This window comes from Phyllobates terribilis, unplaced genomic scaffold (genome assembly GCF_046119375.1).
Source record: "Phyllobates terribilis strain yellow unplaced genomic scaffold, ASM4611937v1 Scaffold_12__6_contigs__length_324123572, whole genome shotgun sequence".
Taxonomy (NCBI): domain Eukaryota; kingdom Metazoa; phylum Chordata; class Amphibia; order Anura; family Dendrobatidae; genus Phyllobates; species Phyllobates terribilis.
The window spans coordinates 250,794,702-250,866,790 of NW_027362772.1; the positions used below are offsets into that span (position 1 = coordinate 250,794,702).

The following is a 72,089-nucleotide window of genomic DNA, read 5'->3' on the forward strand; positions in this document are numbered from 1 at the left end:
CAAGACAACCTGAAAATCTTGGAGAAATTCAGCTCCACATGGGCATTACCCATCACCCCAAACAAACACAACATCATGGTGTTTCAGAAGAGAAACAGAAGAGAAACAGAAGACCGGACCAGCACCCTTCATTCGTGCTAAACAACTGTGCTCTTACAGGAACGGACAAGTACACCTACCTGGGCCTGGAAATTCACCAGTCAGGGAGCTTCAAACAAGCCATAGAGACCCTGAAGGACAAGGCCTGCAAAACCTTCTATGCCATCCGAAGGAAACTACCATCCGAAACCGCCAGTGAGGATCTAGCTAAAAATCTTCAATGCCATCATTGCCCCAATCCTCCTGTACGGCAGCGAAGTGTGGGGTCCTCACATATACCTTGACTGGTCAAGGTGGGATTCCAGCCCAACAGAAATATTCCACCTGGAATTCTGTAAGCCCCTTCTCCAGGTCCATCGGAGCACCACCAACAGTGCCTGTCGGGCTGATCTGGGCAGATTCCCTCTACACCTAGCAGTCCTGAAGAGGGCGCTGTCATTCCATGCTCACCTACATAGTAGCAGTCTGAGCTCCTATCACAATAAAGCCCTGCTACACGCAAGGGGGTCAAACAAACCAGGACCCCCGGAACAACTCACTCAAACCCAACCGGACCAAAACACCAATCACAACAGGCTAACAAAAGCCAGAATCAGGAAGATGGTAGACGAGGGCCAGGAGAGATACGTCAGTGACTGGAGGAAGGATATCATAGCCTCACAGAAACTGATCATGTACCGGAGTCTACAGAGAGACTACAGATTGGCTCCATATCTGGAGAAACTCCCAGACCCCAGAGACTGCCAGATCCTGAGCCGCTATAGACTCAGTGCCCACAATCTGGCCATAGAGTCCGGCCGGCACAGACAGAGCTACAAGCCAAGGAAGGACAGACCGTGACCACACTGGGACCTGGAGGCTAAGACCCACATCCTGCTACACTGCACCAAATACTCAGCAGTGAGGGACACTCACTTCAGGAGACTCTCTGATCTCTCCCCGAAATTCAGATCCATGAAGGAGGAAGAGAAAACATATCTCCTGCTAGGGGAAGAAGAGAGCGCGGTGGAGATAGCAGCGCAGTATATGAACGCATGCCACAGGCTGCGAGAAAGACAACTGTGATATGCTCTGGACTTCCATAGCTCCCACCCTGGATGTGTCCCACCCATCGTCCCCATCCCCTACACTTGCTTTGGCAAAACTAATGTTTATTTGGTCCTGCCAATAAAGCTTCTTTGAACTAAATAAATTATATATATGAGAGCTAACACCAGGCGTTACCTTCGGAGAGAGAATGGAGAAATATCTCTGCCCGCTTTCCCTCTTATAGAGGTAATAGATATTCCCGGGTTTCTTCACCACGTTACAAGCGGCGTGGTGCAAATCAGCATCTCTTTTGGCTTCTTCTAATACCTGCAGAAAAGGAAGGGCCGTATCATGTTCACCTAAAAATCAGGTAAAATTATAAAAAAAAAAAAAAAAAAAACGCTTTTAAATGAAGCAAATGTCATCAGAATCACTTTGATAGATCTGATTTAGCCTTAATTTTTTCACAAAATAAACTGCATGTATTATTATAGAACTCTTGGACTTGATGAAGCTGTTGTACTTACTTTGAAAATCCACGTCTCAATGGCTGTTGAAATTAAAATGAGCTCCTCATAAAAAGCCCATTTTAACATCAGGATTATTCAGCCATTCTGACGTGGATTTTCAAAGTAAGTACACCAGTCTTATCAGACCATATCTATTTTATATTATGCTGTATCTAGCACTGTAGCCATGTAATTCTGAAAATAACAGCATATCCTAGCAATACGCCATCCCTCTCTATGGTGGTAAACTCACCTTCCTCGCTTGCTCCTGCAGGATCCGGATCTGCTCCGCTATAACTGTTAATCTGTTACAGGCATTGGCCCGTATGAAGTCATCTGCCTATAGGATGGGAGAGAAAAAGAAAGTGCGTGCCGACAGACCAGGACACATCCAATCACTGCTTATCCACCTTTGGGGACAACTTTATTTAGTTTTATTTTTTTTACCTAAATGCATGTCTTTGGGAATAAAAATCATTTTAGCAATTGGGTTTCATTAAAAAATGTTGCACCATTTGGCTTTCCCAGGATTTCTATTTCCCTGCACAGAGGAGCTCAGAAAAAGACAGGTAAAAAAAAAGTTACGAACGGTTTAAATCAGACCATCAAAACAAGCTCACTGACAGATTCTCAGTTACCTCATTCTGAAGCCAGCAATAGGCAACGCAGCACAGAGGCAAATGGTGCACAAAAAAATGTTTTAATAATTGTAATTTTTATTGAAATATTTAACAAGAAACATACCTGACTTAGTGTATGTTCACACTCCTAAAAGATAGGAAAAAAAAATCTTTCTATTCATTTCTATGAAAAAAACAACGACTTTGCTGTTCTTATGTTCAGGCTATTGAGCGTCTTTTAAATGCTTCAAACGTGCTTGGTTGGAGAAAAAGTGTGTGTCACTTCTTTAGAGCGGCTCCTGGCGGAGAGTGCACTTTCCAGTCAAAATAATGTAAAAAAAAACAATAAAAAACAAACAACTCTGCAAAAACACCTCAAAAACTCTTCAAAACTTCTGCAGAAAATGCAAAACTCCTCAAACAAAATCCCCAAAGGCTATATGCATACGGGAGTCTTTTTTTGGAGCAGAAACTGATGTCAAACTCTCCAAATCTTCATCAGAAACTTGGGAGTTTCTGCTAAATTCTTACTCATTTTCTGCACAAAAAAACTCTGCAAAAAAAAGTATGAGATCTGATTTGGTAGGTGAGAGGCTTTGGCCTAAGGTCTAAGGGGTGGCTTTTCTCCTTATTGAGAGTGACATACCAGCCTCTAACGCAGCCAAATCAGATCATATTCTTTGCACTGATGAGGGGCAATACCCCAAAACACTGTGTCTGCAAATTGAGATTCTGATTTGGCTTTTATCATAAGTCATATTTCAAGGCTTGGTAAAGGGTTGATATTGACTTGTAGGATTGCTGCTTCCAACAGGTGGCGCTATAAAATTCTGGTCCTCTTCCTCTCTGAAGAAGCAATTTGAATATTTAATTTCCCAGAGGAGCATTGCATGGCAAATAAGCCTCTATACAATGGCATGCCAGAGCCGGCATGTCACTCTCCGTAAGGAGAAACGCACCTCCTTAGAAAATAATCGTATACTTCAGTGCTCAATGTGTCCAGCAGCGTTAGAAAAACTATGGGGGGGGGGTGGTGTACTCAAATTTGGATTTTATTGCTATCTAAAATACTGACCTTTTGCACCTGCTGAGCAAGTTCCACAAGGTTGGAGGGGTCCCCTATACGATTGGTTTGATAGGTGCTGACAAGTTGGACCCCGGATGGATTTGAACTACTTTCGACGAGACTCACTAGAAAAAAAAATGTAATATAATATTTTGACCGTTTAATTATTTTAGCACACATCCAATAAAAGAAATAGTACAAAACACAATTCACAGGAGTATATAGGTGACACGTTCAGGGCGGCCACGTGTATGACGTTCTTTATATTTAGAATGGAGGCATAAGCCACAGAAGTGGAAAAGGCTGTGGGTGCTACCATAATAATTGGCACAGAGGTATACATACTATATGTGTGTTACATGCCATAGGACATCGTTGCATGTGGTAGATGGAGGGGTGCAGGACCTGCTGAGAATCCAAGAATGTGCATGTTGCAAAATTGCTGAAAAATTTAAGGCGACCCCATTACCTTTCATTCTGCTGGAATACAACGATGTGACCTGTGTCGTGGCCACAGTCGGGGTGTAGCCCCAATTTTAGTGTGCTGTACTGTTGTGGAAGCAAAACTGCATCAAAATCCATGAGAAATGTTTATGAAACGTGCAGATTTTGATGCAGATTTCATCCTATACGGATGAAAAATCCATAGCATATTATCCACCATGTGCGAGTATTCAGCTAGGATCACCCCTCCTAAGCCGTCTACATGACTATGTAGGTCATAGGAATCTGAATAAAATGATACCTTGATATCTGCGATCCGATGTTTTATTCCAGAGAAATCCACGTGTTTTTTTTTTTTAATATGTAAATGAGCTGTTAAGATCTATGGGCCGGACATAGATCTCCCTGAAACTCCTTCTCCAGAGCTTATTTTAAATGAAAGGAGGCGTTACCAGTGTGAGACATGTAATGACTGACAGTCCTATCTCCTGATATACATGTCTCACACTGGTAACTCCCCCTTTAATTTATAATAATCTCTGGAGGTGGTTTCTCGGGGAGATCTATGTCCGGCCCGTAGATTTTAATGGCTCATTTACATATTAAGAAAAACTTAGATTTCTCTGAAATAAAACATGAGATCACAGATATCAAGGTATCACTTTATTCAGCTTCCTAAGACCTACATGGCCATATAGACAGCTCAGGAGGGTTGATCCTGATCACCACATAGGCATACAGGTTATAAACAGCTGAAACTAATCATTCCTGTATGCCTCACAGATGATAACTTGTTTTAAAAAAAATAATCATCTTTTAGCACTTTATGTAAATGAGTTCTTCCATGTCATGGGGAGATAACGCTGCCTCCTCGCTTCATTATCCTATCTCTCTCCTCCCCTCTCGTCACTGTGATGTCAGGTGCATGGCAGGAAATCCCACGCCTGTGCATTCCTCCTGCCGTCGCTCTTCTTCACCGTTCCGTCTTTCCATGGGCATTGGCTTCACTTTTGTAAAAAGTGCGCCAGAGAGTCACTGTAACTTAGGCTCCCAGTAATTTCCAGCACCCAGGAAAGGTGCACTCCCGATTCCCTTCCTCCTGCCCTGCATAGTGTGCATGTCGTTTTCTGCACTCCAGAGATCACTGTGAGCGGAATTTACAATGACTCTCCGGCGCCTGCGCAGGACAAAAGTGAAGCCAGTGCCCATGGAAGAGCGAAACAGTGAAGAGGAGAGATGGCACAAGTGCGGGACAGAAGCATCCATCAGGCATATAGTGAGGGCTAGATTCAACATTATACAACCCGTATGTCCATATTAATAGGTCAGATCGCCCAAATGTGGTGATAGATTCCTATAAAGGTTGTCTCATTAAAAACAAGTCATCATCTATGCAGAAGGTAGGAGATCACTTACTGATCCGCAGGCACCGCGCTGATCCGCAGAATGGGGAATTTTTTATCCCCAACAGGAAACTTTTATCCTCCTTATAAGATGGAGCGGCCGTCAGATGCCCGACCGACTGCTGCTTCATTCATTCTCTATGGGGCTGTTGGAAAAAGCTGAGCTCAGCACAGGACAGTCCTAAAGAGAATAAATGGAGCGGCGGTACAGCACAAGCCCCGGCGGTACAGCACGAGCCCCCGCGGTACAGCACGAGCCCCCGCGGTACAGCACGAGCCCCCGCGGTACAGCACGAGCCCCCGCGGTACAGCACGAGCCCCCGCGGTACAGCACGAGCCCCCGCGGTACAGCATCAGCAGTACAGAGCGAGCACCGGCAGTCCAATCTAACAGGGATAAAAGCAGCCTGTGCTGCCGATCGGGGCAGGTATCAGCAGTCGGACCCCACTAATACTGTGGACAGGTGATAAAGGGGCTATCCAGTGAAAACAAGAGAAGTTACATAACTTGTAGTTGTGCAGATACCATATATCACCAGTGATAGCTACAGAACGTATATAGTGATAGTCACACATCCCTATGTAGCAGAGTGTGTGGGGCTGTGTATGTACGTACATGTATGTATGTATGTGTGTGTGTGTGTGTGTGTGTGTGTGTGTGTGTGTGTGTGTGTGTGTGTGTGTGTGTGTGTGTGTGTGTGTATATATATGTCTCCATACGCACAGGGAAGCTGTTACCTGTAGTCACCTGCTGACTGCGGCTCTCCATGTTCCCGTCCTGCGCTGCTCTCTGCTCAGAGTGAACACTCCAGCATGTTACAAAACAGCTGGCCCCGCTGCCTGCTGGGAACCCTGAAACCCCGGCAGCCATCTTTGATCAGGGCAACAACAGGACTATCAAGATACTTTAAAATTGACCAGAGTTTATTCTCCCCCCGTGAAAGAATATTTTATATTTCACTAAAGATTTGAAAATCACCGGCTTTATAATATTTTGTCAACAAAATGCAATTTCTTAGGTGAGGTAAGAGGAAGGGAGGGGGGAATGTGTGTGACCACGTGATGTATGAGGAGATGCTGACGTCAGAAGGGCACGTGACAGCCTTAAGCCATGTGACTGACGGGAGTCCTGAGCTCAGCAGGCTGCGTCTAACGCTCCACTTCTGATCTGTTGTGATAAACTATGGCAATGAGGATCCATCTCTTTGCATTCTTGTTTTCTATACATTTTACAGAGTGGCCCAAATATTTGGGGAAACTGATATTGTGTATTAACCCCTTCCCCACCTTGGTTTTTTGCATTTTCGTCTTTTGCTCCCCTTCTTCCCAGAGCCATAACTTTTTTATTTTTTGGTCAATATAGCCGTGTGAGGGCTTGTTTTTTGCGGGACGAGTTGTACTTTTGAACGCCTCCATTGGTTTTACCATAGCGTGTACTGGAAAACAATTCCAAGTGCGGTGAAATTGCAAAAAAAAGTGCAATTCCACAATTGTTTTTTGTTTTTCTACCACGTTCACTGAATGCTAAAACTCACCTGCCATTCTTATTCTCCAGGTCATTACGAGTTTGTAGACACCAAACATGTACAGGTTATTTTTTATTTAAGTGGTGAAAAAAACCTCAAAACTTTGTAAAAAAAAAACGCCATTTTCCGAGACTCTTAGCGTCTCCATTTTTCGGGATCTGGCGCCGGGTGAGGGCTTATTTTTTTGAGCGCCGAGCTGACATTTTTATACCATTTTGGGGTACATCCAATGTTTTGATCACCCGTTATTGCATTTTATTACAATGTTGCGGCAACCAAAAAAGCGTAATTCTGGAGTTTTGATTTTATTTCTCGTTACGCCGTTTACCGATCGGATTAATTATTTTTATATTTTGATAGATCGGGAGATTCTGAATGCGGCATTACCAAATATGTGTATTTTTGATTTTTTTTTTAATTGTTTTATTTTGAATAGGGCAAAAGGAGGGTGATTCAAACTTTTGGTAATCTTTTTAGAAACATTTTTTTACTTGCTTCAATAGTCCCGTTAGGAGACTAGAAGCTGCGATTATCTGATCTCCTATGTTACACACAGCAAAATGCTCATCTGCTATGAACGCCGACCGCTGGGTGGCGCTCACAGCAGTTTGGCAATGACTACCACAGGGGTCTCCTGCAGACTTTGGGTTGTCATGCCAACCCATAGGTGCCCCGTGATCATGTGACCTGGGAGCCAGCTGCGGGTGGGTCACGATTCCACCTGCGGCTGTTATGGGCACATGTCAGCTGCCATGTGCCTGAAAAGATGCGGGCTCAGCACCGGAGCCTGCATCAAAAGGAGGGAAACAGCCTTGGATGTACCTATACTTCAAAGTCGTAAAGGGGTTAAACATATCTGCCTGAAATGATGTAGTCAGCCTCATGCTGCCCTATATCCAGCAGCCTGGATCAGCCGTCAGGTTTCCTTTAACCCATTCACGACCGTGGCGATTTTTCATTTTCATTTTTTCCTCCCCTTCTTCTAAGAGCCATTATTTTTATTTATTTTTTCCATCCACATGGCCGTATAAAGGCCTATTTCTGCGGGGCAAGTTGAACTTTTAAATCATTAATTTTATCATGTGATGCACTGGAAAACGGGAGAAAAAAAAAGTGTGTTGAAATTGCAAAAAAAAAGTGCAATTACACAATTTTTTTTATTTCTGTATGTATATATGTATTTATGTGTATATGTTCAGTATATGGTAAAACTGGCCTGGCAATATGATTCGGGATTCACTGACTGAGGACCAATAACTCAAAATATATTATAACCACCAACATACACAAAAAAATCACTGACTGAGGTGGAATAGCAATAATTACAAAATAATACTTTATTATAAATATTAAAATATTATAAACAAAACCACCGTACTAAATGCAGTCTATCCTGTATGTCCCCTCTTTTATCACACGGGTCATACTCAGGATATTAATATTCCCTAAAACCAATCACCCAATGTGTAATAACTGATGTCTAGACTACTCTCAATATATCTCTATCCTAAATTGCCAACCCTTAGACGAATATAAGTTATTTCCATAGGGGGAACATGGGATTATTATTGCACTCTGCCCTCTGCAGAATATCAGACTATAGACCCCTTCTTATCCTGTATATAGTCGGGGTTATATGAGACAGGAGAAATATTTTATTATTTCCATAGGGGGAGCCTATAATTATTATTGCACTTTGCCCTCTGCAGAAAATATAGACCCCTTCTCATCTTGTGTATTGTCGTAGTTATATGAAAAAGGACGGATTTTTTATTTTTTTTCCCCTTCTCCCCCCTCTAATCTTTTTTTATATAAACTACAATCCACTAATAGAGGATACAGATAACACGATTCTATCTATATTGTGCTCTTGTCTAAAAGCAATTGGTATGCAATATCAGTTTACTGCCTGTAAATTTCTGCTGAATCAGATGACTCAATGGCAGCTCTACATCTACATAGGACACAGCTCTTTTTGTTTCACTTACAGACCTAATGAATCATCTGTCATTACACTGTCCCTTTAAGACTTGCTGCCCCTTTATTTATAACTCAGGGTATCACAGCAGCCTCTTAGCATGTACGTCCCTATATCCACATACATGCCCCAAAACATACAAGTACGCCTCTACGCGTTTCACCCATCTAATATTTTTATGGGCACATCAGGAGGCTCAGGCACTATGTTGCTTGCTAATACATTTGCAGGAGTCTCTGCTCCCGGCTATTATGAGAGCAACATGCGGCAATATGATTCTCCAGGTTGATGCGAGTACGCAGATACCAAACATGTATAGGGGGTTTTTTTTTCGTTTTTTAAAAAAATTCAGAAATTTGTGAGAAAAAAAAATTTAGCATGTCGCCATTTTCCAAGACCTGTAACGTTTTCATTTTTCAGAATATGGACCTGTGTGAGGACTTACTGTTTGCACCCTAAGAGCAAATGATACCATTTCAAGTAGAACAAGGGAAAAATGTTTGACTTTGGGTTTTATGTATAATTTTAATTTTACTATTTATGTAGTATATATAAGCAGTCCACATGTCAAAACGCGGACCATGTAAGAAGCCGGACAGTCGGTGAAATTGACAGAAGAAGAAGGAAAAAACTGACCATAAAAGCCCAAATCGATCAGAACTTGTGATTCAAAATTGTATTTTATTGACAATCAGGTGATAACAAAAAATTAATAACAAACCAATAACCATAAAAACAAGGGGTGCACACCCAGGAAGATAAAAAATAATGTCCACAGGGAGTAGATCAATAATATGCAGTAATTTAAAGGTACACTAATACCAGAATATTGTACCATTGTTGTTCTGTATGATATAGGGAAAATATATATCTTTGTACCGTGTTAGCCAGTAGATAGAAAAATATTTAGATTTGAGAGTCCTCAGTGGTTGATACCTTTTAATGGCTAACTGAAAAGATGGTAACAAATTGCAAGCTTTCGAGACTACTCAGGTCTCTTCATCAGGCATAGAATACCACAAAATCTGAAGAGTCACATATTTATACACAATAAGACACACTTTTGTAGAATAATTTACAGTGGGTACAGAAAGTATTCAGACCCCTTTAAAATTTTCACTCTTTGGCTGCGTGCCCACTATGCGTTTTTCAAGCGTTTTTACTGCGGAATACGTGCCCCATGGTCCCCAATGATAATCCACATGTGCTGTGCACATGCTGCGGATATTTCCGCTGCGGATTATCATTGCGGAAAAATACGCAGCATGTCCATTAATTTTGCGGACACGCAGCGTAATTGACGCCATTGACTTGCATTGAAACGCTTAATATCCGTGTCAGCACATTTGCACACACGGATATTAAGCGTTTCAATGTGCGGATGGTACCCGGGTCTGGAGAAGAGGAGACTCTCCTCCTGACCCAGGTACCATAGTACCTGTGAAAAAAAGAATTCAAAATAGAAAATAAAGATTATATTCACTTTCCGATGTCCCCCGGCCTCCTCAGCGATACGTCCGGTCTCTTGTACGGCTTGCGGTGGTGTGAGGACCTGCCATGACGTCATTTAGCCATGTGACAGGTCACGCGACCGCTGACGCCGGTCGCGTGACCTGTCACATGACTCAATGACGTCATCGCAGGTCCTTCACACCACCACGACCCATACAACAGACCAGACGGAGCGGAGAAAACACCGGGGGCCATCAGAAGGTAAGTATAATCTTTATTTTTTACCATTCTTATTCTTTTTTTTAACTATTACTGTACTTGGTGTAATGCAGCAGCTTGCTAGCATTACTGTAAATGGTCCAGGATGTGTTTTACATGACCATGTACCTTCCCCTTTAACTGACTGGTCACATGACCGTGACATCACGCAGGTCCTTATGCACACAGTTAAGGTCCTGTCAGTATGTGTGTGTGTGTGTGTGCACACGGGATGCATATATAAACCCTGCTTGATGGGAGACAGGTGTGTTCTGTGAGAGGCATGAGGCTTGTTCCCCATGTGTGTGTGGGACACCGTTCGAGTGAGGCCTAGTGAGGCCGAGAGTGAAGCCTGGCAGCCTGAAAGGCCGAGCCCGGATCCTGTGCGTGGATGCCAGTGGCCTTTGAGGAAGAGCCTGCTCGGCATACAAGAGTCCTGAAAGGCGCAGACTGGATGTGAGTGAATACATACCAGTAGCCTTCGAAGGTACGACGGCTGGAGACCCCTACCTGGGAAGCCACAAAGCCACAGTGGTGGCAGATTAAATGGACTGCAGCAACTAAACCCGGCAAAGGTAATACACTTTGTTACATGGACTGTGTTATGGACATTGATAATTTATTACCTTGCCGTAGGCTGTAACCTGGAGCAAGTGGGCCTGTGTGCCACTTGTCTCATGAATATTGTAGATATGTGTGTCGGCGTGCCACGGAGTTGGACCCGGTGAACTGTGGCTTATGATGTAATAAACTGCAACATTGTGAGAAAAGCTTAAAGACATTGCTTATGTGCCTTAATTGACCCGGTGCAGCGAGTAACCCCCAGTATGATGACTAGCGCTGCCTTACATTGGTCACACTATATAAATCCATGCTGGCTGCATGGATTTATATAGTGTGACCAAGTTGTCAAGCACTTTCCCAGTGATGCTTCCAGAAATGCATGCAAAAACGCTTGACAAACACTTCTACCTGGCAGGAGAAACGCATGTAAAATCAGCATGCGTTTTTCATGCCAGGGAGATGCGGAAAAATTATGCAGCATTTCTGCATCGTGGGCACATAGCCTTTGTTTCATTGCAGCCATTTGGTAAATTCTAAAAAGTTTTTTTTTTTTCTCATTAAAGTACACTCTGCACCCCATCTTGACTGAAAAAAAACAGAAATGTAGAAATTTTTGAAAATTTATTAAAAAAGAAAAACTGAAATATCACATGGTCATAAGTATTCAGACCCTTTGCTCAGACACTCATATTTAAGTCACATGCTGTCCATTTACTTGTGATCCTCCTTGAGATGGTTCTACTCCTTCATTGGAGTCCAGCTGTGTTTAATTAAACTGATAGGACTTGATTTGGAAATGCACACACCTGTCTATATAAGACCTCACAGCTCACAGTGCATGTCAGACCAAATGAGAATCATGAGCTCAAAGGAACTGCCCAAGGAGCTCAGAGACAGAATTGTGGCAAGGCACAGATCTGGCCAAGGTTACAAAAGAATTTTTTCATTACTCAAGGTTCCTAAGAGCACAGTGGCCTCCATAATCTTTAAATGGAAGAAGTTTGGGACCACCAGAAGTCTTCCTAGACCTGGCCGTCCAGCCAAACTGAGCAATCGTGGGAGAAGAGCCTTGATGAGAGAGGTAAAGAAGAACCCCAAGATCACTGTGGCTGAGCTCCAGAGATGCCGTAGGGAGATGGGAGAAAGTTCCACAAAGTCAACTATCACTGCAGCCCTCCACCAGTCGGGCCGTTATGGGAAAGTGGCCCGATGGAAGCCTCTCCTCAGTACAAGACATATGAAAGCCCGCATAGAGTTTGCTTAAAAACGCATGAAGGACTCCCAGACTATGAGAAATAAGATTCTCTGGTCTGATGAGATGAAGATAGAACTTTTCGGTGGTATGTGTGGAGAAAACCAGGCACTGCTCATCACCTGCCCAATACAATCCCAACAGTGAAACATGGTGGTGGCAGCATCATGCTATGGGGGTGTTTTTCAGCTGCAGGGACAGGATGACTGGTTGCAATCGAAGGAAACATGAATGCAGCCAAGTACAGAGATATCCTGGATGAAAACCTCTTCCAGAGTGCTCTGGACCTCAGACTTGGTCGAAGGTTCACCTACCAACAAGACAATGACCCTAAGCACACAGCTAAAATAACAAAGGAGTGGCTTCAGAACAACTGTGACCATTCTTGACTGGCCCAGCCAGAGCCCTGACCTAAACCCAATTAAGCATCTCTGGAGAGACCTGAAAATGGCTGTCCACCAATGTTCACCATCCAACCTGACGGAACTGGAGAAGATCTGCAAGGAAGAATGTTAGAGGATCCCCAAATCCAGGTGTGAAAAACTTGTTGCATCATTCCCAAGAAGACTCATGGCTGTACTAGCTCAAAAGGGTGCTTCTACTCAATACTGAGCAAAGGGTCTGAATACCTAAGACCATGTGATATTTCAGTTTTTCTTTTTTAATAAATTTGCAAAAATTTCTATATTTCTGTGTTTTTTTTTTTCAGTCAAGATGGGGTGCAGAGTGTACTTTGAGGAGAAAAAAAATGAACTTTATAGAATTTACCAAATGGCTGCAATGAAACAAAGAGTGAAAAATTTAAAGGGGTCTGAATACTTTCCGTACCCACTGCAAATATACATAATTACCGGAGCATTTGCAGGAATATTTCCTCCTATATATAGGTCTGAGATCTATGTAAAGTGCTAGTGCATAGACACATAGATATCCTATGTGTATACAGGATTTGCATAAAGTGCTAGTGCAGAGTCGTAAATATAATTTTAGATAGTGTGCTTGGCTGAATCTACCATGTAACATCATGATAGTGATAGTACATATTCATACATGTATATGCAGACAGCAGACTTTTTCAATACCAATCAAGATCATTAAGCTGTCATAGTGTGTGGGTATATATATATAATATATATATATATATATATATATATATATATATATATATATATATATATATATATATATATATATATATATATATATATATATATATATGTATATTTATAGCTATAAGGAAAACCATTTGCTGATTAAAATGGTGATCAGAATCCTGCTGGTATAATGTACAAAATTGAGTATAACTAATACTTTATTACTTACAAATGTAGGCTCCTTCTCCTGAGTAGCATCCACCCCGGCGCGCGTTTCGGCTGTCGCCTTCGTCAGGGGGAGGTGTTATCAGGAAAGACCGGAGGTTTAAAAAGAAGGTCAAAAATAATCAAATACAGGGGGATGTTCATATAAGCCATTACTAAAGGAAGGGGCTTGGTATGATGCGCACAGGCATCTGGAAGTAACTACCGCGACTGCGTCATGTTGGCTCACATGACCATGATCTCACGGGTCACATGTGACCAGACGTCACAGGGCACATAAAGATACAGACGGCAAGGAAGGTCCCGGACCCGGAACGCAGAGTATACCAAGCATATGTAGGAGATGGAAAACCAAGTTTTGCAAAGCATATATAAAGGAAGCAATACCAAGTTTGGTCACTAGATATAAAACAATATGCCGTGACCTAGCTGTGATGTTATAATACAGACGCATTATACCAGAAGTTGTCATATAATATATTTACTTGGGAGGTATCAATATATAAGAAAATATTAGTGACACTAAAGAGAAAATAGAAAGTTATATAGAAAAAGAGAAATAACAAAATTTGTAAATAAATAAAAATATAATATGTATGAATAAACAAAACATGTATGAACAGAATGTCACTCCCGAAGGCAGCGCATGTGGTTCGTGGACCCACTGTGCCACAGGGCCGGGCTTACCCAGGAGGGGGTGTAGCTAAGCAGCCACCAGGTGTTCACTAGAGCTCCTGATGGTTGAGTCAGGCTTGGCTGCAGGTAGTTGTCAGGTACCACTCTTAGGCCGCGGCCTATCAGTATTTGGTCAGTATTCAGTCAGTATTTTTTCTCAGGAGAGGGAGCCAAAACCAGGTGAGGAACAATCAGAGAAAAGGTATAATAGAAACAAGTCACCAATTCTGCATTTATCACCCACTCCTGGTTTTAGCTCCCACTCCTGAGAACAAATACTGACCGAACACTGACCAAATACTGATAGTGGGGCCGTGGCCTTAGGCAGTCCCCGATACTGCAGCTGCTGACTCCAGGGGTCAGGTTCGCTGACACTGATAAGGACTAGGGCTACGTTCAGACTACTAGGTTCTGGCTCGTCCACAGAACGGTTACTGACACGGATTCGGGATACATTCAGACTGGACAGATTAGAAGACTTGTTTTGGCACTGGCCGCACATGGACCGGAGGATGAGGTTCAGGCCCTGACCACACTGGGACCAGGGACCTAGAGTTCAGGACACTGGCCACATCGGGATCAGGGGTTCGTGTTCAGGACACTGGCCACATCGGGACCAGGGGTTCGGGTTCAGGACACTGGCCACACCGGGACCAGGGGTTCGGGTTCAGAACTCTGGCCACACCGGGACCAGCCAGGGCACCTCGCAACTGCACTGGTGGAACACCACACTACCTAATGACAGAATGTGTTGCTTGGCGACACCCTAAGGGAAAGGGAGTCTTTTATATAAGATGCCTCCGAACTATTGGCTGGGAGCCATCTTGCAGGTGCACAATTATACTAAATGCCTCTCAGCTACAGGCTGAAAGGCATTTTTCTATATGCGTGTTGCCCCTTTAAGAGTAGGGGAGTGCACACACACTAGGCGCCGCTGGGAGGTACGGCGCATACACAGACCGGGGAAGGGGAAATGAGTATGCCGGCGTTCCTGCATGGTGGGGCAAGGGGAGCTATGCGGGTATGCCAGTAGCTGCATTACACTGAAAAAATTAATCATTTACCATTATGGATGACATACACAATGTGAAACTATATAAAATGATTAGTGTAACCTCTCCATAGAGAAAAATATCCTATATGTACAGTGGGGAAAGTAAGTATTTGATACACTGCCGATTTTACAAGTTTTCCCACCTACAAAGAATGGAGAGGTCTGTAATTATTATCATAGGTACACTTCACCTGTGAGAGACAGAATCTAAAAATGAAAAGCAGAAAATCACATTCTATGATTTTTACATAATTAATTTGCATTTTATTGCATGAAATAAGTATTTGATCACCTACCAACCAGCAAAAATTCTGGCTCTCACAGACCTGTTAGATGTTCTTTAAGAAGCTCTTCTAATCTGCACTCATTACCTGTATTAATTGCACCTGTTTGAACTTGTTACCTGTATAAAAGACACCTGTCCACAAACTCAATCGATCACACTCCAACCTCTCCACCATGGCCAAGACCAAAGAGCTGTCTAAGGACATCAGGGACAAAATTGTAGACCTGCACAAGGCTGGGATGGGCTACAGAACAATAGGCAAGCAGCTTGGTGAGCAGGCAACAACTGTTGGCACAATTATTAGAAAATGGAAGAAACAAAGATGACTGTCAATCTTCCTCGGTCTCGGGCTCCATGCAAGATCTCGCCTTGTGGGGTAAGGATGATTCTGAGAAAGGTCAGAAAGAGCCCAGTACTACCTGGGAGGACATGGTCAGTGACCTGAAGAGAGCTGGGACCACAGTCTCAAACATTACCATTAGTAACACACTAAGCTGTCATGGATTAAAATCCTGCAGGGCACTCAAGGTCCTCCTACTCACGCCAGCACATGTCCAGGACCGTTTGAAGTTCGCCAATGACCATCTGGATGATCCAGAAGAGGCATGGGAGAAGGTCATGTGGTCAGATCAAAATAGAACTTTTTGGTATCAACTCCACTTGCCGTGTTTGGAGGGAGAAGAAGGATGAGTACAACCCCAAGAACACCATCCCTATCGTGAAGCATGGTGGGGGAAACATCATAATTTGGGGGTGCTTTTCTGCAAAGGGGACAGGATAACTGCACAGTATTGAAGGGAGGATGGATGGGGTCATGTATCGCGAGATTTTGGCCAACAACCTCCTTCCCTCAGTAAGAGCATTGAAGATGGGTCGTGACTGGGTCTTCCATCATGACAATGACTAGAAACATATAGCCAGGGCAACTAAGGAATGGCTCCGTAAGAAGCATTTCAAGGTCCTGGAGTGGCCTAGCCAGTCTCCAGACCTGAACCCAATAGAAAATCTTTGGCGGGAGCTGAAACTCAATGTGGCCCAATGACAGCCCCGAAACCTGAAAGATCTGGAGAAGATCTGTATGGAGGAGGGGGCCAAAATCCCTGCTGCAGTGTGTGCAAACCTGGTCAAGAACTACAGGAAACGTCTGACCTCTGTAATTGCAAACAAAGGTTTCAGTACCAAATATTAAGTTCTGTTTTTCTGTTGTATCAAATACTTATTTTGTGCAATAAAATGCAAATTAATTATGTAAAACTCATACAATGTGATTTTCTTTTTTTTTATTCTTAGATTCTGTCTCTCACAGGTGAAGTGTACCTACGATAAAAATTACAGACTTCTGCATTTTTTGTAAGTGGGAAAACTTGCAAAATCAACAGCGTATTAAATACTTATTTTCCCCACTGTATATACCCTGCATTTACAAACAAAAGTATGTACATATATCTTCCATAATGTGCATATATTTAGCAGTGTAACAGCTCATAAATGATGTGTGTAGAGTAAAAAATGATAAACAAACAAGAACATATAATCAAAAATGAATAAAAATTATGAGGAAAAAATTAAATATGCATAAAAATATGGTGAGATATGTTAATAAAATATAAATAAGACATAAGTGTATTGTATTGAGTACATTAAGTGTATAATATTGTATATATGTATGAAATATACGTATCCAGAGTCTGTGAGTAAAACACAATCTTAGGCGTGTGAGAATATATACAGGTGTAATAAAAAGAAGAAAAGGTGATCCTGAAAATAAAATAGTGCATGATAGCAGTGAAAAGATACAAGGAGGCGAAAAAGTGAATAAAGATTTATTTATTATTCACACATATGAAAAGCATGTGACAATGTCCGACAGGACCACCGTGAATAGAGAATGCATAATCATAAAAAGAAAAAAAAGATTATGATCCAAGAAAAACAATTCTTATGACACAATTTCTATTATCCGCTAGATAAGTGACAACTCCAAATTTGGAACGAGAATCGTACAGACCATAATGTGTAACCATATAAGGGAATATGTTACACGCACGCCGCTAGGTTCAGATAGGGACAAGACGGGTTTCACGAATTCTTTGGAATCCTGGGGGAACCGTTATTCAGGGCGACCATAGGCTACAGCTTCTCTCAGGCACACAATAGATTCAATTGCTGACCAGACACATCTGACAAGAGTCTTTTTCAACAGTTTAACAGTGGAATTTAATCTGAAGCACGGCCAGTGCAATTCAAGGATATTACAGCAACAATCTTCATTACAATACAGTCTGAGTTTCTTGAGCAACCGGCTCCAGTAACAATACAGTAGTTTCTTCACAAGGCACAGTATTAGTCTCTTCACTAGCATAATTCAGCATAGATTAGATCTCTTAGCAGCACACTTCTATGCATACTCAACCACAGGCTTTTCCTTCACAAGTACACAATAGTACACAGCATTCTTTATCCTGCATGGAGATGGAGGGGGAGGGTTTGATGAGGGAGATGATCCTTGTGCCACAATTCCTTCCAGCCCTTATCTTCCTGCCCGATAATACTTTGCATTGTTGGTTCAGGGAGTTTATCTGACCTGTGTTTAGTTTCTCTCACAGGTTGGCCCGTTCTACATTGGGACACAACACACACCTACCGCATGGAAAACATCCACCAGAAGGGGATTGTCTGTCCGAAAAAGTAATAGGAGGATTGACATGATCTAACAAATCATAGAGGTTTTTGGATCTACGGAATGTAATTTTTTTTTTTTCTGAGAGATATTTTGGCAACGTAGGGTCAGCAAGTAAGATTGGCCATGATTTCGTAAGACATTGTCTCATAGCATCTGCCTAGGACTGAAATTTTGTGATGAAATGTACTTGATTATTTTTTATTGGTGTCTTAGCAGAATTTAGAAGTTGGTGATGTGATGCATTTAGATCCCGTGCCTGTTGCTCAAAATCCGCATCTGATGTACAGATACGCCTAAGTCAAAGAAATAGACCAGTTGGACCTGAGTTCATCATGGATGACGGGTGTGAAGAAGAAGAGTCTAAAAGTGAATTAACTGAAGTGGGTTTGTGATGTAATTTTGAAGAGTATTTGATAGGTCTCACTTGATCTTAACATCTAGAAGATCAATAGAGGTTGCATCGGCATGGTAGGTCAAATGGATGTTATAATTGTTATTGTTCAAGATAGACATGAAGTCAGCAAGGGTATCAGCGGCACCCTCCAAAACCAGAAAAATATCATCGATGTACCTCCAATGGATGCTGATCTGACATGAAGAGGTACCTTTCCCACAGCCTCAGGAACAGGTTGGCATAGGATGGGACAAACGCTGCACCATCTGGACATTGTATTTTATCTTCCTGAGGTGTGTGCCCCTTGTTTTTATAGTTATTGGTTTGTTATCCATTTTTTGTCATCATCTGATTGTCGATAGAATAAAATTTTGAATCACAAGTTCTGATCGATTCGGGCTTTTATGGTCAGTTTTTTTTCTTCTTCTGATACCATTTTGGGGTAGATACGATATTTTGATCGAATTTTATTGCAAAAAAACCCATAATTCTGGCTTTCTGATTTTTTTTTTTCTTGGTACACTGCTTACCGATCAGATTAATTTATTTTAGATTTTGATACATCGGACTTTCACAAAAGCAGTGATACCAAATATGTGTTTTTTTAAGGGGAAAAAGGGGGATGATTTGAACTTTTGTGGGTTTTTTTTTTAAATCTGCAGCATGTCAATTTCTGCTCTGAAAACATACCTTTTTGGTGAGATTTGAAGAAATCTCATCCACATCCTGCAAACTTCTTTCACCATGGAAAATCACTTGCGGTGGGAATTTTAACATTTGCAGCATGTGGTTAACTTTCCACGTAGCGGAAATGCAGCGGATTTTCTGATACATAGTCGGTGGCTGAAAATCAACTACATTTTGCGGTGGCTGCATAGGCATGAGATTTTAAGAAACCTCATGAACATGCTGCAAAATTATTCATAGCATAAATGTATGAGCTGATTTGTGAACAATTGATGTCAATTTATGCTGCGGCTGAATTTCGCCCTTATTAACCAATATTCAGTAGCAGAAATTGCTGCAACAAAAACCTCAACATAAGTTCATATGCTGCATATTTTGTGCAGTTTTTTTTTTTGCATGTCTAAAAATCTACATGTTATATGCAGAATTTGCAGATTTCACTTTTCCATTGCAAAGGCTGAAATCCACACTGAATCCGCACTAAGAATTGATGTGCTGTATATTTGAAAATCCAAACCGCAGGCCAATCTGCACTAAGAAAATATTCACTGTGTAGATGAGATTCGTTGAATTCTGCACGCAAATCCAAGCAGCGAATCCACTCCAAATATGCAACGTGTGAATTTTGTCTTAATGTTTAGGGGATTAAATCTGTTGTTTATTTCAAATGCAGATTTGCGGTGGATTCAGCCACAGATTTGCAGGAGATTTTTCTTCTCAGGGCTGTGGAGGGTTTTGTAAGACCCTTTCATTATGACAGTATAACGAGGGGTCTGTCTGGGAGCTGGAGTGCACAAACCAGCACATGGACTATCATGACGTACCGTTTTGCAGTGTATCATCTTATTTCAATGTGTAGTCTTCAAGGCATTGAAGGCTCACCTCCCCTTGAGAAAGCTGAAACGTGCGTCGGGGCAGTGCTGGTGGGCTCAACTAAATCCTCCCTAACTATGGGTAAGCTATACCATCTGTAGGCTAGTGTCTTATTTCATTTGAAAGTTGATATGCCATTTGGCATTGTTCTACCATGATATCTAGTAACTGGCTGTATAGATGGAATACATCCTCACTTGTTAGCTCCTCCTAATTTGACATCTTTGTTATATTGAACGATAATTGATTTTATTGAATTTCTCCAATAAATATCGATTTTTTTTTTTTTATTTTTTTTTTAATTATTTTGGTGGTTTATGGTTACTCCATTTTTGTCTCTTTTTTGTGCATGTTTTTCGGAGTACTCCACCGCCTAATTTAGTGGTATTATTACTATATGGGGGGACATTAACTTCTAGTCCCTCTCCTAATAATTATTATGTGCTACGGGGATATTTTCTTATAACTAAGCCTTCAAGGGATTGACGGGCCAAGAAGATAAGTCTGCAGTTGCTCTACACACTGTCACGATTCCCTGGGTGAGTTGTTATGTGATGTATGTTTGTGATTTGCATACTTACGGCAACATGTCAACTAGACTCTCCTCTGCTAGAACTTTGAGAGAGACTAGTCGGCATGTGACGTGCCTGCCCACCTGCACTGGGAATACAGGGGAGTCGTGACAGTGTTGAGCATTGCACACTGTCACGATTCGGCAGTCTTGTGTCTCATAGAGTCACTTCAGATTTCTCTTCTTGGACTAGAAAACCTCATTAACCTTAATTCACAGAATGTCTAGTATGTTAGTCCACTAGGATCGCTCTTCTTGTGGGTACAGAGTAGAGATGAGAAATTCTGTGAATTGATTCTCTCATCTCTTTTATTGTGGGTTTTTGGGGGGATCAAGTGCATTTTTTACATACAACGCTGCCCCTTTTCCCTATATGTTTTCATTATAGGGCAGGCAGTTATGGCCCATCCGGGTCAGTGGGTAATCAGACGCTGAGAATGCATTGGTAATGTATTAGTGCACATAGTCATGTACGCTCTGGTCTTGGGCTGACTCAACATTTGAGCTATGTGGGAAAGACGGGACAAAGCTTGAAGAAGACGTTGTATGACAAGATGATTGCTGTGACTATGTCACAGGAGAGGGGTCTCTGACCTGGAGATCTCAGCTGCAATTCCTCGGGCTGAATAGAGTTATTCATTAACTAACGACAATTAGTGAAATGCATGAGGAATAGCGAACCTCAACTGCAAAAAGTAGCATTATTGTATTACATTTTAATAAATATTTTTGCTGTTTTTACTTATTAAGAAATGTTTTTTTTCAGGGTAGTTTGTTAATGCTGCTGTTGATGGACATTGTTGTGAATATATATCACCTTGGCTGATTAATGTATTGTCTAAAATACCATATTGGACTTCACAACTATGAAATTTGTTGGTAAAAAGTTTCCCCAAGAATCCAAAGTTTGGAGCAATCTTATCCCTTCTGGAAGACTAGCTGTTGGAGTTGGTCACTTGACTGTGCCATGCTGTCACGTGACTATTTTAAAGCTGTGATTTTGCTGTAAAAAAAAATAAAAATAATTGGGGACAGATTGGTACATAAAAGGAGAGAAATGGGACTAGTGGAAAATATGTGTAAATTCGTTGTCATCAGGCTATGTGATAGGAAACAGAGGGTGGTTATTAATGGAACACATCCTAATTGGGTCAAAGTTAATAGTAGGATACCACAGGGGTCAGTATTGGGCCCTCTTCTGTTTAACGTATCTATTATGACCCTGTAGAGGGCATATAGAAACATTTGCAACTCTGTATTGCAGGTCGACACTATAGGAAATCATTAGATGCAATGTACCCATGGTCTCAATGTTGCACAACATATATCGCTGTGCAGCAGAGTCTAAGGGCAGAGACAGACTGCCGTATTTCTCGTGCGAGGATCGCATAGTAAACCTCGTACTGTCTGTCTGCTCTCCTGACCTGAGCTTGACAGCTGCATAGAAATATATCACACTGTCATGCTCAGGTCAGGAGAGGTGCCGGCCAGTCTGTTCAATGCGATGTGATCATCACACGAGTTATACAGCAGTCTGTCTCTGCCATAATACTAAGGCCATTTCTTATAACTGTGCCACTGAGCTGTTTAGTTTTGGGTTAGGAGAAACTGCAGTCAGTCTCTCTATCACAGTCAGTACTCGAACCATGTTTTATGGATGTGTGATGACTGGGACCTCCAAAAGAGCACGGATTAAAATCCAACATCTGTGGGATGGCCTGTACAATAAACGTTGAAGCATGAGGATAACTGAGTGCAAAGCTTGCTTTCACATAATGAATTTCTCTAAAAGGAGGCACGTTTTTTTTTTTCCCTCCCCCATTAGTATGTGAAAGAAGAATAATTTGCAGGTGTCTGTATAAAATCAGAAGCATATGGAGTGATATTAGGGACCACTTCAGTGCTGTATTAGGACTCCGTACATCTTAGCTCATGTGCAGCTCTTAGCCACATGTATAAACTTGTGTGCTTATAAGAAAAATCTGATTTAAATGATATTCACAGCAGGGACCCATTATAAGCCCTGCGTACGAAACATGGACCCATAATGAGAATAGCAGATCCCATAACAGGAGCTCGTTGGAATTTTTTTCCGACACTGCATGGAATCAAAAAGAATAGAATAAGTGGTGAAAACAACACAATTGTAATAACGATATATGACAAAGATGGCATTTTTACATTTGCTGACTATAGGGCCGCTGTTATAACCAGTGGCGTATCGTATAGCTGCCATCGGGATCTCCATTCGGGGCCATGGTGTATACATCTTCTGTATATCCAGGGGGCAATCACTTGTTAACTGAACTCTGAGGAACCCCGACAGTAAAAGGATAGGAAGAAGGACTGAGCCCTCAGGAGCCCCGACAATGAGAGGAGGGGAAGAAGGACTGAGCCCTGAGGAACCCTGATAGTAAGAGGAGACGAAGGACTGAACCCTGAGGAACCCCAGCAGTAAGAGGAGAGGAAGGACTGAGCCCTGAGGAACCCCGGCAGTAAGAGGAGAGGAAGGACTGAGCCCTGAGGAACCCCGACAGTAACAGGAGGGGACGAAGGACTGAGCCCTGAGGAACCCCGACAGCAAGAGGAGGGGGAAGAAGGACTGAACCCTGAGGAACCCCGACAGTAACAGGAGGGGACGAAGGACTGAGCCCTAAGGAACCCCGACAGTAGGAGGAGGGGGAAGAAGGACTGAACCCTGAGGAACCCCGACAGTAACAGGAGGGGACGAAGGACTAAGCTATGAGGAACTCCGACAGTAAGAGGAAGGGACGAAGGACTGAGCCCTGAGGAACCCCGACAGTAAGAGGAGGAGATGAAGGACTGAACCCTGAGGAGCCCTGACAGTAAGAGGAAGGGAAGAAGGACTGTGCCCTGAGGAACCCCGACAGTAAGATGAAGGGAAGAAGGACTGAACCCCGAGTAACCCCAATAGCGAGAGAAGAGGAAGAAGGACTGAGCCTTGAGGAACCCCGACAGTAAGAGGAAGGGGCGAAAGACTGACCCCTTAGGAACCCCGACAGTAAGAGTAGGGGGAAGAAGGACTGAACCCTGAGGAACCCTGACAGTAAGAGGAGGGGGCGAAGGACTGAGCCCTGAGGAACCCCGACAGTAAGAGGAGGGGAAGAAGGACTGAACCCTGAGGAACACCAACAGTAAGAGGAGAAGAAGGATTGAGCCCTGAGGAACCCCGACAGTAAGAGGAGGGGAAGAAGGACTGAGCTCTGAAGAACCCCGACAGTAAGAGGAGAGGATGAAGGATTGAGCCCTGAGGAACCCCGACAGTAAGAGGAGGAGATGAAGGACTGAATCCTGAGGAACCCCGACAGTAAGAGGAGGAGAAGGACTGAATCCTGAGGAACCCCGACAGGAAGAGCAAAAGAGTGAAGAGGGATCAGAGAGGCAGGAGGAGAACCAGGAGAGAGCGGTGTCTTGAGGCTAAGTAGAGTCCTATGGAGAAATAAAGATGATGATAAAATCCACAGCTGGTATGGATGAAAGAGTAGAAAAGTGATAAGAAGAAGAAACTGGAAAGCTCAGATACAGTGTTCATTTTAGGACATGATCAGATATCAAAATCAAACATCAGAATGATGTCAGTTTGAGGCTAAATACACTGTCTGACAAGTGATCCTGACAAGTGATTCTGACAAGTGATGTCACTTGTCAAAATCACTTGTCAGGATCACTTGTCAGGATCACATGTCAGGATCACATGTCGGGATCACTCGTCAGAATCACTCGTCAGAATCACTTATCAAAATCAGTTCTCAGACAGGGTATTTAGCCTCAAACTGACATCATACTGATGTTTGATTTTGATATCTGATCATGTCCTAAAATGAACACTGTACACAGAAGCCACATCAGCCTGGAGCCGCCTGCTGATAGGTAAGAGATGCTCAGCAGCTGCGGGGGACACGTGGTCTGCACTGAGGCGCAGGCAGCAGCGGTATTTTAGGCAGCTATTGGGCGGGGTTATGAGAAATGGGCGTGTTCGGAATGTCAGATTGACAGACAGTTCTGCGGGGTAGTAACACGGTAATGGGCGTGTCTTAGTCTATGGGCGTTTCTTCCAGCCCTGTATAGGCGGAGCCAAGCAGCACCAGAAGAGTGTGTATTGGGCGTACCCCTGTGTGGGCGTGGCTGCAGAGGAGGCCCCTGCGGCTGGCTGCGCTCTGCTCTCAGTTGTCCCCGCAGACATGGCGCCCTCCGTGCACCTTCTCGGGGGTCTCCTGCTACTGGTGGGCGCTCCGCTGCTGGCCGCCCGGCTGGAGCCCTATGACCTCCTGTATGACAACGGAGTGCAGGCGTATTACCGGGAGGACTGGCCGTCCGTCATCCTCTCCATGGAGAAAGCGCTGCGCAACCGGGAACTCCTGCGCCGCAATCGCATCACTTGTCGCATGCAGTGCGCCAATACCAGCGACTACTCCACTCAGTCTCCGGGCTGGGGGCCGGTGCAGGACCTGAGCTTCTTCCAGAGGGTCCTGGAGAGGGCGGACTGTGTGCGGAGGTGCGAGCGGCACAACATGGGGGCCTCCTCCACATACTATGTGGCCAGCGAGGAGCTGGAGCTGGAGTTCAGGAAGAGGAGCCCCTACAACTACCTGCAAGTCGCCTACTTCAAGGTACAACTACTCCCATCATTCCTGTAGCAGTACATGCCTGGTAATGGGCTATGATCTCTGCTCAACAGTACTGGCACTACAAAAACCAGCATGCACAAGCTAGAATGTGTGTCCATAGTGCTGGGGGCTGCAGGGTATGACTCCCATCATCTGTGCACTCACAATATTGTACTACAAATCCCAGCATACAGAACAGCCTCTGGCTCCTTAGCCGGTAGAACTACAAGAACCAGCATGCATAGGCAGGTTTATGTGTCCATAGTGCTGGGGACTTCCAGTTGCAGTGTATAGCCCCCATCATCTGTGCACTCACACTATTGTACTTGTAGTACTATAAGTCCCAGCAGTTCATGGAGGGCTGTGATCTCTGCTCATCAGTGCTGGCACTACAATAACCAGAATGCACTAGCTAGGATATGTGTCCATAGTGCTGGAGGCTGCAGAGTATAACCCCCATCATCCATGCACTCACAATATTGTACTACAAATCCCAGCATGCTGATCAGCCTCTGTATACTTAATCTGTAGAACTACATGAATTAGCATGGATTAGTTAGAATATCCCTCTGGGGGCTGCAGAGTATAACCCCCATCATCTGTGCATTCACAATATTGTGCTACAAGTCCCAGCAGCCCATAATGGGCTGTGATCTGTGCTCATCAGTACTGGCACTACAAGAACCAGCATGCACTAGCTAGAATATGTGTCTGGTGCTGGGGGCTGCAGTGTGTAACTCCCATCACCTTTGCATTCACAATATTGTGCTACCAGTCCTAGCATGGACCCTGTAGAACTACTAGTACCAGCATGCTGCAGTCATCACAGCCTGGGTCTTGTAGTCCCACCATGGTGCCGAGCTGATCGCCCTTTATCCCAGCCCCTGTGCCAGCTGATGGGTGCGCTGCCAGCTGTGGGGATGCTGCACTGCTGGCACATGGCTCAGACTCTGGAGTTACAGAAGTTTCCTCTGCATCTTCACAAAACTTCCCTCCCCCATTCAAAGCACTGCCACGTATCGAGGTGGGGAAAGCCTCCATCCTCTGCCCTCCCACACTGCGCAGCCTCCCAGCTCAGCCCCATCCTCAGGATCACCTACAGACATGCTGCTGTGTGCCATTACAGATGTGTCATTATATATATCTAATGCTCTCTGTTATCAGCCGTTCACACTACATACAGTAAATGCTGCATTTGTTTTCAATATGTTTTTTTTGCACAGAAAATCTGCTGCATTTAAAGGGATATTCCCGAGTGGAGCAAACGTTTTCCTGCTCAACCTCCCCTCTATTCATTGTCTATGGAACTGTTGGAAGGGTAGAGCATGCCCATCTCTCATGATGGGACCGCAGAGACAGTTTTTAGGGTTCCAGAGCCCCAATCTCAGGATGGTTGAGGTCTGACCCCAGTGATCAGCATGTTATCCCCTATACTATTAACCCTTAGTGTACACTGCGTCTTTCAATGTTTTTTTTGCACATGAACTGCTGGGGAAAAGTCCTGACAAATTGCTAAAAAGAATGGACCTATTAATTTTTACGTAATAATTACACTTGGTCATATGTTCAGGATTTAGATTTTGAGCGTCTTTTAAACTCTTCTGCTCTGAAAAGTTGCCAAATAGTTAAAAGAAGTAATGTTTTCCGCTAGGAAAGGGATCAATGCTTTACAATAGAAGCCTATGGGAAGACACCCAGGAGTCTCTTTTGAGCCCTTTTGCATCTCGAGCCGCTGTTTCCAAATGTAGAAACTGCATTTTTTTTATTGCCCCAAAATACACAAAAGTCATCTGCTCAGATTGTTGCTTTTTTGGTGCAGATTTGAGAATTTATTACTGTGTTTTTAGTGCAGAAATGCTAGGATTTTTGCATATAAACATTACCACATTTTTACATGCATATTTTCATGCTGCCCATAGAAGTCTACAGGGAAAAAGCGCCCAGTGAGCATGAGTTTTCATGGTATCACCTTGAAGTGTTTACTAACACATTTCCTGCATAAATACTGCAGTTTTTTTTTCAAGTGAGAACAGGGTCTAAAAGAATTTTATATGCTGCATTAAAAAAAACAAAAATACAAAAACGCATCACAGATGATTAAATAATAAGTGGAAAAAATGAGAATCTCATTAATTTTCCTGCTACTGTAAAACACTTCACTTTTTTTTCAGACAGAAAAATTTCTGCGTATGAACAAAGCCTTAAAGTTAAGTCTTGGAAATTTAAAATTTAATAAAAATGTAAAAAAAAAAACCCCAAATAACAGGAGTTTAGTAATGGCTGATAGTTCACATGTCTCCTTAAAGGCCCCCGAGGTAAACATTACGGATTGATGAGCATGATGATTACTCACACCGCCATGTTAAGTGTCGTCTTGGCACTGGTCTGTGGCATTCAATGCTCTGCAACCTGCTGCTCTCCAGGGAATACCAAACTACAACTCCTATCGTTTTCATATAGCCTCTCTTACTTTAGTTTGTTTGAAAAATGATTTCTTTGTTTCAAACTAAAAAAAATGACGTTCCCCTATTATACTGTACAGTGCAATGTAACTAATCCCAACAGATGCCGAGGTGCTAAAATTCTGGCTCATAAATCATCAAGATCCTCTCCTGGCAGCTCCTGTGCAATCACCGACCAATGACGTCCCAGATGTGCTCGATGGGAGACAAGTCTGGAGACGCTGCAGCCATGGGAGCACATTTATACACAGGAGCTGCCAGCAACGGATCTTGATGATTTGTCCTAGAACATGGTGTGGAAGTTTATTCCTCAGACGACCGTAAATAACCTCATTGATGGCAGCCGAGGCTGTAAGTGCCAGGATTTCTGCATGTGGCACTCATGCTTGATACTGAATAAATCAAGGTGATTTTGAGAATTTTGTTTCCAATTTTTCAACATTTGCAGATCAGTAACATTTCTATCCATCCTGTGATCTCCATAATTCCACAACTTTTTCTTCTAGGTGTTGCATTTTCCGTCTCCCCCGGTCCGTCTCCCCCGGTCCGTCTCCCCCGGTCCGTCTCCCCCGATACACTGCTGCCCATTTGGAGCACAGTTATTTATAATGTTTTTGCTTTTTCAGATCCACAAATTGGATAAAGCCGTAGCCGCTGCACACACCTTTTTTGTGGGTAACCCCGACCACATGGAGATGCGGCAGAATTTGGAGTATTACAAGATGATGGCTGGGGTGTCCGATTCTGACTTCAGGGATCTGGAAGCCAAGCCCCACATGGTGAGTGCAGGGGGGCGCACGTCCGGAGTGGGGGGCGAGGGAGGTGGGATTACTAATGTTCGGACCACCCTCAGTCCACTGTTTGCTCGGTCGCATTGCACCCCTGCCGCCTAGAACATAAAAACAGTTTGGTTTTCTGTGTCTTACTGCTTTATGTCTGATCTCGGAGGACTCATTCTACAGACAAGCCATCGACACCAGAATGTATATATGGGTATAAGTGGCCCTTAAATTTGGTATTAAAGGGGTGTCTGGTGTTTTGCTAAAAGTCTGCAGTTATTCTATGTGACTGCAGACTTCTGAATCCTCACAGCGCACGCTGGCAGGATTCTGCGGTGAGACTGTGCGGTCACATGACAGCAATTATATGATTTGCATATATGTGATCACAAGCCGACTAGACGTGCTCGATCTCGCACAGTACAAGTGTATTCATATATTAGTGTGACCTATGACAATATAATAGAAAACTTAGGGGAGAGTGATAAAAGATCTAGGCCGGGTTCAGATGAATATATGAAAAATCTTCCAGATGTCATCCATAAAAATAAGGAGGATTTTTCATCCATATTGTCATCCATGTGACTTATTTGATGTCCATTTTTATACATCAGCAGTTAATACAATTTACAAGAACGAATACGGCTTCCTATGTTAATAATTACAATGTACCCGCAAAAATCAGATGCTGTACAGATGACCTGTATAGGATACAATTTTGTACTTTGTTTTTATTTAATAGGCAAGTTTCATCTGACAACGGGAAGAGACTAACGCACGGTGCGAGATTTTATATATATATATGCGGTACAGACCAAAAGTTTGGACACACCTTCTCATTTAAAGATTTTTCTGCATTTTCATGACTATGAAAATTGCACATTCACACTGAAGGCATCAAAACTATGAATTAATACATGTGGAATTATATACTTAACAAAAAAGTGTGAAACAACTGAAAATATGTCTTATATTCTAGGTTCTTCAAAGTAGCCACCTTTTGCTTTGATGACTGCTTTGCACACTCTTGGCATTCTCTTGATGAGCTTCAAGAGGTAGTCACCGGAAATGGTCTTCCAACAATCTTGAAGGAGTTCCCAAAGATGCTTAGCACTTGTTGGCCCTTTTGCCTTCACTCTGCGGTCCAGCTCACCCCAAACCATCTCGATTGGGTTCAGGTCTGGTGACTGTGGAGGCCAGGTCATCTGGCGTAGCACCCCATCACTCTCCTTGGTCAAATAGCCCTTACACAGCCTGGAGGTGTGTTTGGGGTCATTGTCCTGTTGAAAAATAAATGATGGTCCAACTAAACGCAAACCGGATGGAATAGCATGCCGCTGCAAGATGCTGTGGTAGCCATGCTGGTTCAGTATGCCTTCAATTTTGAATAAATCCCCAACAGTGTCACCAGCAAAGCCCCCCACACCATCACACCTCCTCCTCCATGCTTCACGGTGGGAACCAGGCATGTAGAGTCCATCCGTTCACCTTTTCTGCATCGCACAAAGACACGGTGGTTGGAACCAAAGATCTCAAATTTGGACTCATCAGAACAAAGCACAGATTTCCACTGGTTTAATGTCCATTCCTTGTGTTCTTTAGCCAAAACAAGTCCCTTCTGCTTGTTGCCTGTCCTTAGCAGTGGTTTCCTAGCAGCTATTTTACCATGAAGGCCTGCTGCACAAAGTCTCCTCTTAACAGTTGTTGAAGAGATGTGTCTGCTGCTAGAACTCTGTGTGACATTGACCTGGTCTCTAATCTGAGCTGCTGTTAACCTACGATTTCTGAGACTGGTGACTCGGATAAACTTATCCTCAGAAGCAGAGGTGACTCTTGGTCTTCCTTTCCTGGGGCGGTCCTCATGTGAGACAGTTTCTTTGTAGCACTTGATGGTTTTTGCAACTGCACTTGGGGACACTTTCAAAGTTTGCCCAATTTTTCGGACTGACTGACCTTCATTTCTTAAAGTAATGATGGCCACTCGTTTTTCTTTACTTAGCTGCTTTTTTTCTTGCCATAATACAAATTCTAACAGTCTATTCAGTAGGACTATCAGCTGTGTATCCACCAGACTTCAGCACAACACAACTGATGGTCCCAACCTCATTTATAAGGCAAGAAATCCTACTTATTATACCGGACAGGGCACACCTGTGAAGTGAAAACCGTTTCCGGTGACTACCTCTTGAAGATCATCAAGAGAATGCCAAGAGTGTGCAAAGCAGTCATCAAAGCAAAAGGTGGCTACTTTGAAGAACCTAGAATATAAGACATATTTTCAGTTGTTTCACACTTTTTTGTTAAGTATATAATTCCACATGTATTAATTCATAGTTTTGATGCCTTCAGTGTGAGGCTATGTGCCCACGTTGCGGACCTGAAGCATATTTTTTACGCTTCTCCCTGGCGGGAAAATCGCATGCGGATATTACATGCGGTTTTCCCGCCAGGTAGAAGCGTTTGTGAGGCGTCTTTGCATGCATTTCCGCATGCGGGTTATCAAGCACTTCTCCAAGCATCACTTGGAAAAGTGCTTGACAACTTGTTCAGAATGGTAAAAAATAAAAAAATAAACTTTATACTCACCTTCTGATGCATTCTCTGCCCCATCCGGAGTCTTGAGCGGCTCACGCTGTTGTGTGCAGGACCTGCGGTGACGTCATTGAGTCATGTGGTGGGTCACATGACTCAATGACGTGGCAGGTCCTTCAGACAACAGCGCGACGGAGGGAAAACATCAGAAGATAAGTATAAACTTTATTTTATTCTTTTTTTTACAGGTTCTTTGGTACCCAGGTCTGGATGAGAGTCTCCTCTCCTCCAGACTTGGGTACCATCCGCACATTGATTCCGCAGCGCTTCCGCAAAATTAATGAACATGCTGCGGATTTTTGACTGCAGCATATACGCTGCGGAAAAATCCGCAGCATGGGCATTGACATTGCGGAATGCCATTGGGGACCATGGGGTGCGGATCTACATGCGTTTTTCAAGCGTTTACGCTGCGGAAATTCCGCAGCATATACGCTTGAAAAACGCTACGTGGGCACACAGCCTGAATGTGCAATTTTCATAGTCATGAAAATACAGAAAAATCTTTAAATGAGAAGGTGTGTCCAAACTTTTGGTCTGTACTGTATATGTGTGTGTTCTTGTTTGTGCAGAGACATTCCTTTTATCAGCAACTTTAAATGTAAAAAAAAAAATCCCTAAGGAGTGGACCTATATTTTTTTTAATGTGGTTTCTTTGGCGTTTTTTGTATTATATATTTTTTTTTTTACTGTAATACTCTTTTTTATGTTCTTTCAAACAGAAACGTTCCAAAAATTGACAAGTTGCTCTTTCCCACATGAAATAAGGACAGCACTATGTGCGCTACACACATGATTTTTCATTAAATATGAAGCATTTTTTCATGGGGATTTTGGAGCAGAATCCACATCCAAATCTTCAGACTGTCCCCATGGTGTTCCCTGAGGCTTCTTCTCTGCAGGTCTCTGCCCTCCTGTGCGTATTCTTTCCTGCCACCACTTTGAAGGTTTGATCGCCCGTCCGCTCAGTTCTGTATGGGGCCTTTTTGAGCATTGCCATATAGTGAGAGGCAAATGGTTTCCTTAGTGACTTGTATATACAACCCCTGGCAAAAATTATGCAATCACCGGGCTCGGAGGATGTTTATTCAGTTGTTTAATGTTGTTGAAAAAAAGCAAATCACAGACTTGGCACAAAACTAAAGTCATTTCAAATGGCAACTTTAGGGCTTTAAGAAACACTAAAAGAAATCGAGATAAAAAATGTGGTACTCAGTAAGGGTACTTTTTTTCAGACCAAGCAGAGGGGAAAAATTATGGAATCACTCAATTCTGAGGAAAAAAATATGGAATCATGAAAAACAAACACACAAAAGAACACTCCAGTACATCACTAGTAATTTGTTGCACCACCTCTGGCTTTAATAACAGCTTGCAGTCTCTGAGGCATGGACTTAATGAGTGACAAACAGTACTCTTCATCAATCTGGCTCCAACTTTCTCTGATTGCGGTTGCCAGATCAGCTTTGCAGGTTGGAGCCTTGTCATGGACCATTTTCTTCAACTTCCACCAAAGATTTTCAATTGGATTGAGATCTGGACTATTTGCAGGCCATGACATTGACCTTATGTGTCTTCTTTCAAGGAATGTTTTCACGGTTTTTGCCCCATGGCAGGATGCATTATCATCTTGAAAAATGATGTCATCATCCCCAAACATCCTTTCAATTGATGGGATAAGAAAACTGTCCAAAATATCAATGTAAACTTGGGCATTTATTGAAGATGTAATGACAGCCATCTCCCCAGTGCCTTTACCTGACATGCAGCCCCATATCATCAATGACTGTGGAAATTTACATGTTCTTTTCATGCAGTCATCTTTATAAATCTCATTGGAACGGCACCAAACAAAAAGTTCCAGCATCATCACCTTGCCCAATGCAGATTCGCGATTCATCACTGAATACGACTTTCATCCAGTCATCCACAGTCCACGATTGCTTTTCTTTAGCTCATTGTAACCTTGTTTTTTTCTGTTTAGGTGTTAATGATGGCTTATGTTTAGCTTTTCTGTATGTAAATACCATTTCCTTTAGGCGGTTTCTTACAGTTCGGTCACAGACATTGACTCCAGTTTCCTCCCATTTGTTCCTCATTTGTTTTGTTGTGCATTTCCTGTTTTGGAGACATATTGCTTTAAGTTTCCGGTCTTGACACTTTGATGTCTTCCTTGGTTTACCAGTATGTTTGCCTTTAACAACCTTCCCATGTTGTTTGTATTTGGTCCAGATTTTAGACACGGCTGACTGTGAACATCCAACATCTTTTGCAACATTGCGTGATGATTTACCTTCTTTTAAAAGTTTGATAATCCTCTCCCTTGTTTCAGTTGACATCTCTCGTGTTGGAGCCATGATTCATGTCTGTCTACTTGGTGCAACAGCTCTCCAAGGTGTGATCAATCCTTTTTAGATGCAGACTAATGAGCAGATCTAATTTGATGCAGGTGTTAGTTTTGGAAATGAAAATTTACAGGGTGATTCCATATTTTTTTCCTCAGAATTGAGTGATTCCATATTTTTTTTCCCTCTGCTTCGTCTGAAAAAAATTACCCTTACTGAGTACCACATTTTTTATCTTGATTTCTTTTAGTGTTTCTTAAAGCCCTAAAGTTGCCATTTGAAATGACTTTAGTTTTGTGCCATGTCTGTGATCTGCTTTTTTTCAACAACATTAAACAACTGAATGAACATTCTCTGAGCCCGGTGATTCCATAATTTTTGCCAGGGGTTGTAAAAGAGGGGAAATCGACCACCCCCCCCCCCCCCCCCCTTCATCATAAGACCCCCTGATTTGTAATATACTGCTGTTGTTTAATTGTGTGTAAATGTTGTAGAACAGGAGTTCAGCCCCGGGGCCACATGCGGACCGTGATGCCATTATATGTGGACCCCGGATGACCTCTGTGGTACAGAGACAGGCAGATAATAATGGGGCATATTTTGGCCAACTTTGGGAACGCCTTATATATTGGCAGAGTCTCATCCTTTCTGGAGGGCCATGGTAGAAAAAAAGGGACCTTCATTTTCCCAAAAGGTCTGGGTCCACTTTCAGGACTCCCAACATATGCTTTTCTTGTGCCATAAATGTCTCCATGTGATAATACCCCTTTAAGTATTACTGCGGCCCATAGGTTTGGTTCAGTCTGACAATGTGTGGCCTTCAGATCAATAAAGGTTGTATGTCCCAACTATAGAAGATACAGAACCCGCAATGTATGGAGGGAACCAACCTGAGCACGACGCCGTCAACAGTGAGGACCGGTCCTGCGCATAAAAAAACGACAAAAACAGGATCTGCTGCCGAGGTGTGAACCGCCAAAAAAAGCAAGTTTAAGAGCCGACCTCGAAACGCGTCCCTTTGAACCAATTTTTTTTTTTTTTTCTCCACCACAATGCTGGATTGATTGAAAACAGAGATCTGCTAGGCCGGACAAAATGCTTGGTTGCATTCCCTAAAGAATACATATAAAAGGTAATAAAAAAAAAATATATATATATATATATTATGGAATATCTCCTGAAAAAAAAATTAATCAAGCGAAACAGTTTTTTGGATAGAGACTCGTGTTAAATACAAAAGAGCAAATGATAAACAATAATTTAAAGCAAAAAACAATGGGAGGGAAAATAGAAAAACCTAAAGCTTGCTGTGTCACTGGTATTGTCACCCTTTTCATTAATTTAGTATGGAAACATTGATTAATTGTCGGTGCCCATGTGACTTGAATTAGCCAATGAATGATGACTTCAGTGTTTTAAAAAGCCACATGGTAGGCCCTGGTCCTTTGTCACAATGGTGAAGACAAAGGGGCTGTCTGAGGACATTAGAACTGCTATTATTTGCAAACACAAGACACTTCCAAAGGGTATAAGGCCATCTCCAAAGACCTTGATATCCCAGTTTCAACAGTGCGCAATGTTGTTAAGACGTTGGCCAAGCATGGAACCATCAAGAACCTCCCTGGACGTGGGGGAAAGAGGAAAATTCACAAGAGATGTCTTCGAAGGTTGGTGTGAATGGTGGAAAAAACACCACGTCCAGCATCCAAAGACCTGAAGGCCAACCTGGAACAGTCTGGGGTTGTGGTTTCAACAAGTACCAAACGCCACACACTAAACCAAGCCGGGCTATTTGGGCAAAGGCCTGGAAGAAACCATTGCTGAAGAAAAGGCATTATTAAAAGGAACGACTGATCTTTGCCAAAGAGTACCTTGACAAACCACAATCCTTCTGGGAAAATGTTCTGTGTACAGAGAAAACAAAAATAGAGCTTTTTCACCATGCAGAGCAATAGTTTATAAACAGACGTCGCAATGAAGCTTATAAGGAAAAGACCACCTTACCAACAGTTAAGCATGGTGGAGGATTTATAATGCTGTGGGGTTGCTTTGCTGCGTCTGGTACTGGAGGCCTTGACCGTATCACAGGAATCATGAAATCAGAGAATTATCAAAAGATTTTATAGTGAAATGTCCTACCCAGTGTAAGAAAACTTGGTTTGAGTCAAAGATCATGGTTCCTCCAGCAAGACAATGACCCAAAGCACACATACATACTGTGCTGGGGGAGCGGTTGCGGCGGAGGAGCCTGCTGCAGCCTACACTGTCCCCGCTGCTAAAGAAAATTAATATTCACTGCTCCTCACGTCCATAGGCGTGGGGAGCACTGAATATTCATGCTCCTCATGCGCGGCTCCTGCTGCTGCCGGGCGTGGAGAGGGGGTGAATATTCATGCCCTTTAATAGCGGGCACACGCAATCGCCCGGCAGGAGCCTCGCTGTGGCTACGCTGTGTGCCGGCTATTAAGGAGCATGAAGTCACTGCTCCCCGTGCACACAGTCCCGGCTTGAGGAGCAGTGACTTCTGGCAGCTGATCTCTCTCCTTGTGAGCCGCGCATGGCATTGACGTCATGCATGGCTCATATGGAGAGATCAGTGCGGGCAGACAGGACGCAGTGCTGGAGGAGAAAGAAGAGAAGTGAGGAGTGTTTATTTTTTTATGTGCAGCGTGATGGGGATTAGGGGGGCCAGACATACCAGGGTAAGGATGAGGGGGCCAGACATACCAGGGTAAGGATGAGGAGTGCTATGCATACCAGGATAAGGATGAGGGGTGCCATGCTTATCAGAATGGAGGGGTGCCATGCATACCAGGATGGGGATGGGGGGGGCAGACATGCCAGGATAAGGATGAGGGGGCCATGAATAACGGGATAAGGATGAGGGGTGCCATGCATACCGGGATAAGGATGAGGGGTGCCATGCATACTGGGATAGGGATGGGGGTAATGTGTAATAGGAAGGGGGGGCATATCTACCAGGATGGGGGATATTATCAGAATTGGGGGACATTACCCCTATACCAGTGTCAGCAGCAGACCCCCTCCCCATTAACAGTGCGTCGTGACCACATTTTTTGCTTAAATTTTTTTTCTGTTTTCCTCCTCTAAAACCTAGGTGCGTTTTATAGTCCGAAAAATACGGTACTTTGGACCACTAATTTAAAAATCCTGAGGATATAACTTTGGAACATTTATATTTATTTCTGAAGATATTGTACAAAAATGAAGGGGTGTCATATGAATATATAATATAATTTTGTACATTATGCATTTTTTTTTTTTTTTTTTTTTACTTTTTCAGAATTGGCAGCTCATGTTGGGTTTGAATATGAATGGACTTGGTGGTCTTAAAGAGTAACTATTTGTTTTAAATTGTTAATATAAATCATTAGCATAAGTGAAAATAATAAACTTCGTAATGTATCTTATCAGAGAAATCTGCTCAATTCGCTGGTTTACGATACTGTGTCCTCAGTAAATCTAGACTTTCTAATTATGAATATAAGCGATAACAGTTGGTGCTCATAAAGTTCTATAGGAGTTCCCATAGTAGCCAAAGTCGTTTTTCTGATATTTTTGGAACTCCTATAGAAGTGAAGTACGAGAGCCGGTCATGCACAGCCACTACTACTTTCCTTGGTTTATGATACAGAGTCGCATTCTAGATATTAATGTGGGATCTGCATTTATTCCATGGTCTGAGCGAAGTACCAAAACCAACCTGTGGACAGCTGTGGCGCTGTTGCCACAAGTAAGCAGCCATGTTTTTCATCACCTGTCCAACCTCTTTAAAAACAAACAGCAAAATAATAATATGTAATTTTCTGCTTTTTTTGCAGCAAGAGTTTCGCCTGGGGGTGCGATATTACACGGATGAGGAGTCTGGAACGGCCATTACTTATTTTGAAAAAGCCTTGGAGGAATATTTTGTCGCAGATCTCGAATGCCGCAGCCTTTGTGACGGGCCGTACGATTACGACGGCTACAACTTTCTAGATTACAGCGCCGACTTATTCCAAAGTATTACAGGTGAGCGGTGTGGAAAAAGTGCAAAGTGCTGCCCAATACATGGTCATGCCCACTCCTTATGGTGGTGGCATTGCCCAGTTGCGTTGGCGGTGCAGGTTTCTGCCGCTATTCTCTATCAGTTTGCTGTACTGCTAGAATAAAGCAAAATGTAATAATGACGGCACTTACCCCTAATACCTTGTGCTTCCCCAGACCATTACGTGCAGGTGATGAGCTGCCGGCAGGGATGTGTCTCCGATCTGGCCACACAACCGGGCAAAGACAAGCCCATCGAAGACTTCCTCGCTTCTCACTTCAATTACCTCCAGTTTGCCTATTACAACAGTAAGTCACAATACAAGTCTTATCGTTCCCATATTTAAAGCGCTAGATTTGACTGTGCAAACTTAGACCTGATGATGCTGGTGTACTTGCTTTATAAAACTGTGTCAGAATGACTGACTGTATAATCCTTTCCTTATCTGATAGTGAAATACGCTCTAGTTGTACTTCCAAAATGCTTGTTTTAATATCAGGATTGTATAGCTGTTCTTGTATCAAAATAAGTACACCAGCCTCATCAGATTATTGTATTCTGTTTATGCTGGAAAATCTGGTGACAGATTCCCAAAGGTAATCTGTCATCAGGCTTTTGCTATGTAATCCGAGATCAGCATGATGTAAGGAAAGGGACCCTGATTCCAGGGATGTGTCACTTACTAGGCTGTTTCAATAAAATCATTGCTTTATCCGCAGGAGATTATCACTACAGGACTATCACCTTGTCCTGCTGTTCTGTGTAACCCCGCCCACACCACTGATTGGCTGTCAACATACAGTGTACACAGAAAGCAGCCAATCAGTGGTGTGGGCGGGGTTATACAGAGCTCAGCATTCAGAGCTCTTCTGTATCTGCAGCAGAGAAAACTGTGATTGTATCAAAATGACAGCATGCAGCCCAATAAGTGATACATCGCTGGAATCAGGGTCTCAGCCACTACATTATGCTGTTCTCAGGTTACATAGCCAAAACCTGCTGACAGATTCACATTAAAGTTAGTGACTGTTCAAAAAAAAGTCTTTAACCTTCAGCTGCCTCCGTCCTAGCATTGCGCCATTTTTACTACCTATAGCGAATTGTTAACCCTTTACTGTGACCTCTATTTTCCAGCTGAGAACTATACAAAAGCGATTCAGTGTGCCAAAACCTACCTATTGTTCCACCCTAATGATGAAGTCATGAACCAGAACTTAGCCTATTATTCCGCTGTCCTGGGGGAGCAGGATGCCGCTCTGATTCAGCCCAGAGAGGTGAGTGTATAAAAAATAGTAATTAGGTTTTATGGGCTTTAACCCCTTTCCGACCTATAGGGGTATAGGGCCAGCTACGTACTATTACACGCGCTGTGATCGCGCCCGCACACAAGTGGTGCAGGGCGATCGCCGCCGGGTGTCAGCTGATTGTCACAGCTGACACCCAGTGCTTTGTGCAGGGAGCGGTCCTGCATCGCTCCCTGCACATTAACCCCCGCAGTGCTGCGATCGAAGTCGATCGCAGCATTGTGGTGGCAAGGGGGGAGGTGATCGCTATACTCATCTCTCCTGCCGGCATCCAGCGATGTCTGCGGCTGCTTCCGGATGTTGTCATGACGACCCGATGTCGTTATGACAACATCCGGGTCACCAGGAGGCAGGACGTTACTTTGGTCATGAGCAGTGCATGACCAAAGTAATGTCTTCCCTGTGTGCAGCGCTGACAGGCTGCATAGCATAGGGAGCTGCTGCTCTTTATGCCATGCAGCCGATCAGGCTGCAAAAAGTGAAAGTCCCATAGTGGGACAGTGTGTAAAAGTAAAAAAAAAATGTAGAAAAGTGGGAAAAAAAATAAAAATATAAAAAAATAATGAAAAAAATAATCCCCAAAAAATAAAAATATATTGAACCCATAATATTTATTTATTATGAAAAAAAAACAATAAAAGTACCCATATTTGGTATCGGAACAACCTGACCTATAAAACTGTCCCACTAGTTAACCCCTTTAATGAAAACGGTAAAAAAATAAAAAACGAAGAAAAAAAAAATTCTTTATCATCATACCGCCAAACAAAAAATGGAATAACATGCGATCAAAAAGACGAATGTAAATAAAAATGGTACCGCTGAAAACGTCATCTTGTCCCGCAAAAAACAAGCCACCATACAGCTCCATCAGCTGAAAAATAAAAGTTATAGCTCTCAGAATAAAGCGATACAAAAATTTTTTTCTAGAAAATATTTTTTGTGTAAAAGCGCCAAAACATAAAAAAAATATAAATATGGTACCGCTCTAAATGTACTGACCCGAAGAATAAAGATGCCTTATCAATTTTACCACACGCAGAACGGCATAAAAAAACAATTCCTGTATTGTTGGTTTTTGTTTATTCTGCCTCCCAAAAATCGGAATAGAAAGCGATCAAAAAATGTCACGTGCCCGAAAATGGTACCAATAAAAAACGTCAACTTGTCCCGCAAAAAACAAGCCATCACATGACTCTGTCGGCCAAAATATGGAAAAATTATAGCTCTCAAAATATGGTGATGCAAACACTAGTCTTTGCAAAAAAAAGCGTCTTTTAGTGTGTGACGGCTGTCAGTCATAAAAACCTGATATAAATCTGGTATCTCTGTAATCGCACCGACCCGAAGAATGAAGTAGTCTAATCACTTATACCACATGAGGAACGCTAGGGTTAGGGTTGGGATTTTTTCAAAATGAAAAAAAAAAATGATGACAATATGGCGGCCAGTGTTGAGCGCAAGTGCTCGCTACTTGAGTTTGCATCGGGTACTCGGGTATGCACTGAGTATCGCGGGTGCTCGAGTGACATGCTTGAGTCTCTGCCCCATATGCTTCGCGGCCAAAAAAAAAACGTTGCTGGCATAGCCTGCCATGCACGAGCGATCCCCCGCATGTTTTTTTTTGGGTGTCTAACAACCATGAAACATGCAGGCGGGGACTCGAGCATGTCACTTAAGCACCCTCGATACTTGGTACATACCCGAGCACCCAATGCAAACTCAAATAGCGAGCACTTGCGCTCAAGACTAATGACAACTTATTCAATATGATGACCTAATGTTATCAAATTCTGTTGTACCTCTGGGTTCAAAATGTACACTATACCCCTTGATAAAATCCATGAGGGGTATAGTTTCCAAAATGGAGTCACTTGTGGGGGGTTTCCACTATTTAGACACATCAGGGGCTCTCTAAACACGACATGGCATCCGCTCTTGATTCCAGCCAATTTTGCTTTCAAAAAATCACACAGTGCTCCTTCCCTTCTGAACTCTGCCGTGCGCCCAAACACTGTATTTTCCTCACATATGGGGTATTGGCGTACTCAGGAGAAATTGCACAACAGTTTTTAGGTTCCATTTTCTCCTCTTACCCTTGTGAAAATAAAAAAATTGGGGCTAAAAGATCATTTTTGTGGAAAAAGTTAGATTTTTTTTTTACGGCTTCATGTTCTAAACTTCTGTGAAGCACCTGTGGGTTAAGGGTGCTCACCACACATCTAGATAAGTTCCCTGAGGGGTCTAGTTTCCAAAATGGTGTCACTTGTGGGGGTTTCCACTGTTTAGGCACATCAGGGGCTCTCCAAACGCAACATGGCGTCTGCTAATTATTCAAGCAAATTTTACATTCAAAAAGTCAAATGGCGCTCCTTCCCTTCTGAGCCCTGCTGTGCGCCCAAACAGTGGTTTTCCCCCACATATGGGTTATCTGTGTGCACAACAAATTTTGGGGTCCATTTTTTTTCTGTTACCCCTGCAAAAATAAAAAAAAATTGGGGTCTAAAGTAACATTTTTGTGAAAAAAGTTAAATGTTCATTTTTTTTTTCTTCCCCATTTCGAAAATTCCTGTGAAGCAGCTGAAGGGTTAATAAACTTCTTGAATGTGGTTTTGAGCACCTTGAGGGGTGCAGTTTTTAAAATGGTGTCACTTTTGGGTATTTTCTGCCATAAAGGCCCCTCAAAGTGACTTCAAATGTGATGTGGTCCCTTGAAAAATGGTTTTGTAAATTTTGTTGGAAAAATGAGAACTCGTTGATCTACTTTTAACCCTTATAGGTTCCTAATAAAAAAAAAATTGGGTTCCAAAATTGTGCTGATGTAAAGTAGACATGTGGGAAATGTTATTTATTAACTATTTTGTGTGACATCGCTCTGATTTAACGGAATCAAAATTAAAATTTTGAAAACTGAAATTTCCAATTTTTTCACAAATAAACGCAAATGATATCGAAGAAATTTTACCACAATCATGAAGTACAATATGTCACGAAAAAATAATCTCAGAATCAGGGGGATCCGTTGAAGTATTTGAGTTATTACCTCATAAAGTGACAGTGGTCAGAATTGTAATAATTGGCCTGGTCATTAACGTGCAAACCACCCTGGGGGGTGAAGGGGTTAAACCATTAAAGGGGTCCTCCAGTTTACAAAATCTACTCCCATATACCTTAAGGGGGTCCTTTGTTAGAATCCTCATGTATTGACAGAATGGAGAGCTGTTACAAAGAGCATCTCTCCATCAGAAAGACCTGATATCTAGAGTTCGTGCCAGTTGATTTGCAGGACCTGGCCCATCCGCCTTATGCTCTTATGACAGCTCACTGTGCCTTCACTGACCTGCCTCCTATTTTACCTAGACCCGCACTACTAGATGCATTATGTAAAATAGGAGGCAGGTCAGTGAACGATCAGTGAGCTGTCATAAGTGCATACAGATGAATAAGTAAGCAGAGCACCAGATAGAGCGCCCCCCACAGGCTGCCCCGGAGCACAAACATATCATTATCTCTAAACAGAAAGTAAAGATTACACAAGAACCACAGGACGGATTTCATCAACCAAGGTATCATTTTAATCAGTGTAATGTCGCCCACCTGACAGTGTATGTAGTTTATTGAGCACACTGCTGACAGGTGCGCTTTAAGCCTCATTCCTCTTGTGGTTACCAAGTGAGGGAACCAGGATGAGCTGTTCTGTAGGGACCTTTCTCCTGTAAACATGTCCCTTTCAATTGCCAAGTATAGCTCTGCCGTTGATGCTATGGATTGCTGCCCTCTATATACAGTGCAGTGCACGTTCACACTCTTTCTCTTGCAGGATGTCCAGTCTTACATTACGAGGAGTCTGCTGGAGAAGGAATTGCTCTACTTTTCCTACGACGTCTTTGGAATTCCCTTTGTGGACCCTGTAAGTTGTTTTACTCATTCTTTTATTATCTGAAAGATTGACGATCATGGTGTACGATTACGTCCCCATATAACCCATCGTGATCACTGACAATACTCATATAATGTGTTCTCCCAGGATACATGGACGCCTGAAAGTGTCATCCCTAAAAGACTGAAAGAAAAACAAAAGTAAGATCTCAGGCCTCGTATACATTTCTATACAGAATGTTAACTCCTCTACAGTAATAAAGAGACCACTATGGGACCCCTGGAGTTGGAGCACCCCTTTTTTGTGTTGACTTCTTGAAGTTAGTACGATTCTGGCAACACCAAACTCAACTCGTATAGTTTTATTTATATTTTAGGGATTAAAGAAAAATGGAAACTTTGTAAAATAAAATAAATAATAATAATAAAAAAAAAAGTAATTTATAATATAATAATAAAAAAATGTCTTTTGGTGTTGCCATTTTCTGAGATCCGTAACTTTTTTCCCAGTTAGGGGCGCTGTATGAGAGCTTGATTTTTTTGCGCGTTGAGCTGCTATTTTTATTGCCATCAATTTGGGGTATATATGACGTTTTGATCACTTTTTATTGCATTTTTTGGGTGACTGAAAAAACTGCTATTCTGGCATGTTGATATTTTTTTCTCAGTATTTACCGTATGCATTAAAGATTTTCATAGACTATTTCACATTTCCTGATTTCGGAATTGGAAAAAAGAAACGGGTTGGGGGATTCAAACTATTATTTATTTATTTTTTACTTTTTTCTTATTAATTCTCACATCATTTTTTAGTTCCCATTGGGGACTTTAAACCTGTGATCGTTTGTCCTACAGTGTGATATCGCAGTATATAGCGGAAGGAGCGACTTTCTATGAAGGCCAGCCTGTGTTCCAGTACAAAGATGCCTCCCTGTATGGCGCAGGTTCGGCTCCGGAACCGGCCCCATACACCCCCTGGGCCTATATATGATGCACATTTAAATTATAGTGTCGCAAATGGGTTGTTAAATTTGAACTATTTCATTCTAAAAAAAGAAAAACTTTTTTTGTTTAGGGTAGATTTAATAAATATGGACTAATTCTATATTCTCAATACCTATAGAAGACCAATGAATACATAGGGGTACTTCCAAGATTAAATATGTGCAAAGAAAGGCATATGAGGTAGGTGATGGAAGCAGCAGAGGTATATACACTATAGATAAAGTGCAACTGCAGAAAGGAAAGGTAGAGACCTGACCCACAAAATTCTTACATGGATCAATATGACAAAGTTGCTACTAGTCCTAAGAGATGCACGTGTATGAAAAACTCCGTGGAAAAATACATAAGTAATAAAGGCAGGATACCTGGGTGAGGCTGTGATGCATAGGCAAGGAACCCTGACGCGCGTTTCGCTGACTCTTTTTCCTGGGGGCGTGTATGTGAGGGGGAGGTAGTTTGGTCCTTATGCATGTCACAGCTGACAGCATGTGGATGGCAGCTGGTACATATATACACGCCCTCAGGATATTTATTAAGTATACCCTAAACAAAGAAGTTTTTCTTTATTTTAAAGTGAAATTGTTCAAATTTATTAACCCATTCGCGACTTTATAATTTTAAATGTACATCATATAGGCCCAGGGGCTGTATGGAGCTGGTTCCGGAGCGGAGTCTGAGCCATACAGGGAGGTACCTATGTACTGGAACACAGGCTGGGCTTCATAGAAAGTCGTTACTTCCGGACTAAAAAATGATGTGAAAATTAATAAGAAAAATGTTTTGAAAAGTTTAAAAAAAAAAAAGTTTGAACCACCCCCCCCCTCCCAACCCACCTCTGTATCAATTTCCGAAATCAGGAAATGAAGAGAAATGTGAAATGGTCTATGAATATCTTTAACTTATGCGGTAAGTATTATCAGTTCGCCAAAATAGCTGTTTTTCAGTGACCGCACCGCCCCCTAAAAAATGCAATAAAAAGTGTTCAAAACGTCATATATACCACAAATTGATGCCAATAAAAATGGCAGCTCGACGCGCAAAAAACAAGCTCTCATACAGCCCCCCCCCCGACAGGGGGAAAAAGTTACGGATCTCAGAAAACGGCAACCCCAAAAGAAAATTTTTATTTTACTTTTTTTAACAAAGTTTAAATTTTTCTTTAACCTCTAAAATACAAAATAAAACTATTTAAGTTTGGTGTCGCCAGGATCATACTAACCTCAAGAATTATTTAGACAGGTCATTTTTACTTCACAATGGTGGGGGGTGTTTATGTTTTTTTTTTTTTCCCCAACTTCACCCATATATATAGTATGTGTGTATGTATATGTGTGTGTGTATATATATATATATATATATATATATATATATATATATATATATATATATATATATATATATATATATATATATATATATATATATATATATATATATATATATATATATATATATATATATATATATCTCAAAAAAATAAAGGGAACACTCAAATAACACATCCTAGATCTGAATGAATGAAATATTCTCATTGAATACTTTGTTCTGTACAAAGTTGAATGTGCTGACAACAAAATGACACAAAAATCATCAATGGAAATCAAATTTATTAACCAATGGAGGCCTGGATTTGGAGTCACCCCCAAAATTAAAGTGGAAAAACACACTACAGGCTGATCCAACTTTGATGTAATGTCCTTAAAACAAGTCAAAATGAGGCTCAGTATTGTGTGTGGCCTCCACGTGCCTGTATGACCTCCCTACAACGCCTGGGCATGCTCCTGATGAGGTTGCGGATGGTCTCCTGTGGATCTCCTCCCAGACATGGACTAAAGCATCCGCCAACTCCTGGACAGTCTGTGGTGCAACGTGACGTTGGTGGATGGAGCGAGACATGATGTCCCAGATGTGCTCAATCGGATTCAGGTCTGGGGAACTGGCGGGCCAGTCCATAGCTTCAATGCCTTCATCTTGCAGGAACTGCTGACACACTCCAGCCACACGAGGTCTGGCATTGTCCTGCATTAGGAGGAACCCAGGGCCAACGGCACCAGCATATCGTCTTACAAGGGGTTTGAGGATCTCATCTCGGTACCTAATGGCAGTCAGGCTACCTCTGGCGAGCACATGGAGGGCTGTGCGTCCCTACAAAGAAATTCCACCCCACACCATTACTGACCCACTGCCAAACCGGTCATGCTGAAGGATGTTGCAGGCAGCAGATCGCTATCCACAGCGTCTCCAGACTCTGTCATGTCTGTCACATGTGCTCAGTGTGAACCTGCTTTCATCTGTGAAGAGCACAGGGTGCCAGTAGCGACTTTGCCAATCCTGGTCTTTGGTGGCAAATGCCAAGCGTCCTACACGGTGTTGGTCTGTGAGCACAACCCCCATCTGTGGACGTCGGGCCCTAATACCACCCTCATGGAGTCGGTTTCTAACCGTTTGTGCAGACACATGCACATTTGTGGCCTGCTGGAGGTCATTTTGCAGGGCTCTAGCAGTGCTCCTCCTGTTCCTCCTTGCACAAAAGCGGAGGAAGCGGTCCTGCTGCTGGGTTGTTGCTCTCCTACGGCCCCCTCCATGTCTCCTGGTAGCGCCTCCAGCCTCTGGACACTACGCTGACAGACACGGCAAACATTTTTGCCACAGCTCGCATTGATGTGCCATCCTGGATGAGCTCCACTACCTGAGCAACTTCTGTGGGTTGTAGAGTGTCCGTCTCATGCTACCACGAGTGTGAAAGCACAACCAACATTCAGAAGTGAGTAAAACATCAGACAGAAAGCATTGGTACTGAGATGTGGTCTGTGGTCCCCACCTGCAGAACCACTCCTTTATTGAGTGTGTCTTGATAATTGCCAGTAATTTCCATCTATTGTCTATTCCATTTGCAGAACAGCATGTGAAATTGATTGTCAATCAGTGTACCTTCCTAAGTGGACAGTTTGATTTCACAGAAGTTTGATTTACTTCAGAGTTATAGTATGTTGTTTAAGTGTTCCCTTTATTTTTTTGAGCATTGTGTATATGTCTATGTATATACATACAAACATGACATTTTACTATGTTTCAGAGCGGAACGAGAAACTGCAGCCAGAATTTCGGAGGAGATCGGTAACTTGATGAAAGAGATTGAGAATCTGGTGGAAGAAAAGACCAAAGAGACCTTTGATTTATCAAAAACTGTAAAAGAAGGTATGAGACTCCTTATGACCCTGTTTGGAAACGCAAATCAGCGTTAGTAATGGAGCAAGTAAATAGGAAATAGTTTAGGATAGGTTCACATGTCCACATTTTCTGCTTTGGATCTGTGGAAAATGGGCATTAAAAGCAACACCAGCGGAGACTCAGCGCTGGGCTCGGGGAGTGCAAGTAAAGCACAGCTGGGCAATGGGTTTTCCAAATACTGAAAACTCCTTTAAAAGGAATCCGTCAACAGGTTTTTGCTATGTAATCTGAGAGCAGCTTGATGTTTGGACAGAAACCATGATTCTAGCGATGTGTCACTTACCTGCCATTATTTTTGCTGTTTCAATACAATCAGTGTTTCATCAGCAGGAGATTATCATCGGTGGACAACTGGCCTTGTGCATCCTAGTCAAACCCCGACCCCAGATACACATAAAGGGAATTTGTCATCAGGTATTTATGTAATCCGAGAACATCATGATGTAAGGGAAGAGACCCTGATTCCAGTGATGTGTCACTTACGAAGCTGTTTCAATAAAATCAGTTTTTTATCAGCAGGAGATTATCAGGAATAGTTGTCTCATGCAACCTTGTCCTGCTGTTCTATTACCCCGCCCCCACAACTGATTAGCAGCTTTCTGTCAATATACAGTGTACATAGAAAGCCGCCAATCAGTGTTGTGGGCGGGATTATACAGGGCTCAGCAGTCAGAGAACTGCTAGATCTGCAGCAGAAAAACTGTGATTCTATCACAACTGCTGCACCCAGTAAACTAAGTGACACATCGCTGGAATCAGGGTCTCTGCCCCTACATCATGCTGCTGTCAGATTACATAGAAAAACCTACTGACGGATTCCCTTTAAAATCCGCAGCACAAATCAATTTCGACTATTGATTTTTACTGTATTGTGCAGATTTATCCGGGTAGACAATCCAGAGTTTCCATACTTTGAATGTCAGTAAAATTTCCATTTTATTTATTTTTTACAGTAAAGCTGCACCTAAAACTAGATTTTGCCTTGCATACGTTTTACAAGTAATTAGGGGGCTCCATGTGACCCCTATGTTAGGTTCTGGGCATTGTTGCGTTGTTGGTAGCTGGTATCTTGCCCGGGTGCGTAGATCCATTGTATGGGTCTCTGCAGCGTTTGGCTCTAAAATAATGTTTTGGAAGGGACCGTTCAATGCTTTATGGAAATAAAAATTGTAGATGACCTCTGTCCCAAAAGGAAAGACCTATTGGCGGTAAACCTTTTAACGAGCCTTGCGGTATTAAAAGGGTGACTGGCTTGGATAAGTCCCTATGTGTGTTTCTGGGCTCATTAAAGGGTTGTCCACTATAGTTTTAAATTTGTTAAATTGGAAGATGATGGTCTTATATTTAAAAAAAAATTATGTATACGCCGCTACCGGATCCTCCTAATTTTTCCACAAAACTGCCCTTTATCCCCACTTCCTCTTCTTATGGAGGATGTCATTTGACCATTTGACCACTGCAGCTAATCAGTAGACACTGATGTGCCAGAACAAACAGTGTCTTCCGGCTCAGACAGCGCATAACCACTGCAGGCGATCAATGCCCACTGATTGGCTGCAGAGGTTACCTGACATATCCCGTTGAAAGTGGAGGAAGTGGGGAGCGACAAATGTTTTTCTGGGCCCATTTTTTGATGTAATGGATGACCCATTTAAAGGGTCGGAGATTTATCTACCTCCAAGTAGTGAGAGATTTCTTTCCTTTTGGGGGTGGGCTCATCTGGAGAATGAGATTTGGGTCCCATTCATGATCCGGAGTCTTGTTCCGCAGGTGGTCCAGTTTTATTTGATGAAGTCAGTGTGGTAATGACCTCCAAGACCCTGAACGGATCCCAGAGAGTAGTGACCGACGGGGTGATCTCTGAAGACCAATGTCGGGAACTGTTGCGACTTACTAATGTAAGTGTCCTTCTGCATGGAAAATGACCAGGAATGATCAGAGTGAAGGAGAAAAGGGAAAAAAACTCACCCGCGCCTTGTCTGTCTTATGTCTTAGGCTGCGGCCTCAGCCGGTGATGGATATCGAGGCACGACCTCCCCTCATACCCCGAACGAGAAGTTTCATGGGGTGACTGTGTACAAGGCGCTGAAGGTAAATCTGCATTTCCAACGAGGACGCCCCCTGTTGGGGACCACAGGGAGTAATCTGGAGGAAGGATTCCTTTTTTTTTTTTTTTTTTTTTTTTATTCTGAATGTTTAACCTGTGACATCTGTGAATTGCTTTTAGCTGGGGCAAGAAGGAAAAGTCCCTCTGAGGAGCGCTCACCTCTACTACAACGTCACGGAGAAGGTCAGGCGCGTGGTGGAGTCTTATTTCCGCCTGGATTCTCCGCTTTACTTTTCTTATTCTCACCTGGTCTGCCGTACGGCCATCGAAGGTGAGGTCACTGGTCACCGGTCAGTTCTGGTCCACTGGTTCTGTGCAGATAGAACAGCCGAAACATTGAGATTTCATTGTACATTGTGCTGCTGCGTTATCGGGGGTTCATGTTGTAAAGTGAGGGCTTCTCAATAAGATATATCAAGGTCTGATCCCTGGGAACCCAACGATCCACGCTGAACCCCCCCTTACTCTTTTCCTTGCATAGCGGTGATCCAGCCGCACAGTAGTGCAGGGAGCGAAAGAGCTGCTGAAGCTCCCCCTTTATTCTCAGGATCTCTGGTGGTCCCAGAAGTTTGGACCCAACTGATCAGAAAGAGATAGAATATTCTAGTAATTTGCCCTCCCTTTATCATGGTCTGACCATGGATCGGAGCTGGCAGCATCTCTTTACTTTTGCTGTAGCTCTGTTCATCTTTGCCCTTTGCTATCAAGGGGAGACATCCCTACAGTGCATCTCTTCCTGTGAGAACCACTGGTGAACATCTTCTCAACTCCTGTCCTCAAAACATGACCACCAACAGGTCATGTTTTCAGGATTTCCTTAGTATTGCACAGGTGATAATTCCATCACTTTTGCAATGTGAATGGAAATCTTTGAGGACAGGAGTAGAGGATATTTGTATTTACAGTAAAATCTTAATTGGAGGACACAGGAGACCATGGGTCTAGTCCAACAACGCTACCACCATGGCCTACATCAACCACCAAGGAGGAACTCGCAGTCGTCAAGCAATGTCAGAGGTCTCTCACCAGCGCACCTTGTGATTGTAGGTTGACGTCTGCAATGCCGCATCGAAGACAGATCTATTCAGACTGTCGGATTTAGGGACCACAGTTAGCCCCTCGCGGTTTAGGAATTCTGCAGCCCAGTTGTCCACTCCCAGAATGTGGACTGCTGGAAATCTTTGTTTCGCCCAGTCTAGAATCTGAGAGACCTCTGACATTGCTTAACGACTGCGCGTTCCTCCTTGGTGGTTGATGTAGGCCATGGCGGTGGTGTTGTTGGACTGGACCCATGAATGAAGCGACCAACGAATACTGCATGTGGGACAACTCTCTCTAAGGCAAAAGCTACCCATGATGTATTTAGGCTTAAAACACTGGAATTTAATTGTACTTCACCTCTAAATTCCAAGGCAGGAGATGACGTGGGGTCAGCAACCACTTTCTAGCTATCGGCAGGCCCAAAAAATATCATGTACCTGTCTTATTACTTAAAATGTGCAGAACAGCTGGCCAGACCTGGTCAGTTGCAACCAGCGGCACGTCAGCAGCACCTCTCAATGTGGGAGCGATGGACAATCCCTTTAAATGTGTTCCTTTATTAGGTTAGCCTTAAACATATCACAACTATTTAAAGATCTGTGTGTCTTCGCACCGGTGTTCTTGTGCCAGGTCTTGTCCTATGTGCGGAGACCAATATCTGTTACATTTCTAGAAAAACAAGACGACCGGAAGGATCTGAGCCACCCCGTACATGCAGACAACTGCGTCCTGAAAGCTGAAGCCATGATGTGTGTAAAGGAGCATCCTGCTTATACCTTCCGGGATTACAGGTAATGAGCTAACGTACTCGGTGGCGCAGTACAGATGCTGTATTTGCAGCCAGGAGAGAGCGTTCCGACATGGGAATAAAGGTACGGGGCAGGTCAGGTCGCTGCATATCTAACCTCATATATTATCTACGTTTTCATTAACACTTCCTGGCAGATAGTACTGAGCAATCCCTTTAATCTGGACTCCGATAATCCACTAAATCTGATAATCCTGCACTTGTTTCCAGCACAGACGCTCAAGTCTCCAGCCACTTTTTTAGACTGCACGAGAGTCTTGGTGATGGAGCAGGGATGTCTGATGCTTTTCTCGGTTTTTCGGCACTTATACATGTAGCTGCATGTCTGTAAGGGGGAGATTGTATAAGACAGCAGAGGGATGGGTTATATTCTAAGGAATGGATTCTCCTAAGGCTAAATTGACATGCGGAGACAAACTCCAGCTGAGACGTGACCTCACCAATAACACATGTATGTAGCCGTCGTGCCGAGTGGTTATCGGGGGGACTGTGTGCCCCTTTCTGTGTTATATGTCCATGGAGTCATCCAGGCTTTGGAGAAATGTGCAGCCCCTGCTCTCTACGCACTTTCCTCTCCTTTCGGCTCCTACGAATCAGTGAGAACATTGTAGGGAGAAAGCGATTTTATGTATTTTTTTTTTTTACATGAATTACTGACTCCCTCTTAATTTATTCTTTCAGCGCCATATTGTATCTAAATGGTGATTTCGAAGGGGGACATTTCTATTTTACAGAATTGGACGCAAAAACCATCACTGTAAGTATTGGGGGCACCACTCCTTTTAGGATGGAAATAAACTGTACATGGAGACCGTAGTCATATGACGGGTCTTGTGTAGAAAACGGATTGCGGGAATTTTGGAAAGACTGAATTCATTAGAAACTTTGTTTTTTATTTTTCAAAATTTGTCAGGTAGTTTAATTGCCTGCAGATCGATGGTTGTTTGGGTTCTGAGACCCTCAGCGATCACTTAATAGATCCCTGAACAGTGTGCGGCTCAGTAGACAGGAGTGTGCACAATAGAAAGTATAGGCAACAAAGCCTGACCTTGTATTGCATCTGGGCTCCTCCCTGCCGGTGCTCCTGCCTGCCGGTACTCCTGCCTGCTGGGGCTCCGTGCTGTTCAGGGGTCTATTGAGCGATCGGTGGAGATCTCAAGACCTAAGACTGAGTAATCTGGAGGCAATTTAAGTTTCTGCCAAATTTTGAACAAGTTCAAAGTTTAGCTTCTCTTTAAAGGAATTGACCCCAAAATGTTGTTCTGCTGTGCATCCAAGTGACTGATACTACTGTTACTACCCCTGCAGGCTGAGATAAAGCCCCAGTGTGGACGGATGGTGGGATTCTCATCCGGAGCCGAAAATCCTCATGGTGTGAAAGCCGTGACTAAAGGGCAGAGGTGCGCTGTGGCATTGTGGTTTACCCTGGATCCCAGGCACAATGAGAGAGTAAGTAGAGTGGATCTATTGGGTCAAAATTTAAGTTCCCCTCTGTTGTCCCTTTGTTCGGCCCCTCCGGCCCCACAATGTCTCTTTATGGACAATTTACTGCTTTTACTAAATGAGGAGCCATGGATTTCCATGGGGTTGTTCTTCATCTTAAAATCAGCTGATGGCTAGGGTTTTTGGGGGGGAAGGTGCGCCTGCCTGCTCCTTTCTCCGGCACCAGATGCTGAGCATATTAGACAATAGTGGCTGTAAATGATGAACCTTGTGAGGAATATTTCTGGTTTTCCTTCTTCCTAGGAGCGAATTCAAGCCGACGACTTGATAAAGATGCTGTTTGGTCCAGAAGAAACAAACGTATTCCCCGGCGATGAATCACGAGCTCCAGAAGGAGATAAGACCGAGGGAAGTGTGGTCACCCCTCCAGAACTCCCCACAGGCCCAAATTCTGCCCCCCCTAAACAAGGCGTACTCGGACCCCCTTTAGACTCTCCTAAAACAAAAACGGAATTATAACAGTAACTCAGACCTCGTCCTGCTGCCATACCCAATCTGTGAATCAGGGAGCCACATTTCCACAGATCTCTCTATCAGCGGAACCAGAAAGAAGCCACCGTTCAAGTCTAGAAATTTCCTTTTATTTTATTTTGCCTTTTTTTTTTTACAATTTTTATTATTTCGACTGTCAGGACTAGGTACCCAAAATCTGCAGCCTGCCCGATGAACTTGAACATTTCTAGAATATTCGTTGGTTTGCGGCAAAACTGATATTTTGTTTTTTGCCCCTTGCAATTTTATGTTGCAAAAGTAATTTTATTTTGATTTTAGATGTAAAAAAAAAAAAAAAAAAAAAAAAAGCCATAATACAGGTGCTAACTATTATTACATCACAACTGTGCAATATCCATCCTGGGACTTGTCTAAGGCTGGGGGTTTCTTGTAGAAGGAGAGAATTTAGGCCTTGGCTGGAGGAACAACCCTATTTCACCCACTTGAATGATTCATTGATTTTTGGATTGGACTTGTTGACGTCAAGGGGAGAGTGAGGTTGGACATGACATCAATGCAGACTGGAAAGTCATCGGACGGGCGAAACATTCCCATACACACACGGATACAACTACTTGCATTTTATTATCAGCCTACATGTACATGTAGTGTATTTGCTGTGGATTTTCCGCAGAGGTTTGTGTTCAGAAAATCCGCTGCAGAACACAGTATTTTTTTATCTCATTAAATATATTGTTGTAATTCCCTAAGCGGAACTAGGCAAGTGTTGCGGATTTTAGAATCTGGCGCATGTCGGTTGTTTACGTGGAATTCTAATGGTGAAATCCGTGGATAATTCACAGCAAAGTCGGATTAGCTGCCGTTTTGTGCCAGATACAACAGTTTTGTGTTTTCAGGGTCCAAGTACCAACCGCAATATCCAGACCGGCCCCAGGTCTCCTGACCCAAACTCTACAGCATATATGAGGCTGTTGAGATCAGGTACAGAGGACACCGGCCGGTCCAGACATTGCGTTCTGTACTCGAACCGTGAGACACGGAAGTGTGAAACTGACCTAATCCACATATAAACAACCCACGTGTCACTTTGTTAATTTCTGGTGACATTATATTTTGCACTTTTCACCCTCCTACACTTTGGGCCGATACATTATCGCATTGGCGCCTGTTTTTTGTGTTTTCACCTAGTTCATCATTTTGCAACTTTTCAAAAAAGTCCTAGAAATTGTCGCAAATGTGCTCCAGTTCCCTCTTGGAGTGATTTTATGTACGACAATAATTTTGGCATATCCTTTTTCGCAATTTTGCAAAATATGTAACTTTATGCACCATAGAGCAGCAAAAAAAAGTTAGACTGTTTTTGACTTTGTGCAAATTTCATGAAGAATTTGGCAACGAATAACTCAAGACAAAAAAGTGATCTAAAAACCCAGCAAATGATGAATCTGGGTCTTTGTCTTTCAATTCTTTTGTCAATTTTTCTAATTGCAATTTTTCCAAACCCTCAGCTGTGAGAAGTCTGTATAGGTTTTCAGAGGGAACTGAAGAATAAATTATATTAGAAAGTTGCAAAAGTTTTAATTTATATAACGAATGTGTCTCATCGCAATGTCAGATCAGGCTAAATAGTGGAAATATAGGGACACTTTAAATGGGTGATCTGGCTCCGCTCACTTATGCATTAGGAGGTGAGTGGGGCCATTGATGTCACGTATAAAGATATCCACCAAGCCGCAGTCGATTCATCAATCGGGACTTTTAGGAAACAAAAAGTTGCAAAATTTTAATGGAAATTTACTCCAGATCCCCTTCCTCCGCCCACTTTGGAGTGATTTTTAATTTTTTTTTTTTTTTTTTACTTTGCACGCCAAAATTTTGTTGCAGAAATGTTAGTGGCATGCAAAATTTTTAATGGAAATGCAACATTTTTGCGGTAAAAAGGTGCAAAAAAAAAAGGCTAAAAACAGAGATAAACTGCATTTTTTTTCTTCTTTTACACAACTTTCATGAAGAACGTGCCCCTTTTGGAAGGATTTGGCACATGAAATGTCAATAAACACCACAAAAATAAGTTAACAAAAAAATTAAAATGATGAATTGGGACCATTTTTTTTTTTCTTTTATTATTATATACAAGGACTTCTAAATTGACTTTTTTCTTTATTTGCACCTTTGTAATGTGTTATTTTCCAGGTAATTCAGATTCAGGGCTCAATCACATGTCTGATGTTCTCGTACAAGCACTGTCCATGTATTTCACCGTCAGCACTCTGACCTGTGATGGTCTATGGGGCCATTCACATGTCCTTGAACATTACGGAGACATATCAGATTTTGAGCCGAGCGTCGGATCAAAATCGGCAATGCATGTCTATGGATCATTGAAAAAATTGGACTGCACTTGGATGATATCCGAGTGCAGTACGATTTTCACAGTCACAAAGGAGAAGGTGGAGAAACTTTTCTTTTTTTTTCCCTCCACGTACGAGAAAAACTGACTCGGTCCACGCTCTAATCAAAGTCTGATTTAAAAAAACCTGTCTATTTTTCTTGTACATGGAAAATACTAATGTGTGAATGAAGCTCTACTAATTCCCTGGGATTTTCTCTTTTATTATTAACCAGGTTCAGTACCAACCCAATGTACACGTGTATGCCCAGTCTGAAGTTGTATCTGTTTAAATGACTTGTCTGTTCCAAATTCCCTCCCTGTTATTTAAATGCCTTCATTCATATGACCACACCCAATAAATATTTTTTTTCTAAATCTGGCTACTTGGGTTTTATTTGTACACTGCTTGTAATGGAATTTTAAAAAATGATGTCTATTTAAAAATTATTTTTTTTTTTTATTTGGTCACATAGGGTCACTTACAGTGCATAAAAAATGTACCCTTTTTAAAGGAATCTGCATGTTATTCAACCAGTGTCCACTAGAGAGCAGCACATTCCCAATGATTGTGGATGGCTGCAGTGCACTATGGCCTTGTTCACTATATTCTTTGCCTGCTACATGTTGGGAGGATATGCTACAATTTTTTTGGTAATGGCCACTAGCAGCAAAGAAAAAAAAAAATCCAGGTTGAATCTGCATTTTAAGCTGTGGTGTGGACTTTAAAATTTGCAGGATGTCAATTTCTGCTGTGGATTTTCATGTAATCTATGGTAAATCCACAGTAAGGAGTTTCCCTTTAAAAATGATGAGTTTTTCAAGTAGAAACTGCTTCAGAAAACACTTTTTGGAGTATGTGCACACACCGTTTTTTTTTTTTTCTCAGGCAAATCCACTCCAAAACCCTCCAGAAAAAGCGTTAAAACTCTTCCACTTTGAAGACGCTCCATACTTTACAATACAAGTCAATGGAAATTCTCAAAAAATGTTGGAAAAAAAGATGTTTCAGATTTACAAAATGCCAGAGAAAAGCAGAGTTTGCTGAAGCGTTTTCCGCCTGAAAAAACTGACATCTTTGCCTACCTGAAAAAAAGATGGTTTTCATTTCCTGGAGCAGGTTTTTTTTTTTTTTTTGCAGCAGTTTGACTTGATGTGTCAAGTTTGGACCAGATCCTTTCCCGCCCCCCCCACTAGGCGTTTTTCAAAACCCAAAGAAAGCAGTAAAAATCCAAAGCAATGTGGATTAATATTAAACCTTTTAAATAAAACCACAACTGGCACTTCTACACTCATGTTCACACATGCAGCACAAGCCATCAAAAGCTGAGAACGAGTCAGCTGAATAAAAAAAAAAAAAATGTATAAAAAGACTAACAGAAGCGAAAAATTGGAAATGACAGCACTTCAAGAAAGGCAAATAATGATCAGAGTTGGTGTATGTACAGATCAATACTGGGTCTAAGATCCGTACTATTATTATATGAGGTTTAGGCTTATGTGACCAGAATAACCATTACAGTACATACTATTATTATGACGATTTTTGGAGTGGATCCACTCCAGAAAAAAAAAATCCTTTTAAAAAGCTTGCAAATTTTGCAGTGGATTTTGTCAAAGATTCACTCTGAAATTCGCAGGCAGATGTGAAATGGAAACTCTTCCACCTGTAGGTCTATGGCACATTCACAGATTGGTTCTACAGTAAACTCGGGAAATGTACAAATTAAATTAGATTTGTGTAATGTGGATTTTACTGCTGATTTGCAGAATCTGGTTAAAAAATAATAATTTCTTTACAATCGGCCCTTGCAAAACAAAAATCCTCAGGCTAAATTCATAAAAAAAAATCATCCATTTTTCATCCTGGAAAAACGTACGATTTTTCATCTCTATTGTCGTCAGAATGTCCATTTTTTTTACGTTGTGTTTTTTATACGTCAGCAATGAATAAAATTTACAAGAGCAAATAGTTTCCTATATTAAAGAATTCCGATGTGTCCGTAAAAATCGGATGCAATATGGATGATCTGTATGGGATTCAATCTTTTTGAGGGGGGAGGGCACTCATAGGCTTAAATAGGTGGGTTTCATTTGAAATATGGAGAAGATTAGCGCATGCTGCAATTTTTTTTTCTGTAAAAAAGAAAACAATGGTCATCAGAACGGCCCCGATGAATATTATTGGGCTGAGCGCTGTCAGATTTTTTTTTCATGGAACGGAAATATACTGTAGTCGTGTGAACGTAGCCATAGTTTTCCTTAAACATTGAAATTGAAAAATTACTCTGAGGCCGCACACCTAATAAATTCTAACGACAACGTTTCCCGTACCGATGATTGTCCGGTACAGGGTTGTCATTAAATCCTTGTGTGGGGTGACAAACAATGGGAACAAAACATTTTTATTTCTATAAACGTGGCCGCTATGTGCATGAGAGCGCCGCACAAGAATGTCTCAGTAGTGCAGCCTCAGGCTTTGGGCCTGGAATTTTAAGTGACCAGTCAGTGTCAGTAAATCATATCTGTGGTCACTCAGTAAGTTGAGTAGTTGCTAAGCAACACACAGTACCACGGCCTGCACAACCAAACAGACCTATAGGGAATTAGTCATCAGCTCAACCCTCCGATCACTGGGGGTCCGACCGCTGGGACCCCCACCAATCCCAAGAACTGGTGCTCTTGGGTAAAGGGAGTGGTGGTCGATCATGTGCACTGCCGCTGTGTTCATTGTTAATGTAACCGCTGGAGATAGATGAATGCTGGACTCGGGTGGGCTTCGGCCTTCCCATGAGAGTGGGTGGGATGGCCGTGCATACAATCGACCACCGCTGCATTCACAGGGGAGATATGATTCTTGGTATCAGTGGGGGTCCCAGCAGTCGGATCACCAGCTATCGGGAAGATCCCCCCCCCATCCAGTAGATTTACTGTGTGTAAAGGGGGGCACCAAGGCAAAGTCAAGCCGTTGCCCATAGCAACCAAATATGTGTTTCTGAGAAGTGGGATATCTGGTTGCTATTGGCAACTGTTCTGCGTCTCCTGGGTATTATTTGATCTCCTTGATTACCCGATGTAGCAGCCATCCCATAGAAAATATAAGGCGACGACTTAGCATCTTTAAAGAATACCCATTTATTCACACACAACCTGTAGAAAGGCCTGGTCTTGTTAACCCTCATTCCCTCAAACAAGTGAACACTGCTTTTGGTTCACATTATAGTCTTATATGCCCAGAAATTGTCCTGATTCTCAGGCTTTTTAACATTAATACGCTCTTTTTTTTTGAATGAGCAATTCCTCTTCAATAGCATTCTGCCAGCATCATGGGTGCTGGACATTCCTGCCCCCTACTTCTTAGCCAGCACACATTGCTCCTGCCATCGTCCACCTGTATGCAGTTTTAGACTGGAGAGCAGGAGCAAAGAAACAAGACTGTCATTGCTTGACCTTCACAGATTTAGGGAAATATTTCTGCTCTTTCCATCCATAGATAATACAATGCAGTTTTTACAGATGGCAGCATATTGACCCAGAATCCATGTAGACTGGGATCACATAGGTGCATTTTTTTTTTTTAAGCTAGAGCTAGGAGAGGATTTAATAAAAATGTAAAAAAAAACAAAAAACTTTCTTCTGCACCCATTTTGGGCCACAAACTGCAAATGTGACTCCTGCCTTATACATACATTGTCCTGAAATGTTTAAAAATAATAAGTCTTAAAATAGTTTAAGATTTAATTTTCTACATTTTTTTTTTTAGAGTATTCGGCACTTCACAACGCACGCTTTTTTTGTAGAATAATAATAAGATCAGGGAAGGAACTTGAAGAACATTAGATTTCTCATCCGGGGTACAGGTGCGGGAGTAAATGTCTCAGTAATTAAAAACAAACAAGTGTCGTCCCTCTTCTTCTCCCATGAATTTTTATGTTTGTCTTGACTACATGATTTCTGCTAATACTGAGTGTAGACACTAGATAACCAGTATTATCAAAAGTGATCACACCCGGTTATGTCTGTAAATAATGGTGGGTCGCAATAAATACCGCTTTAGACCACGGCCCCACTATCAGTATTCGGTCAGTATTTTTTCTCATGAGTGGGAGCCAAAACCAGGAGTGGGTGATAAATGCAGAATTGGTGACTTGTTTCTATTCTACCTTTTCTCTGATTGTTGCTCACCTGGTTTTGGCTCCCACTCCTGAGAAAAAATACTGACCGAATACTGACCAAATACTGATAGTGGGGCCATGGCCTTAGGCTTGAGAGCAGAGCTTCAGATACTGCCACAATGAAAAGTCAAGGGCTGTGGCCTGCACTACTGTGGCTCCTTGGGTTAAAGGGAAGCATTATCAGAAAATGACCTTTTGATTAAATCAGGTTTTTGTGTTTTATTTTAATTATTAACTAATTTTTCTTTTGTTTGCTTTTTTTTACATAATACAATCTGTATAAATAAAATCAAAATTTTAAATTTTGCAATTTTCACATTGGCCACTGGGGTCATTTTAGACTCTAACTTCCTGTTGTTTCAGTAAATACACATTTACATTAACCACAATGAAGCACCTAATGAGCGTGTGCAAAAGTCATTGTGAAGGGTGGGTCAGCTGTGACATCGCCTACTGTGACTGGTGGATCCTGTGTTATCAGATGTGTATAGAGATGTTACTTGTTACTGTAATCCTGCCTGTGATGATAAGGAAACTTTTCCTAAAAAGACAGGAAGTATGAACCTAACAAAGCCCCCGGAACCAGTGTCAAAATTGCAAGATTACTAATTTTAATTAATTTTTTTTTAAAAAGATCATGATATAGAAAAAAAAAATTCTCAATTTTATTTATAATACATGTAAAACAAAAATCTGATTTAAACAACAGGTCATTTTCTGATGACACATTCCCTTTAAAACAAGCCAATAATCATTGAAGAATGTTTCCAACTATTGACATGCGTAAAAACGCCGGTGATCACTTGACGTTTGTCAGGTGATTGGATCGTTTATGCTGGAAAAAAAAAATTTGCATCACCCCATGTGAGCAAGGGATGTGGATTATTAAACAGGCCAATAAAGAAGCACTGATTGCCTCGTATATAGTCAATCAGTGCACATTAACCAGTCAATATTGACCCATCTGAATAAACCTTTTGGCCGGTGTCGGGTGTTTGACCCCTACCTAAGGATAGGTCAATACTTTTTTTTGGTCTTGGTATTGGTCTTAGTCTTGGTCTTAGTGACCAAGCCCAATTTTTCAAATCTGATGTGTCAGTCCATGTGTTAATAACTCTGTAATGCTTCAACATATCCCAGTGAATCTGATATTGCCTTTTCGTGACACATTGTATTTTATGGTAGTGGTAAATTTAGGTTCCTATATTTTGCGTTTATTTATGAAAATATTGGAAATTTTGAAGAAAATTTTCCAAAATTTGTAAAACTTTCAATATGTATACCCTTAAACCAGATAGTCATACCACATGAAAAAAAGTTCACAAATAACATTTTCCATATGTTTACTTTACATTAGCATCATTTTTAGTACACCTTCTCATTTGGTTAGAAGAGTTAAAAATTTAATGGCAATTTTGCAAAAAAATTTAAAGGAAGTTTACAAAATGTAATTTTAATGGCCCTTTAAGCTTTGAAATGACTTTAAAGGTCCTATGTGTTACAAAATCCCCAAAAGTGATACCATTTTAAAAACAAGCACCTCTCAAGTTATTCAAAACTGCTGTCAGGAAGTTTGTTAACCCTTCAGGTACTTCCCAGGAAATAACTTAAAGTGCAATGAGCGAAGTGATAAGATACATTTTTTTCCACTGAAATGTTGCTAACATTCTAACAGGCCACCATGGCTGGCAATGGCAACCAGCGGGACCACACGTTCGAGATAGCGGAGTGCCGATGGGGTTATAGAATTAACCACGCTCCTCTGTTACCCTGCTAGATGCTGCTGTCGCTATTGAAATCAGCATCTAAGGGGTTAAACAGCCACGATCAGCGCTAGTACAGATCATGCCCGATGCAAGAGTTTCATCTATAGTATACAACTGATACCTGCTGCGTAAGAGCAAAAAGTGGCCATGTTTGACCTGATGATAGTTCCTCGTTATGCCAGTCTTTCCTTCAAATCACACGTATCAAACTCTGGCCCATGGGTGGTTATATTTGGTCCGCGACACCCAAACCGCCACCCCTATCTGGGGCCCATTATACTATATGGAGGACTATATGGGGTCCATTATACTGTATGGAGGACTATGTGGGGCCATTATACTGTATGGAGGACTATGTGGGGCCCATTGTTCTGTATGGAGGACTATATGGGGCTCATTATACTGTATGGAGGACTATGTGGGGCCATTATACTGTATGGAGGACTATGTGGGGCCCATTATTCTGTATGGAGGACTGTGTGGGGCCCATTATACTGTATGGAGGACTATGTGGGGCCCATTATACTGTATGGAGGACTATGTGGGGCCCATTATACTGTATGGAAGACTGTGGGGCCCTTATACTGTATAGAAGACTATATGGGGCCCATTGTACTGTATGGAGGACTATGTGGGACCCATTATACTGTTTGGAGGACTATGTGGGGCCCATTATTCTGTATGGAGGTCTATGTGGGACCCATTATACTGTATGGAGGACTATGTGGGGCCCATTGTTCTGTATGGAGGTCTATGTGGGGCCCATTATTCTGTATGGAGAACTATGTGGGGCCCATTATACTGTATGGAGGACTATGTGGGACCCATTATACTGTATGAAGGACTATGTGGGGCCATTATTCTGTATGGAGGACTATCTGGGGCCCATTATACTGTATGGAGGACTATGTGGGACCCATTATACTGTATGGATGACTATGTGGGGCCCATTGTTCGGTATGGAGGACTATGTGGGGCCCATTATACTGTTTGGAGGACTATGTGGGGCCCATTATTCTGTATGGAGGACTATGTGGGGCCCATTATACTGTTTGGAGGACTATGTGGGGCCCATTATTCTGTATGGAGGACTATGTGGCTCTCATTATTCTGTATGTAGGACTATCTGGGGCCCATTATACTGTATGGAGGACTATTTGGGACCCATTGTACTGTATGGAGGACTATGTGGGGCCCATTGTTCTGTATGGAGGACTATGTGGGGCCCATTATACTGTTTGGAGGACTATGTGGGGCCCATTGTTCTGTATGGAGGACTATGTGGGCCCATTATACTGTATGGAGGACTATGTGGGACCCATTATACTGTATGGAGGACTATGTGGGGCCCATTGTTCTGTATGGAGGACTATGTGGGGCCCATTATACTGTTTGGAGGACTATGTGGGGCCCATTGTTCTGTATGGAGGACTATGTGGGGCCATTATTCTGTATGGAGGACTATGTGGGGCCATTATTCTGTATAGAGGGCTATGTGGGGCCATTATTCTGTATGGAGGACTATGTGGGGCCCATTGTTCTGTATGGAGGACTATGTGGGGCCTATTATACTGTTTGGAGGACTATGTGGGGCCATTATTCTGTATGGAGGACTATGTGGGGCCCATTATACTGTATGGAGGACTATGTGGGGCCATTATACTGTATGGAGGACTATGTAGGGCCATTATTCTCTATAGAGGACTATGTGGGGCCATTATTCTGTATGGAGGACTATGTGGGGCCCATTATACTGTATGGAGGACTATGTGGGGCAATTATACTGTATGGAGGACTATGTGGGGCCATTATACTGTATACTGGTTGGGCTGCGACGTTGTCCACATTTTTCATTTTGGCCCTCTGTGTGTTTGAGTTTGACATCCCTGCTTTAAATGAATGTTTTTTGCCAAAGTATCCACATATACAGTACAGACCAAAAGTTTGGACACACCTTCTCATTTAAAGATTTTTCTGTATTTTCATGACTATGAAAATTGTACATTCACACTGAAGGCATCAAAACTATGAACTAACACATGTGGAATTATATACTTAACAAAAAAGTGTGAAACAACTGAAAATATGTCTTATATTCTAGGTTCTTCAAAGTAGCCACCTTTTGCTTTGATGACTGCTTTGCACACTCTTGGCATTCTCTTGATGAGCTTCAAGAGGTAGTCACCGGAAATGGTCTTCCAACAATCTTGAAGGAGTTCCCAGAGATGCTTAGCACTTGTTGGCCCTTTTGCCTTCACTCTGCGGTCCAGCTCACCCCAAACCATCTCGATTGGGTTCAGGTATGGTGACTGGAGGCCAGATCATCTGGCGTAGTACCCCATCACTCTCATTCTTGGTCAAATAGCCCTTACACAGCCTGGAGGTGTGTTTGGGGTCATTGTCCTGTTGAAAAATAAAATGATGGTCCAACTAAATGCAAACCGGATTGAATAGCATGCCGCTGCAAGATGCTGTGGTAGCCATGCTGGTTCAGTATGCCTTCAGTTTTGAATAAATCCCCAACAGTGTCACCAGCAAAGCACCCCCACACCATCACACCTCCTCCTCCATGCTTCACGGTGGGAACCAGGCATGTAGAGTCCATCCGTTCACCTTTTCTGCGTCGCACAAAGACACGGTGGTTGGACCCAAAGATCTCAAATTTGGACTCATCAGACCAAAGCACAGATTTCCACTGGTCTAATGTCCATTCCTTGTGTTCTTTAGCCCAAACAAGTCTCTTCTGCTTGTTGCCTGTCCTTAGCACTGGTTTCCTAGCAGCTATTTTACCATGAAGGCCTGCTGCACAAAGTCTCCTCTTAACAGTTGTTGTAGAGATGTGTCTGCTGCTAGAACTCTGTGTGGCATTGACCTGGTCTCTAATCTGAGCTGCTGTTAACCTGCGATTTCTGAGGCTGGTGACTCGGATAAACTTATCCTCAGAAGCAGAGGTGACTCTTGGTCTTCCTTTCCTGGGGCGGTCTTCATGTGAGCCAGTTTCTTTGTAGCGCTTGATGGTTTCAAAGTTTGCCAAATTTTTCAGACTGACTGACCTTCATTTCTTAAAGTAATGATGGCCACTCGTTTTTCTTTACTTCGCTGCTTTTTTCTTGCCATAATACAAATTCTAACAGTCTATTCAGTAGGACTATCAGCTGTATGTCCACCTGACTTCTGCACAACACAACTGATGGTCCCAACCCCATTTATAAGGCAAGAAATCCCACTTATTAAACCTGACAGGGCACGCCTGTGAAGTGAGAACCATTTCCGGTGACTACCTCTTGAAGCTCATCAAGAGAATGCCAAGAGTGTGCAAAGCAGTCATCAAAGCAAAAGGTGGCTACTTTGAAGAACCTAGAATATAAGACATATTTTCAGTTGTTTCACACTTGTTTGTTAAGTATATAATTCCACATGTGTTAATTCATAGTTTTGATTCCTTCAGTGTGAATGTACAATTCTCATAGTCATGAAAATACAGAAAAATCTTTAAATGAGAAGGTGTGTCCAAACTTTTGGTCTGTACTGTAAGTGTAGTCCATGAAGAGATGGAGAAATAGTCAAAGTGAAGAAGAGCCCATATTATCACACTGTTACATCTCAGTTACAAGCTCTTGATACATAAGATACAAAACATCAGCTAATAGTGAGCACATTGTTTCCAGAGCTGCTTGTATAAATATTCTGGCATGTCGCACACTCTCAGTCCTCCCACATACATTGCGTTGGAGAAAGAAAATTTCCATTTAATGTGACCATTGTTAGCGGAGATTTGCATGGAGGACAACGCTAAGAACGGCGGCTGTGTTCCTTTCGTTTGGAGTTTACATAAGAATGTTAAGAATTTTCGTCAGCTACATGTATGTCCATGTATTACACGGTCTAAATATCCACGGTCCATAGCAAATATAACGTCTCACCGACATAAAGGTGGTGGGACGTAAAGTCTAAAGTTTTATGAGAATCGACATATAATCGAAAACTGCATCATAGTTCATTTGTGCAGAGTTGTAATTTAAGGTTGGCAATGGGGCAAGAGTTCACGGTCAACACTAATTGGAGAAGGAGCAGAAGATCATGAGTGGGAGGGCAAGAATAAGAAAAAAAATTCCAGAGGGGTCCGCAATGGTAGACAATGAAGCTGTCGTTATATTATACCATAGGTTTAGTACATAGAGAGTTTCTTCTATGAATTACTTTAATGTCCTATCAATCAAAAATCAGAGGAGGTTCTAGATGTTTATGGGGTTCTCTGACGTCAGCCACCTGCACCATTGTGACTTTTATAGGAGATATTGTACTTGGGACATTTAAAGACCAAGACTATGAGAGTGGATTACTATATTAGTGGACACTAGAGATTAAGGAGTTCAAAATATGGATCCTATAGATTGCTGAGCGATTCGGATGGTGGCAGAGACATACTGTGAATCTTCTAAATCCCAGTGCAAAACCAATGTGAGGGTCTCCAGCAGGGGCGGACATATCATTGGTGCAACCAGTGCAGACGCACAGGGGTCCAAGAAGTAAGGGGGCCCGTTTTGACCTCCAAAGCAAGTGTAATTGTGCATTATGATGGACTTCAAATGGCCCATATATTGTTCTTGCACAGAGGCCCTTTTCTGTCTGTGTTCGCCAGTGGTCTCCGGACATATCACTGGTGCAACCTGGGGCCCAAGAGGTAAGGGGGCCCATTTCTACCTTCAAAGCAGGTGGAATTCTGCATTATTATGGCGTTTGGACTGTAAAGGGCCCATATAATGTTCTTGTACAGGGGCCCTTTTCTGTCTGTGTACACCAGGGGTATCAGCTATAGGCGTTTTAGACTAAACATACAATGAAAACCTGTTCAGGGGCCGGACTCTTGGCCTAGTTAGCTGAGTTGCAAAGTCCCCGGCCGACTCTTCTCGTGACGGACAGGTCTCTCCCTATGTGTCCTATGTGTGTATATAGGAAGAGTCCTGTCAGTCTAGGGGAGTGAGGCAGCGAGAAGCTACCGGGGACTTGCCTCTTGGACTAGTCATGTGAGACACATAGTTCCCAGCCGGCTTTTCAAAACTGTGTTTTTCCGTGCAACACTGCAGCATTTCAGAATAAGGCTATGTTCACACATCATGTTTTTTTCAGCAGCAAAACCTGATCTTTTGCCAGGAGGTTGTTCAGTATTTTTTTTGCTTTTTTGCTTGTTTTTTTAGTACGTTTTTTCAGCTTTTTTTTCACTGTCCTTTTGTCTCTTTTATGCATGTACATGAAGTTCAGTGAAAAAAAAAAATCTCATTTCGGTTTTGGCACAAAAAACGCTGAAAAACTTGACACCAGCATTTTTTATGCGTTCCTCAGTGTTTTTTCCACCTCCCATTACTTCCAATCGGGGAAAAAAAACGCTGAAAGAAGTGACATGCTCTATTTTGCAAAAAAAAAAAAAAACACGCAAAGCATTAAATCCTAAACAAAAAAACATAAACATGATGTGTGCATGAGATTTTTGGAATCTCATAGACTTTTCTGGTACTGCAAAACACAGCTGAAAATTTGCATTAAAAAAACGTATCAAAAAACCATGATGTGTGAACACAGCCTAAGACAAACAGGGTTGCAATAATGCAGTCAGACCCAGATTCATGCCACCTGTGGTTCCCTTTAAACTATTCTTCTTTAAAGCAGCCGTACATAGGTCCATTGTTGTGGGTATGTCGTGCCTTATTTTCCAGCCTGAAAATACTGTAAAAAGATTTTTCTGGTGATTTGTGTTCTGGGAAGAAGAAGAATCCTCAAACCATGCAGGGTATCTGATGTATGGGGAAAAAAAATAAATGTCCCTGAATCAATTGCAACACTGAATATTATAGAAGCTCGCCTAGACAGATGACAAGTGGTCAGACAATTTCCTGACAGCAAGCAGAATTGTGATTGCAGCTCTTGAGTATAGCAAATTCTGTAACGTTGGATTAAATGCAAAATATGATTAATTTTGCACAATATTATGCAGGTTTAAAACCATAAATAAACTGTATAATAGACCAAAAATGATCAAACAATAATGCATTTTTCTCCCAGCATGCCCTGACAGCCTACATAGAGCCTTTTATAGTATACCAGTGTAGATACTATAGGGTAGATGTGCACTATATACTACCAGCGTATGGCACGGTACATAGCGTATTCCCACCTCGAGATGTTTCTTGCCCATGTCGTCTTTTATAATAAGGGTATTGTCAGTGCACCTCCCGTGTGCATTGTCTGGGAAATGTTGCCCATAATTACTTACAACCACGTTCGCCTTAATAACCGACAGCATTTTATGATCCGTCTTGGTTTTATTTGTGGTCTCCAGCCTGTGATACATTTAATGGCCTCCGCCGGCTTGTCTGCCACTTTTTAAATAGATTCTCGTTATCCGTCTTGTTTTCTTTTGTCCACAGTGTTATTCAGTGTAATTATTAATCTGTGCAGAAGGATGAATGCAGCTCAGGGAATCCTGTCCTTCTGCAGTCTGATAATTCCCCGTGTCTGCACACAGCTTTGTGGCTGTCAGACATGGCTGTGAAATGAAAACATTCTCATTTTGGATGAGTCGCGAGATCTGGCACCTCGTGTTTCCCCTTGAGTTCCTTCTGCAATAGGGACTTTATTGAAGTCTGGTTACTTTGAATGGCACAGAGCCGAAACCTGCTGTGAGGTGCAAAACAGATTGTCCCTGGTCACCCACCAATTCCTCAGGGTAACAAGTGGAGACCTTCCACCCCACAACTGCCATTTATCTACACTTTGTATTGTAACTTTAAAAGTCATATATACTAAATATATACTACCATACTGTCAAATAATACACTTATATAATGGCGGCATAATAGTTATTCTGTGCCTAAAAATACCAGTATACAGTGTCCCCTGCCCACCTGGCTTCAACCTGTGTTTAAATATTTTTGTAATCTGATTTGTGTGTGATGTATCAGCACTAAAAAGTCTAAGGTGGTGAAGTGAGAAAAATATAAATTAAATTTATGGGACCAAATAACTAAAAATTGGTATGGGCATATGTATTCACCCCATTTTGCTTTGAAACCCCTAAAAGTGTCTGGTGCAAGCAATTACCTTCATAAGTCACATGCTTAGTGAAAGGCAGTTCCCCTGTGTGCAATCTAAGCGTCACGTGTCTGTCAGTATACACACTTTACCGCAGCCACAGAGGCTGCAACACTATTAAGCAAGAGGCACCACTAACCAAACAACACCACGAAGACCAAAGAGATCTTCAAACAACAACATGAAGACCAAGGAGATCTCCAAACAACACCATGAAGACCAAGGAGATCTCCAAGCAACAACAACATGAAGACCAAGGAAATCTCCAAACAACAACAACATGAAGACCAAGGAGATCTCCAAAGAACACCATGAAGACCAAGCAGACCTCCAAACAAGTCATGGACAAAGTTGATGAGAAGTAGAAGTCCGTATTGGGTTATAAAAAAAATATCCCAATCTCTAATGATCCCCCAGAGCACCATCAAATCCATTATCATCAAATGGAAAGAACATGTTACCACAACAAACCTGCCAAGAGAGGGCCGGCTACCAAAACTCTCAGCCCTGGCAAGGGGAGCATTAATCAGAGAGGCAGCACAGAGACCAAAGGTAACCCTGAAGGAGCTGCAGAGTTCCCAAGCAGAGACTGAAGTATTTGTCCATATGACCACAATAAGCCGTACACTCCATAGAGGTGGCCTTTATGGAAGAGTGGGCAAAAAAAAGCCTTTACTTACACACAAAAAATTGTACGGCTCAGTTTGAGTTTGCCGAAAGACATGTGGGAGACTCCCCAAATGTATGGGGGAAGGTGCTGTGGTCAGATGAGACCAAAATTGAACTTTTTGGTCACCAAGGTAAACGCTACGTCTGGCACCAAACCAACACGGCTCATCACCCCAAGAACACCATTCCCACAGTGAAACATGCTGGAGGCAGCATCATGCTGTGGGGATGTTTGTCAGCAGCAGGGTGACACGCACAGTGTAGGAAAGACAAAGTGCAACACGAAGGGATGAGGGGAAGGGAGCCCACACACTACGGAAAGGGGAAGTGGAGACCCCTAGGCTGATCTAATATAACCTTGTCTCCCCTACCATCCCTATATTGGTTCCTCACCAATCACCGAACAGTAAACCTAAGCCCTGTATATCCCTAGAGCTAGGCCCTGGATTAGGAAGGGGGAGATGAGCACTGGTCAGTCCCCACAAAACTAAAGACAACAAGGGAGACAAACACAGGGGGGAGAAACTGAGCTTGAGCCGACTTCAGAGAGATTACACCAAACATCCTCCAGAGCACCAGAGAGGAAGTAAGCAGACTATAATAGCTCCAAATCTTCGCAAGGAGACATGTGAATATCACCGACACCTCCCTTCAGTAATCTGAAAGTATTTAAACACCCAGGCCAGGATGTCAATCAGAGCAGGAGGGAGGTAGCCGCTGGGTCCTAAATTAAGACAGATTTAAGAAGGTGTCTGTAATGCCAAATGAAGTGACCTTCTGCAACCAGCTGCAGAACGACTGTCTGTTACATCTGACACACCCATGACACAGGGACAGGCAAAATGTTCCAAGTCAAGAGAAATATGGATGGTGCAAAATACAGGGATATTCTTGAGCAAAACCTGTTTCAGTCTGTCAGTGATTTGAGACTGGGACAGAGGTTCACCTTCCAACAAAACAATGACCGAAAGCATACTTCTAAAGCAACACTCGAATGGTTTAAGGGGAAACGTGTAAATGTTTGGAGTGGTCTCGTCAAAGCCCAGACCTTACTCTAACTGATAATCTGTGGTCAGACTTGAAGACTACTGTTCATCAGAAGAAAACATCTAACTTGAAGGAGCTGGAGCAGTTTTGCCTTGAGGAATGGAAAAAAATCCCAGTGACAAGATGTGGAAAGCTCATAGAGACTTATCCAAAGCGACTTGCAGCTGTAATTTCCACAAAAGGAGGCTCTACAAAGTACCGACTTTAGGGGGGTGAATAGTTATGCACAGTGAAGTATTCAGTTATTTTGTCCTATTTGTTGTTAGCTTCACAATAAAAAGAAAACCAAATGTTCACAGTTGTAGGCATGTTCTTTACATGAACTGATGCAAACCCTAACCAGAAAAAACGTTAGGTTGTGAGGTAGCAAAACACGAAAAATGCCGAGATGGGGGGGGGGGGGTGTTTGAATACTTTCGCAAGCCACTGTATAATGCTTAATTGTAAGACCAGGCAATACAATATCACTGTGTTAGGCTAAGTTCAGGCAACCTTATTTTCGGTCCGAGTGCTGTCTGTTGAAAAAACTGACTACACTCGGACAAATTTTATTCAATTAACCTCCAAAGACCACAAGCAAGGAGCCATTTGTGGAATCTGGGATCATCCAGTAGATCACGTGCCACCTACACAATGAACAGCATCACTCCAATTATTAATGCAGGACTTACCTCATTTGGGTCACAGAATTTTGACCTTTTTAGACTGAATGTTTACATGAAAAAAATTGCAGAATGCTCTAATCTTGGCCGTATTTCGCATGAGACTCACCAATTCAAGTCTATGGGTGCTCGAAAAAGATCGGATCCCATAAGGATCATCCATATAGCTTTCGATTTTTATGTATACATTGCAATTTTTTAACATAGGAAACTGTATTTGGGCTTGTATATTTTATTTACAGCTGATGTATAAAAACGAATGCCATTCGGATGACAATACAGATAAAAAATTATCCGTTTCTTTTATGGATGAAAATCAGACAATTTTTATATGGTCGTCTGAATTTAGCCATATAGTGCCCATATGATGCTGTCATTTATTATTCAATTAACCTGCCATTCAGCTCCAAACCACATACAGTGCCTAAATAATGGAGAGTTTTAAAGATTTTTTTGGTTTCAGAAAACCCCTGTTCTCCCTATGCAGTTTATTTATAGAACAAAAAAAAACTCACTGGGTCCAGGGCTGAATCTTTGCCGCTGTTGACGTGATGCCAGCGCTATAGCCCATCAGTTTGCTGGCTGGCTTGGCCCATGTAGACGGCACAAGCCGCTCAGAGCATCACTGTCAAAGTGACGTCAGCACTGCAGCCCATCACTAACACATCACTGGCAGCGACTTATCTCCACTGAAAACAAATGAGTCAGGCATTGAAATTTCAACTGCCCGATCCCATTCTCCCCTCACATCATCTGTTGGGGTAAAGTCAGGAGGCCACCATAGACATCAGATGGTTAAACTAACATGCATCAGTATACCATTTTTCGCCTTATAATTAAATAACATAGCTAACACTACTATTCAAAATAGACACATCCAGCAAAAAAATATATATATCATGCACTTTTAACATGGGAACCTAGGGGTGATACATGTCACTGTGTGTCCATACAGCAGCATATTTAGGAGGCATCCATCAGAGGTGTAATTTGGTAAATCTTCTAAACCTATCTCTCCAATGGCACAGAGGTGTTATTTGGTAAATCTTCCAAACTTATGTCTCCAATGGCACAGAGGTGTAATTTGGTAAATCTTCCAAACTTATCTCTCCAATGGCACAGAGGTGTAATTTGGTAAATCTTACAAACTTATCTCTCCAATGGCACACAGGTGTAATTTGGTAAATCTTCCAAACTTATCTCTCCAATGGCTCAGAGGTGTAATTTGATAAATCTTCCAAACTTATCTCACCAAAGAACCCTTTAATTACTGGAACTGACAGTAAAGTAGAATATTTTAAGCTCCTTTCTCAGGTCGATCCTGCAGGACCATAGGGCTACCCTAAGAAGTGGGAGCTTTGGGAAA

General features: G+C 42.4%; 2 protein-coding genes across 2 annotated transcripts in view; one reads left to right on the forward strand and one right to left on the reverse strand.

Annotated features, from left to right (window-relative positions):
* CUNH1orf50 (chromosome unknown C1orf50 homolog) overlaps positions 1–6,063 on the reverse strand; it is a 7,166-nt gene extending 1,103 nt beyond the window's left edge. The window contains exons 1-4 of the mRNA XM_073655244.1: positions 5,908–6,063; positions 3,333–3,448; positions 1,891–1,977; positions 1,324–1,455 (exon numbers count right to left, since the gene is read on the reverse strand). Of these exons, the coding sequence (XP_073511345.1) occupies positions 1,324–1,455; positions 1,891–1,977; positions 3,333–3,448; positions 5,908–6,040 (468 nt within the window). The 5' untranslated portion in view covers positions 6,041–6,063. The remainder of the gene's footprint in view (positions 1–1,323; positions 1,456–1,890; positions 1,978–3,332; positions 3,449–5,907) is intronic.
* Positions 6,064–24,858: 18,795 nt separating this feature from the next.
* Positions 24,859–55,693, forward strand: P3H1 (prolyl 3-hydroxylase 1). Its single transcript, XM_073656814.1, has 15 exons — positions 24,859–25,372; positions 28,458–28,610; positions 37,390–37,579; positions 37,772–37,903; positions 38,730–38,869; positions 42,720–42,809; positions 42,927–42,979; positions 46,860–46,981; positions 48,785–48,912; positions 49,010–49,105; positions 49,242–49,392; positions 50,836–50,953; positions 51,652–51,727; positions 52,279–52,419; positions 52,717–55,693. The coding sequence occupies exons 1-15, from the start codon at positions 24,944–24,946 to the stop codon at positions 52,930–52,932; spliced, it is 2,235 nt and encodes a 744-aa protein (XP_073512915.1). The 5' UTR covers positions 24,859–24,943; the 3' UTR covers positions 52,933–55,693.
* The last annotated feature ends 16,396 nt before the right edge of the window (positions 55,694–72,089 follow it).

Coding starts and splice junctions, on each gene's coding strand:
- P3H1 (XM_073656814.1), top strand. CDS start 24,944: ATGGCGCCCTCCGTGCACCTTCTCGGGGGTCTCCTGCTACTGGTGGGC. Junction 37,904..38,729: donor CCAGTTTGCCTATTACAACA/GTAAGTCACAAT, acceptor TCTATTTTCCAG/CTGAGAACTATACAAAAGCG. Junction 51,728..52,278: donor TGGACGCAAAAACCATCACT/GTAAGTATTGGG, acceptor CTACCCCTGCAG/GCTGAGATAAAGCCCCAGTG.